The 72,089-nt window shown below is 42.4% G+C and overlaps 1 protein-coding gene across 3 annotated transcripts; it reads left to right on the top strand.

The window, feature by feature from the left end:
• The first annotated feature begins 17,970 nt into the window (after positions 1–17,970).
• PTP4A2 (protein tyrosine phosphatase 4A2) lies at positions 17,971–66,371 on the top strand. Of its 3 annotated transcripts, none has more exons than XM_070950073.1 (6): positions 17,971–18,243; positions 26,508–27,193; positions 41,159–41,251; positions 59,668–59,798; positions 61,254–61,328; positions 63,939–66,371. In XM_070950073.1, the coding sequence occupies exons 2-6, from the start codon at positions 27,098–27,100 to the stop codon at positions 64,045–64,047; spliced, it is 504 nt and encodes a 167-aa protein (XP_070806174.1). In that variant the 5' UTR covers positions 17,971–18,243; positions 26,508–27,097; the 3' UTR covers positions 64,048–66,371. The 3 variants fall into 3 exon arrangements, with proteins under 3 accessions (XP_070806174.1, XP_070806175.1, XP_070806176.1); XM_070950074.1 differs by having other exon boundaries at positions 17,971–18,247; XM_070950075.1 differs by lacking the exon at positions 17,971–18,243 and adding an exon at positions 19,741–19,836.
• Positions 66,372–72,089: the final 5,718 nt, after the last annotated feature.

The following is a 72,089-nucleotide window of genomic DNA, read 5'->3' as shown; positions in this document are numbered from 1 at the left end:
GAGATATTGGTCGATAATTCTCCGGTTTTTTAGGACCTACTTGCTCTTTTGGTATCAAAGAAATATAAGCTGTTGTCCATGATAGGGGTATTTTACCCCCTTGTTGAATATTGCAAAATAAATCTCTAAGTTGTTCCACCATTTCTGCTTGCAAAGTTTTATAATACACTGCAGTCAAACCGTCCGTTCCAGGAGCTTTGGCTGTTTTTAATTGTTTAATTGCTATTATTATCTCCTCCTCTGTTATAGGATAATTCATTCTTTCCTTTTGTTGATTAGTAATTTTTGTAACTCTTTTATTATCTAAGTATTTTTCTATAAGTCCATTCTGCATATCATCTTTAGCATATAGTTTAGTATAATAGTCCACAAAAGCTTCTTTAATTAATTTTTGTTGAAAGATTTCTTTCCCTCCAATATCAATACTATCAATAGTCCGTATACTCTGCTTCTTCCTTAATGTATAGGCCAACCATCTGCCCGGTTTATTGGCGTTACAAAATGTATTGTGCCTCGCATATTGTAGGTTTGTTGCAACTTGTTCAGCCATAAGCATTTGAAATTGATCTTTCAAAAGTTTTATAACACCACGTATTCTTTCATCTGTTTCATTCTATTATCTTTTTAATAAGTAGCTGTTCTTTATTCTTTATTTCTGCTTCCAATTCAGATCTTTTCTTTTGTCGATTCAGTCTATGTTTAGAATTCATATAAATGAGTACCCCTCTCATATAGGCTTTGCTCGCATCCCACACAATTTCAACTGGGGTACCCTTATTCAAGTTCATTTCAAAAAAATTCTTTCAACTGCTTCTTAAGTTCTATTATATTTTTTTCATATCTGAACAAGTTTTCATTTAATCTCCATGATCGTCTCTCAATTTTACCCATCTCAATTTCTATCCATACTGGGCTATGGTCGGTCAAAGTTCTTGGAAAAATCTTTGTTCTTTTTGTCTTAACAAGTAGATCATCTGACAACAAAATAAAATCAATCCTAGAGAAGGATCTATGTCTATCGGAAAAAAAAGTATAGTCCAATTCTTTTGGGTTATGTATTCTCCAAATATCTTTTAATTCCAAATCTTCTTTCATATCAAAAAAAGTCTGTGGTAGTCTAATCCTGGATTTCGCCAAACTCTTTTTATCTAATTTAGAATCAATTACTCCATTCCAATATCCCATAATTAAAATAGATCTATAGTCCCATTGCAGTATTTTGGTGTGTAGCATTTTATAGAAATGATCCTGTTGTTGGTTGGGAGCATAAATTCCAATCAAAAGAATTTGGCCACTTACTGTAAGCAATTCAATTGCTATAAACCTACCATCTTCATCTACTTCTATAATTTTAGCTGACAATCTTTTGTTTACATAAATAACCACACCATTCTTTTTTTGCAAAGTTGAAGCTATGAAATGTGTTCCTAATTTAGAATTTATCAGGTATTTTTGATCTTGAGTTCTAATATGAGTTTCTTGTAAACAAATTATATCATTATTAAATTGTCTCAAATATGCAAATAACTTCTTCCTTTTCTGTAATGAATTCAACCCATTCACATTCCAAGATAAGCACTTAATTGTCATCTTTATCTTTTTGAAGCGACGAGCAGAATAGCCAAAGACCTTCCGAAATCTTCGGTTTTGCTCCCCCCCATGGCTTCAGACTCTTGTGTAGTACTCTTAGCTCCCTTTTTGTATTGTTTTTCCTGTTGCTGCTTTTCTTTAAGTTGCTTGGATTTTGCACGAGTTATACGCTGGTCTTTGACTTCAACCATCCGAGCCGGGTCCAAGATTGGAGAAGATTCTATCAGGTGCTCCTCCAGAAAGCCTCCTACAGCACCCTGCATTTCCTCTGGCTCCACCTGCTTAGACTGTTCTTGCAACTCTTGCTGGAGTTGCTTCTTATCACTCTCCTTAATCTCCAGCACTGTAGACGTACGTGGAGATGGTGTTCTTTCTTTAAGAATAGTAGAATAAAAATGCTCCGCCTTCTCAACAGTGTTCAAGCGATGTTTTTCTCCATTGTATTTTAAAATTATACCAGTTGGGGCATCCCACTGGAATGATATCTCTTGTTTTTTCAATTCATTTACTAGAAAGCCAAAATCTTTTCTAGCTTTCAACATTTTGGGTGGCAATTCTTTATAAACTCCAATTTGAGCCCCCTCCACTTGCACAGAGGAGAGAAAAGATTTTTGCAGGATATCATTTCTTATTGCTCTGTCTGTAAAATATATCACCACATCTCTAGGCAATTGTCTTTGTCTGGCCACCCAGGAATTCACTCTGTAAATTTTATCTATTTTATAAAAAACCACTTCAGGGTTAATTTTTAATAACACAGCCAAAGCATCAGCACAAATCTGTCTCAAATCCTGTCTGTCATCCTCTCTGATTCCTCTGAGCCTTATAGCGAATTCCATGGCCCTGAATTGCATCATTACAATTTCATTTTCAACTCTCTGCATTTTATCATCAACATCAGAAATTTTATAATCATTGTCCTTAATCTTAACATTGACTTCTGATTTGAATTTTTCCACTTTGGAGTCCACTTTAATAATAAATTCTGCGAGGCCCGACGCCACATCCGATATTTTTTTAGTCACCTTGCTATAGTCCTGTTTCACCATATCTTTGATTTCATTAATTTCCTGCATAATTTCCTGTTGGGATTTTTGAAGTTTATCATCTATTTCCTGTTGAGATTTTTGAAATTTATCATCCAAAGCCTGAGAAATAAATTCTTTTAAATTTTCAAAATCAAAATCTTTTTTCTGAGTCTGTGGGTTGGGAGGAGGCTGCAATTCATGTTTGTGTGTGGGGGATCCCCCCCCCTGCTGCCTTTCCTTCCTGCTTCTTTGAAGCCATCCTGCCACGTAAGTTAGATTTTCTGAAAAGGGAAATCCTTTTTCCTTTTCCACCTCCACAAAGACTTCTAAAAAAGTCCCCCAGGTTTAATCAAATAGAAACTAGACTGAAGCAAACTCAGATTTTAAAGAAAGAGTTTTTTCCTCTCCTCCTGTTCCTCTTTATTACAGGCAGAGCAACTTTGTAACAGATCAAAGTAGCTTCACAAATCCACTCTCGCTAGCTCGTTAACTCTGCTGCTGGGCGCCATTTTTTTTCCAAATCACTTTCACTCGTTCGTACTTTCTCTTAAGTTAAAAAATCACCAAAGCATTAATACTTGTGATTTCCAAGTTTGAGGGTTCAAGTTGATATTTCCGCTGTTTATTAAGGTTGGTTTCTTTCAATTTAGACGTTTGCAGCAGCCGGCTTGTTCTGCAGGAAGCAGAATCGTCCCACGCCGTCCGGAGTCTGGCAAGTTGAAAGGGAGCCGCGCCTGTTTCCTCCCCAGTAGCGATTCTCTGGGGGCTCACAGGGGCTCAACCTGTGCCTTGCCTACTCTCCTCCTGCAATCCTGAGGATTTTGGAGTTTTCAAGCCGCTTCTCGATGTCGAAGCGGCTCTACAGACGGCGGGGCTGGCGGTCCTTAAGAAGAGACCGTCTTCGCTGGAGGCCAGCAAACTGGAAGTCGAATTGAATTTTTTATTGGCCAAATGAGATTGGACACACAAGGAATTTGTCTTGGTGCATATGCTCTCAGTGTACATAAAAGAAAAGATACATTCATCAAGAATCATAAGGTACAACACTTAATGATAGTCATAGGGTACAAATAGGCAATCAAATCATATTAGGAAACAGTCAATATAAATTGTAAGGATACAAGCAACAAAGTTATAGTCATACAGTCATAAGTGGAAGGAGATGGGTGATGGGATTATTGAACAACTACAGTGCTCTCGGTCAATCCAAAATGTTAATAAACCTCAAACTTGAATATTTAAGAAAGTAAAAGTGAGGTTATGGCTTTCTTAGGGGAATGTGTGCACAATTATTGGGCAACTATTAGTTGTGTGCAACTATTAGTGTGCAGAATTATTATGCAACTAAATGAAAAATGAAAATTTTCCCATCTCATTCAATTATTTTCATCTGTTAAAGTGAGAATAATAAATAACTCAAATAAACATTTCTGACAGTTGGAAAAAAAATCAGTGACCAATACAGCCACCTTTCTTTTCAATAACAGTTATAAGCCTTCCATTCATGGAGTTTGTCAGTTTCTTGATCTGTTGACAATCAACTTTTTGTGCAGCAGCAACCACAGCCTCCCAGACATTGTTCAGAGAGGTGTACTGTTTTCCTTCACCATAAATCTCCTGTTTAAGAAGGGCCCACAAGTTCTCAATAGCCAAGGCCCCCACGCCAACATTCACCAGCGAGCACAATTTTAGTTGGGCCATTCAAGCGGCCACTGTAAGGCCAGACGCCTGGCGCAAAACCTCACTGTTTTTCTCCTCCTCAGCGTCATTCTCCCTGCTCAAGCAGCAGCAGGGCAGGAATGATTCCCGCAGACCCCACCGCTGCTTGAGCAGGGAGGATGACATGCTGCTCCAACTAGCAGGGGCCTTGGCTGCAGCGCTGCTCCAACCAGCTAGTCCAAGCTCAAGCTGGGCTGGCTCCTCCGTCCCCACCAGCGGCTGGGCGATGCTGCGCGCGGGGCATTGAGCAGCTGTTGGCCATGTGGCTCTTTGCCAGTGGCCAGCCCGAAGAGGAAGTGCACGGCCTCAACTCTGCACTCCGGGAAGCGAGGGGGAATGGCTTGACAGCAGCTTCCTTGCTTAGCCCCGACAAGCGATGCATGGTGCCTGCACCAGCATCCTGAGAGAAGCAGATCGCCTCTTGGAAGCAGACAAGCAGAGGTAACAAGCGTATGCTGCGCCGTGGGAAAAATGAGAGGCCCTGTTGTCGCGCAGAGGTTGCCGCTGCTTGAGTGGAAGGGGGGCAGGGAGAACGGTGATATTCAGGAGTAGGTCAGGTGGAGCTGGCTGACTCAGGGCTGCTCAGAAGCTGCCCCACCGCTGCCAGAAGTTTGGGAGCCTCGGTTCAGATCGCTCCCTCCCTCCCTCCCTCCCTCACACACAAAAACAGAGGTTGGAGAACTCTCTTGCTCTCTCTCTCTCCAAGCGCCCATTTGAGGGAAGGGCACACATGGCTAGGCGCATTTGGCTGCAGGAGGAGGTGCGGCGCAATGTGGTTGTTTTGTTCTCTGCAGTGGTGCCTTGGGAGGGCAGGCGGATGTCTGCAGCTGACAACTATAATGAATATATCCACCTGTTCTCCCGAAGCACCGCCGCCACTGTTCGCTTTCGTTTCGCGGCAGGAGAAGGAAGAAAGCAAACAGCGGTGCCACAGCAGTGCTCCAGGAGGGCAGACAGACGTCTGCAGCCAGCCAGGCAGGGAGGGTGGTGAGAGCAGTGGCGGCCCTCCCAAGCGCAGTGCACATAGGCGGCGGGCAAGGCAGCCCTGGCGCACCTGTTGAGTGGGCGACCAGGTGGGTGGGGGCGCGTTCACCAGGGATGATTGCTACCGGTTTGGTGAACCGATGCCAATCATCACTACCGGTTCGCCTGAACCGGTCCGACCAGTAGAATTTCACCCCTGACCAAGTATCTACTTGAAATGTATGTTATTCTAAGTAGCGCAGTCTTTTGCAGTTCTGCTGGTGTTATTGCAGGAAGCTGCAATTTCTTTATGTACTTTGTAAAATTCTTGGACATGGTGCCAAGTGCCCTGATGACAATGGGTATCACTGTTACATGTTTCATCCATAGCCGTGTAGTTTTGATGGCCAGGTCGCGATATTTTGTGATTTTTTCTGGTGTCTCCTGGTACAGCGATATCAATAAACTGTATGCTTCGGCCCTCAACAACTGTGATATCTGGTGTGTTATGTTCCAAATGACGATCCGTCTTTATTCGAAAGTTCCACAAGATCTTTACTGTCTCATTTTCGATAACTTTTTCCACTTTGTGCTCCCATGACTTTTCGGATACAAGTACTGTATGTTGTATTATTATTATTATTCATACAATCAGCCAGATGTTCAGACTGGGTTTGGCATTTTTGTCTACCTATTGAGTCCTTACCAAGGACCTGGGAGAGGCAGATCTGGATGTTTGATGGTTTTTACAGATATCGTCGCAGGATGGAAGCTGTTCCAAGTAAAGCCGCCTTCTGCAATTGACTGATGGTGAATTTGTCAATGCCAATGGCGTTCAAGTAGTGCTTCAGTTGTTTTGGAATTGCACCCAAGGTGCCTATTACTATTGGTACTAGCCCTGTTTGCCTTTGCCACGGTTATTCTATTTCTATTTGTAGGTCTTTGTATTTTGTTATCTTCTCCAAATCTTTCTCTTCTCTTCTGCTGTCCCCAGGCACTGCCACATCCACTATCCAGACTTTTTTCTCTTTCTTATCGACAATTGTTAAGTCCGGGTGTTATGTGGCAGGTGCCTATCTGTCTGAATTCTAAAGTACCAGAGCAATTTCATTTCTTCATTTTCTATGACTTTCTCTATTTTATGGTCCCACCAGTTCTTGCTTACAGGCAAATGATATTTCTTGCGGATCTTTCAATGCACCATTGTTGCTACTTTGTCATGCCGCTGCTTGTAGTCAGTTTGTGCAATCTTCTTGCAGCAGCTTACTAGGTGGTCCACTGTTTCTTCAGCTTCTTTGCATAAGTGGCACTTACTGTCTGTTGCTGTTTTCTCAATTTTGGCTTTGTATGCATTTGTCCTTAAGGCTGGGTCTTGTTCAGCCAGAATTAGTCCCTCAGTCTCTTTCTTCAACTTTCCTTCTCCTAGCCATTATTGTTGTTGTTGTTATCATCATCATCATCATCATCATCATCATCATCATCATCACAGTTCTTGTTCATATCTGTTCTTGGTACAACCTAAAAAAGGGTAGATGCAAAAGGCTCCCTCTTGCCGAGATATGTTACAGTACATAAAAATAATCTCTTTTTCAGTCAAGCATCATAAATCAACCACTCTCTTTAAAAATATTTTAAAAAGCAGCTTACATGTGAGTCCCAGTTTTGTTGATTTAAAATACTAATGGCTTAAAGTGCTTTAAATGAACTTCTTGAGCATGTGATCCATCAAATGTAATGAGAAAAAAATACATGCAGGATTGCTTTAGACAGCTGGGTATTTAAGACTGTTCATAGCAGCTGTCTGCATGGCAGAGACAGCTCTTTCAACCTGGCACGTGGTTGGAATTAAAAACAAAACAAAAAAATAGATACCTCTGCAGGGTATCTATTTGAGTAAGTGCCTATAAAGCAGGGGTGAAATCCAGGGGTGAAATCCAGTAGGTTCTGACAGGTTCTGGAGAACCAGTAGCAGAATTTTTGAGCAGTTCAGAGAACTGGCAAATATCATCTCTGGCTGGCTCCAGAGTGGGGTGGGAATGGAGATTTTGCAGTATCCTTCCCCTGGAGTGGGGTGGGAATGGAAATTTTGCAATACCCTTCCCCCGGGAGTGGGGAGGGAATGGGGATTTTGCAGTATCCTTCCCCTGAAGTGGGGTGGGAATGGAGATTTTACAGCATCCTTCCCCTAGGACTGGGGAGGGAATGAGGATTTTGCAGTATCCTTCCCCTGGAGGGGGTGGGAATGGAGATTTTGCAATATCCTTCCCCTAGGAGTGGGGAGGGAATGGGGATTTTGCAGTATCCTTTCCCTGGAGTGGGGTGGGAATGGAGATTTTGCAATATCCTTCCCCCAGGAGTGGGGAGGGAATGGGGATTTTGCAGTATCCTTCGCCTGGAGTGGGGTGGGAATGGATATTTTGCAGTATCCTTCCCCTGGAGTGGGGTGGGAATGGAGATTTTGCAATATCTTCCCCCAGGATTGAGGAGGGAATGGGGATTTTGCAGTATCCTTCCCCTGGAGTGGGGTGGGAATGGAGATTTTGCAGTATCCTTCCCCTGGAGTGGGGAGGGAATGGAGATTTTGCAGTATCCTTCTCCTGCCATGCCCACCAAGCCACACGACGCCCACTAAGCCACGCCCACAGAACCAGTAGTAAAAAAAATTGGATTTCACCACTGCTATAAAGGTAGTTTTTGACTTAATGACCACAACTGAGTCCAAATTTTTCATTGCTAAGCAAGACTTAAGTGAGTTTTGCCCCATTTTACATTTCTTGCCACAGTTGTTAAGTGAATCACTGCAGTGGTTAAGTTAGTGACATGGTTGTTAAGTGAATCCGGCTTCCCCATTGATTTTGCTTGTCAGAAGATCACAAAAGGGGATCACGTAACCCGGGGACACTGCAACTGTCATAATTACATGCCAGTTACCAAACATCCAAATTCTGACCACATGACCTCAGGGATGCTGCAATGGTCGTTCGAAGAACAGCCATGTCATTTTTTTTCAGTGCTGTTGTAACTGAATAGTCACAAAATGAATGGTTGTAAATTGAGGACCACCTATATGGCTGAAATCCACAGAACCTCTCTCCCACTTTAAGAACTTCCCAGCCGATTCTAAGGCTGGTTGTTCTATCTATTGTCATTAGTTTAAATTCTTTTTTTTTCTTTTTTTTTATTGCAAAAGTTTTACAATTACATTTTCACCCCACTTTCCCCCCCCAACCCACCCCTCCCTCCCCACCCTAACCCCCCCCAAACCCCCCCTGACCCACCCCCTCTGACTTCCACAGAATATAATCCCATCAAAATCCCCTTTTTTTTAATAAAAAACTTGAACCCCTCGAACCCCCTATAATTTTTTCTCTCTTCACAATTCATACATTTCTATTTCTATATAACTTTCAATGAAAAACAATTTGATACTTCCTAACTTGGTATTTTTTTTGCACATAATCTATCCATTTTTTCCATTCCCATTCATAAGTCTCTTGTGAGCGATCTTTTAAATATGCTGAAATCTTCGCCATCTCCGCAAAACTGGCCATCTTGAAAGTCCATTCTTCAATAGTGGGTAAGACTTCATTTTTCCAATATTTACCTATCAGTAATCTCGCTGCTGTTATCATGTACAATATCAACTTAGTTTCATCCAATGTAAAACCCTTTACTATACCCAATAAAAACAATTGTGAAGGAAATTGAATTTTTTTCTTCAAAACATTCTGCATAACCCACCATATTTTTATCCAAAAAGCCTTGACTTTCTTGCAATTCCACCAAACATGATAATATGTAGCATCTAGACTATCACATCTCCAACATTTTGGCTGAACATTAGGATACATACAGGATAATTTCTTGGGATCTAAATGCCATCTGTAAAACATTTTATAAAAGTTTTCCCTCAAATTCTGCGATTGCGTAAATTTAACATTCTGAACCCATATTTTCTCCCATGTTTCCAGCATTACTGGTTCTGCAAAATTCTGTGCCCATTTAATCATACAATCTTTAACCAATTCAGTTTCTGAATCCCTTTCTAACAAAACATTGTATAGCCTTTTAATATCCATTGGACCTTTCTCTTTTATATGTCTAACCAATTCTTCCTCATGCAACATAATACCAGTTTTTTGGTCCTCTTTCCATCTCTGTTGAAGTTGATTATATTGTAACCAGGTTAAGTTAATCCCTTCATCCAACAGTGTCTCTAATGTCTTTAGTTGCCATCTGCCCGCATCTGTAAAAAGAACTTCTTTATATAAAAACCCCCCGAGTGACATTATATTTGTATTCCACATAATATGACCAAGATCCAACCATAATGGTATTTTGTAATCCCATTTAAATCGGTGCTTCTTCCAAACTCTCATCAACGAATCTCTAAGTATATGGCTTTTGAAGACTTTATCCACTTTGTTTTCATAAAATAAGTAAGCATGCCAACCAAAATCCAGGTCAAAGCTTTCTATGTTCAATATTCCAGTCTTTTTCCTTCCAAACCAATCGCTTGCTTGAGTCAAAGCTGCTGCTTCATAATATATCTGAAGGTTTGGAAGTTTAAGGCCTCCCCTCTCTGGAGCATCTTGCATAATTTTTAGTTTCACTCTCGGTTTTTTCTCATTCCAAACAAACTTATTCACTCCACTTTGCCATTCTTTCAGTTGTTTATCACTTTTAAGCACCGGAATCATTTGAAACAAAAAAAGAAATCTTGGCAAAATGTTCATCTTAACTGCTGCTATTCTTCCAAGTAACGAGAGCTGCAGCTTTTTCCAGGTCTCCATATCTTTTCGTACATCTCGCCATAACACCTCATAATTGTTTTGAAATAATTTCATATTTGATTCTGCCACCTGAATTCCTAAATATTTAACCTTTGGTACAATCTCAAAACCTGCCATCCTTTCAAGTTCATATTTTCGATCTTGTGTCATATTTTTAACTATCATCTTAGTTTTTTTCTGGTTCAGTCTAAATCCTGATACTGTACCATAATCTTTTATAATGTCTTTCATCTGGATTATTGATTCCATCGGCTGTGAAAGGGTAACAACCAGGTCATCTGCAAATGCCCTTAGTCTGTAATCCTCTTGCCTCATCACTATACCTTTCAAGCTGTTCGAATCCCGTATTGTATTCAACAAGACTTCTAGTGTTAAAATAAATAACAAAGGGGATAACGGACAACCTTGTCTTGTTCCTTTCTCAATATTAAAATCTGTTGTTAAATTTCCATTAATAATAATCTGTGCCTTTTGCTCTTGGTAGATTGCTGATACCGCTTGTATAAATTGATCCCCAAAGTCCATCTTTTTCAAAGTCTTTAATAGAAAATTCCAATCCACTCTGTCAAAGGCCTTCTCCGCATCCAAAAAAACCAGCACTGCAGGGATCTGTTTATTCTTCTCAAGATATTCCAATAAATCTATAACTTGCCTTACATTGTCCTTCATATATCTACCCTCTATAAATCCCGCTTTATATTAAATATATTATATTTTAATATAATATAATATATAATATTTTAATTTTATATTTAATTTTAATCTCTTTTTTTTCCACTTTGCTCCTTAATTTTTATTGCTAGAGTTGCCAAAAATTCGATCTCAGTTGATACTTGATACAATGAGACACCTAGCAAATCCATAGCATTCCCCCAGATAGTTAGTTCTTGATATTGTTCTTTGTAATATTAAAAATAAATTTATTCATTTCTGACTGTGGAAATAAAGATATACATACTTTCCCCTGAATAATAAGCAGCATTCTATCTTTTCCTGTTTTAGAACAATTTATTTATTTATTTATTTTATTAATTCAACTTATATACCGCCCTTCTCCCCAGGGGGACTCAGGGTGGTGGACAGCCAAACTTAAAACACATATAGTACAAAAGTTAAGAAAAAAGTTAAAATAAATTAAATCATCGGCATTTCCAATTTAAAATCCCAGTTCTGCAAAATCGAAAAGTTCCCAATTTAAAACCCAGAATCAATAAAATCGAAAATTTAAAACCCCCATTAAAACCATTTAAGCTAGGCTAGCTTGTTGGAATAAATAAGTCTTCAGGGCCTTTCGGAAAGCGCGGAGGTCCGGGATCAGTCATATTCCAGGAGGTAGCTCATTCCACAGGTTGGGTGCCCCACAGAGAAGGGTCTCCCCCTGGGGGCCGCCAGCCGACATTGCTTGGCTGACGGCACTGTGAGGAGGCCCTCTCTGTGCGAGCGTACTGGCTGGTGGGAGGTTATCGGTAGCAGCAGGCGGTCTCGCAGGTATCCCGGCCCTATGCCATGGAGCGCTTTAAAGGTGAGAACCAACACCTTGAAGCACACCCGGAAGACCACTGGGAGCCAGTGCAGCTCGCGCAGGAGAGGTGTTACGTGGGAGCACCCTGTGGCTCCCATAATCACCCGCGCGGCTGCATTCTGGACCAGTTGGAGCCTCCGGGTGCACCTCAAGGGGAGCCCCAAGTAGAGCACGTTACAGTAGTCCAGGCGAGACGTTAATTAATTAATACCTTTACTTGATTTGCAGGCCTTGAGCAGATAATATTATATTTCCATGCTCCTCATAATGTTGGAAAAATTGGAAGGAAGGAAGAAGGGAATGACCATAGAAGATGGAAGAATTACTGCAGCAGTAGGTGCATGATCGGGAAACCCGAAAAACAAGTTAGGGAGCGGGTCTTATCTATGTGGTTGCTAAGATTCACTACCAACTGGTTGGACATAATCAATCACACCTCTACACTGACTATCTATCTTGCATGTTCTACTCTGTGGGGGGGGGGTCTTACTTTTTTCTGTACTTTGACTGGTTATTATTATTGTTGTTGATGATGATGATGATGATGATGCTGTTGTAAAGTTCATTAGATTCTTGTGAATCGGACAGTTTATAAATCATTGTATAAACAAATACACTTGGAAAGGGGGATTTAGGGATGTTAAGGGGCAAAATGGATGCCCTAAACATCTGCAAGAGTTAAAATACTTCTGTACCCCTTGAAATATAAGAATGTGAGAGTTTTACTTTTTTTAAAAAAATAAATCACCATTTTAGTGAATGAGTATAAAGAAAAAGAGGCAAAGGTGGAAAGAATAAAATAATATTCAAATAAAATAGGGATTAGCATTTTCCAATAGATTATTAATTACTTAGGAATGATAAAATGTATCACTTAAAAAAATTATGAATCACTATTAAGCTTGAAGCTTAGGAATACATTTTAGAAATCCTAAACATTTCGATCAATACATTAAGTCAAACAATTGGTCCCACCAACTCTGGGGGGACAGAGGAGGACACTGGGGACCTGGGGATCTGCACTCCTGGGTTAGGCAGGATAGTGGTAGCATTTCCTAAGGTAGCACAAAAGAAAGACTTTGGTCTAGTGCAGGGGTCTGCAACCTTAAACACTCAAAGAGCCATTTGGACCCGTTTCCCACAGGAAAAAAAAAACACCGGGAGCAACAAAACCTGGGTGGGCGTGGCCAACTCCACGTCACTCACTCTAACCCAGTCACATGACCCTCCCTAGCCACGCCTACCCAGCCGGTCATTAGGGCAGAAAACTGGAAACCACAAAACCCCTTTCTTTCTTTCTGTCTCTCTCTCTCCCCCCATCTCTATATCTCTCTCTCTCCCCTCTCCCTCTCTCCCTCTCTCTCTATATCTATGTCTTTCTTTCTCCCCCTTTCCCTCTTCCCTCTCTCTCTGTATCTCTTGGATTTCCAAGGCCAGGAGAGGAGTGACTGGGAGGGGAGGGTGAGGGGCGGGGCTAGCCAGTGATGGGACAGGGAGCCGCAGCAGAGTGCCCTAAGAGCCACATGCGGCTCCAGAGTTGCGGGTTGCTGACACCCGGTCTAGTGGTTAAGGCATTAGGTTAGAAAGCAGGAGACTATGTTCTACTCCGTTTTAGGCACAAAACACCACTGGATGACATCATCAGGTCTCGCTGCTTTAGCAGACTAAGAAAGATACTCAGAGATGATTCACACCCTGGTCAGTGTCTCTTCGCACTTCTACCATCGGGCAGAAGACATCGAAGCATAGCCAGCCAAACAAATAGGTTTAAAATTAGTTTCTATCCTTGAGCTGTCAGACTCTTAAACACAACCACAATCACTCCATGCACACGCAGGAACATATGATTAGTTTTTCTTTTTCTTTCTTTTTCTCTCCCCCCTCCCCCCACTAATTATTTGCATAGGGATTATTCTTTATACTATTTATGTTGTTTGTATTTTTTGGCATGGATTGCACCAGTGAGGCTAAAACCAATTTTGTTATATATGATGTACAATGACAATAAAGGTTATACTACTAAAAGCCAGCTGGGTGACTATGGGCCAATCATCAGAAGTCTGTGAATTCTAGTCCCATCTTAGCCATGAAATCTAGTTGGATGACTTTGGGCCACTGACTTTGTCTCAGCCCAACTGTTGTCGTTATGGGATAAATAAGAAGAAAGTGCATTGGATATGTTCATTGTTTATTTGTAAAAATAATAAAGACGGAATACAAAATAAATAAATCAGAAGATGCTTTTTGGTCAACTGTGGGGTTTTTTTGGTTCCTTAGAGTCGATCTTGACTCCTGGCAGCTGTCTGGACAAGTCCCTGCAATTTTCTTGGCAATATTGTTTTTGGCAGTTGACTTGCCACTGCCAACTTCCTAGGGTTAAGAGAAAATGACTGGCTCAACATCACCTAGCTGGGTTTCTGCCTAAGGAGGGACTAGAATTCAGGGTCTCTCAGTTTCTAACCTGATACCTTTATCGCTACACCAAACTAATTCTCTTTGTGCTGGAGAACAATTCAGCTGCCAAGAATTTCATTTGGTTACTGAAATGGATGCTGGGCAGCCCAAAAAATTCTTACCCAGATTGCAAATGTTTCAATTTTTGCCTCCAGGTTTCAACATTCCGGATTTACGTACTTTCCACCAGGCCCTCAAGACTTTTTTATTTCAATAAGCCGGGCTGGCCTAACTTCTCCAATTTTAATTTTAATTTTTTTTTTTAAATATAAACAAACTTTATTCGTATTTTAAAAAAAGACATTTAAAACAATTATAAGAAAAACTGAACAAGTTTTTCTTAATCAAACACACAAATTACAAGTACATATACTATACATATATAGTGCTCAACTTCATCTATAAACTACTTTCTAATGTTATATATACATATATATATATATATACGCACAGTGACTTATTTCCTTCTATATCTCTCTGACAGTGCAGTTGTTTATTTACATTGATTTCTCCTAACTTTCATCTCTAAGCATTCCCTCTCTCTGACTTATCCACTGGTACCAGCTATTCCATATTTTAAAGTATTTTGAATCTTCCTTATCCTGTAGTTTTAGGGTTAATTTATCCATCTCTGCGCATACATAGATTTTCTGTATTACTTCCTGATCAGTTGGCAAACGGTCTATTTTCCAGAATTGTGCCAACGCTAATCTTGCCGCTGTTATAATGTGGAGTATTAGGTATTTTATGTCCTTCCTAATATTCTTATTGATCATGCCGAGTAAAAAGACTTCAGGTGTTAATTCAATTTCGTGATTTGTTATCTCTAATATCCATGTTTTTATTTTGTTCCAATATTTTTTGATTTTTGGGCAAAGCCACCAAGCATGGTAAAAAGTTCCCTGCGCTTTTTTACATTTCCAACAAGCCGGGTTCACATTTGGATACATTTTTGCTAACCTTGCGGGTGGCAGATACCATCGGTACCACATTTTATAGTGATTTTCTTTGTATGATACCGATTTTGTCATGCTATAATTATCTTCCCATGCTCTTTCCCAATCTTCTAATTGTATATTATGCCCTATGTTCCTCGCCCAGGCTATCATCTGCCCTTTGACCAACTCTTCTGCCAAATCGAATTCGAGTAAATATTTGTAAATTTTTGAAATTAATTTCCCTTCTTTTGATTCTAATAGTTTGTCCAATCGATTTTGTTTTAAATCTATTCCTTCTTCCTCTTGGTCTTTTCTGTATCTTACTTTTATTTGCAAGTAGGGCCACCAGTCTATTACTATTCCTTGTTCTTTGAGTTCTTCCCTAGTTTTCAATTTCCCCTGAACATCTACTATTTCCCTATATCTTAGAATCTTTTGTTTTGATAATATGTTGGGGTGAGTTATTGCTTCTATGGTCGATAGCCAGCCGGGAATTTTCACGTAGTGTTTTTGTTTAATTTGTAGCCATGTGTTAATTAAAGATCTCCTAATTATATGGTTATTAAAATGTTTATATATTTTATTTCCTGAACTCCATATAAAGGCATGCCATCCCTTCATTAAATCATGCCCTTCTAAATTTAGCAATCTTTGATTATCTAAGGTTATCCAATCTTTAATCCATAATAAACTGGCAGCCTTGTAATATTTATCCCATGCCAGGAGTCCGAATCCACCTCTACTTTTATCATCTTGTAGTATATTCAATTTTATTCTTGATTTCTTCCCTTCCACACGAATTTTTTAGTTATTTTATCCAAATTATCAAAGAATTTCTTATCTAATTTTATTGGAATTGTTTGGAATAAATAAAGGAGTCTTGGCAGTATGTTTGATTTTATTGCTATTTTCCCCAATAAAGACAATTTTAGTTTCCCCCATTTTTCTAAATCTTCCTTTATTTTCTGGACTAAAGTATCATAATTGTCTTCTTTTATTGTTGTCGTTTTGGCCGTCAAATTTATCCCTAGGTATTTAACTTTTTTAACTGTCTGCAGACTGGATTCTTTTCCTAATTTCTCTACTTGTTTTGTTGTCATGTTTTTTGTTATCATTTTTGTCTTTTCTTTATTAATTTTTAAACCTGCTACCTTTCCAAATTTTTCAATCTCTTTTATTAATTTTGGGATTGTTTCTAATGGGTTTTCTACAAAAAAGACAAAGGTCGTCTGCAAATGCTTGGACCTTGTAATCCTCTCTCTTGATCTTTAATCCTTGAATTTCTTTATTTGCTCTAATTCTGATTAATAAATTTTCCAATGTTAAAATAAATAGTAAAGGGGAAAGTGGACATCCCTGCCTTACTCCTTTATTTATTCCAAAGAATTTTGTTGGGTCACCATTAACCAAGACACATGCTTTCTGATTCTGATATATCGATGTTATCATTTTAGATTGTTCCGTACACCTGGGGAAGAAGGCTGTGTCTATGGGTACTTGGAAACTTTCCAGATTTTGTGCTTGAAACAACAACAACAAAAAAAAAATGAAATTTTGACTTTGGGATTTGCCGATTAGATACGTTTGTTATTATAGAAATGGCCACTATATACTAAGTATGCAAAAATAAAAAGTTGAGGCTGGAATGTTATTACTTTTATTCTACTGCCCTGAAGAGTTGGAAGTTAATGCCTTGTTCTGTTTCTCCCCTTACCGCCACACTGCTTTTTTCCCAATTTTCCCATTGTTTTTATTTTCATTTTCATTTTATATTTTGATAGGTTTAATACAAATATACAGGTAGTCCTCAACTTATGACCACAATTGAGCCCCAATATTTTTGTTGTTAAGTGAGACATTTGCTAAGTGAGTTTTGGCCCATTTTACGACATTTCTTGCCACAGTTGTTAAGTGAAGCCGGCTTCCCATTGATTCTGCTCATCAAAAGCTTGCAAAAAGTGAGCACATGACCTTGGGACACAGCCACGGTCATCAGTATGAACCAGCTGCCAAGCATCTGAATTTTAATCACATGATCATCCAGCGGCTACAAAAGTCGTAAAGTGTGCAAAATGGCCATAGCTCACTTTTTTCAATGCTGTTGTAAGTTTGAATTGTCACTAAATGAACTGTTGTAAATTGAGGACTACCTATATATAGGACCCCATGGCAAAGAGCGTTGACCCCAAGGGTGAAATCCAGCAGGTTCTGACAAGTTCTGGAGAACCGATAGTGGACATTTTGAGCAGTTCGGAGAACCGGCAAATACCACTGGCTGGCCCCAGAGTGGGGTGGGAATGGAGATTTTGTAGTATCCTTCCCCCAGGAGTGGGGTGGGAACAGTGGTGAGTTGGCCCCGGTTCAGACTGGTTCTATAGAACCTGTAGTAAAACCGGTGGGAGGCTCCGCCCACCAACCCCAACGTCATCAGAACGGTTCTGCGCATGCACAGAAGCTTCCGTGCATGCACAGAAGAGCACGTGGGTGAGTGAAGCGAACCGGTAGTAAGGGTAGGTAGAACCCACCCCTGGGTGGGAATGGAGATTTTGCAGTATCCTTCCCCTGGAGTGCAGTGGGAATGGAGATTTTGCAGTATCCTTCCCCTGCCACGCCCACCAAGCCATGCCACGCCCACCAAGCCACCCCTACAGAACCGGTAGTAAAAAAAATTGGATTTGGTTGACCCCCTCTCCCAAAAGGCTCCCTCCAAAATGGCTATGACTTTCCAGCCGGGATTTCCTCGTGGTGTGGTATCCAAGCCTGGGCCTGCTCCCAGAGCCCCCACCTAAGGGCGCCCACGTGCCTCCGCCTGAGGAGAAAGAGGCGGGGGTAGGTGGGTGGGCGGAGCCCGCGTGAAAAGTGACGCACAGGAGGGCGGAGGAGGCGGCGCCTAGGCCAAGGGCGCGGCGCAGGCGCACCTGCGCGGCACCAGCGGGCGGGGCTGCTTTCCCGGCGGGCCTTGTGGGTTGGTGGGAGGCCTCCTGCCTGTCTGGGCCGGCTGAGGGGAGTCGCAAAAGTGCCGACGCCGCTTCTGCTGCTGCTGCCGTCACTGCTTTCCCGCCGGCCAGCTCCGGTTTCGAGGCTGGGCGTCGCGGGCAGGAGGCCCAGCTCGGCTCTTCCTCTTCGGCCGCGGCTCTGGCCCGACTCCGCGCCCTGACGCAGGCAGAGGGGCCTCCCCGCCCAGGCCGTGTGGGAGGCGCCCGCCCCGCTCAGCGCCTGGCCCTTCAATGCTGCCGGTGGGTAAGCGAGGCGGCCGCGGGTGAGGGAAAAGGGAGGCCTCTGGCCCAGGAAGGGGGGGGGGAGTTGTGCTCCGACGCCGTTGGTGGCCGGTTCGGGGGGACGCGGGGCGCCTCCGGGGTGACATTGAAGGCGCGCGAGCTCCGGGGGCAGTTGGGAGCTGGAGGGCGGGAGACGAAGCCGGCGAGCGGGGCGAGGCCGGGACCTCAACTCGCGCGTGAGGGGACGAAGGCCGTCTGGGCTCCGGGGGCGGCGGTGCTGGAGTCCTCCCCGGCTTCCCTCCTGGAAGCGCTGGCGGGAAAGGGGCACCTTTGTGGAAACCAGCCGGGCCACAAACCCCGTTTTTAGGCCATGGGCAGATCCGGTGAAGGATTCTCAAGTGACCTTCTCTTCCCCCACCTCCTCCTCCTTCCCGAGAGCCAGGCTTTCTGGAGCGCGGCTGCCCTTGGAAGGCAAAGATGGCAGCCTTGGGTCAACGAGGAAAATCGGGTGCCTTTGGGGCTTAAGAGAAACGGGAGGCAAAGGGCACCTGGGGGTGGGTGAGGGCTGAGAAAGGTTTCACCTGGAGCGCCCCCGGGGACGGGAGAGAGAGCCGCCGAGATCATCTGGTTGGAGCCACCTGTGGCATGGGCATCCTAGTCTGGGAAGGGGAACAAAATGGAGGCTGGATAGGAGGCAGGTTTGGGAAGAGCTGTGCAGAGTTAACTGGCAGCACGGCTGCAATAGGGGGGGAGTTAGCTCTAGGCTAGGGCGATGTAGTAAGAAAGAGGCGGTGGTTATGTAACAATAGATGGAGTTTGGAGTTTAAGACGTTGAGGAAGTGTGAGAGCTGCCCATATACCAGAAGTCTTCAAACTTGGCCGCTTTAAGACTTGTGGACTTCAGCTCCCAGAATTCTCCAGCCACCTATGCTATGCTGGAGAATCCTGGGAGTTGAAGTCCACAAGTCTTAAAGCGGCCAAGTTTGAAGATCTCTGCCATATACAGTAGGCATGTGCTCCTTGGTAATTAAAAGGCCAAGGAGAGAGTGCAAACAGAACGTGGGGTGGGGAGAGGGTAGTTAGAAATGGGATCGCAAAGTTGGGTGAGAAAAGCCCAGCAGAGACAGATAATGGGGAGTCGAGGCAGTCCGTTAGGGCTAAAATATTCCCGGGGTAAGGGTCTTTTAGAAGCCTAGAAAAAAAAATGATGTACAAAAAAATATTTATATTAAGTGGCTGGCTCCCATCTCTCCGTCTCTCTCTTTCTCTCTCTCTCTTTTATTTGTTTGCTTCAAACTTTTTTTTTTTGTCTTGGGAGAGGTCTTTCTGAGGTTGATTTCAGTCTCCATGGACAGGTTGCTAGTTTCAGTTCGCTCTTGTGTAAATTGAAAACGAAGAGGAGACTTGCCCACTTCCTGTTGAATGAGCAGAAGTGGTTGTGACTCAGAACTGCAGTAGTAAGGAAAACCAGGCACCTCCTCTTGTGACTCAAAGTGCAGAAATGGGCTTTGGTCAGTCCTTCGTGAGAAAGGCTTGTTTCTATGAGATTGGAAGGGAAAGAAGATGATAGGATCTCTTTAGGACACCTTGGCCTGTTGATTCATTTTGCAGGTCTGCTGAAAGTTTTCTATTTATTTATAAAAATAATGAAGTCTGATTTTTTTTTTCACTCTTAACATTTACTCATTAAAAGCATTGTTTTCAATTGCTTACTTAAAGGTCTTTTTAAAAAAAATAGGATACTGATACTGGTGTTGAAGAGAAAAGTTCCTTTAAAAGTAATCTTCATTCTATAATCATAGAAAATATATTAATATGAGTTATGCATTTTTGTTCCAAAAATTAGAATATTTTAATTCATTAAAAAAAATTAAGTGTCATTAAGCTTCTTAAATATTTCACTCAAAATCAAAAATATACCTAAATAGAGTGTAATTTGTTAAGAGAGCTGCCAAAGAGCCTTGGTAACACAATGGACTAATGCAGTGTTATTAACATCTGCTGCTTGCAATTACTGCAAGTTCAAATCCCACCAGGCTCAAGGTTGACTCAGCCTTCCATCCTTTCAAAGGTAGGTAAAATGAGGACCCAGATTGTGGGGGCAATAAGCTGACTTTGTATAAATATACAAAAGTATGAAGGCAATAGCTTAACGCATTGTAAGCCGCTCTGAGTCTCTGGAGAAGGGTGGCATATAAATTAAAGCAAAAAAAAAAAAAAAAAAACCTCTAGGAATTGATTTAAACTATGAGAATTGAGTATGACTCAACAGGAACACTTGTCACAAAAAGTTGTTCCTATAAAGCTAAAGTGCATATAATCTATCTTCTGCCCGTCATTGTACTTTGCCCTACTGTGGAATGTTGTGCTGGTTAATTGACGAGAGTCCAGAAGGAAAAAGAATATTTATTTATTTATTTATTTATTTATTTATTTATTTATTTATTTATTTATTTATTTATTTATTAAATTTATATACCGCCCTATTCCTAAGGGACTCAGGGCGGTGAACAGCGAACGATAAAAATACATGTAATACAAACGTTAATAATAAAAAAACCAATGTGGCTGTAAAGTCATCTAATTTGAATAAAGACTTTGTGGTTCTGTCTGAAGTAAGCTATAATATTCTTTTACTAACAAGTAATTTATTTGATACTTTATTAGATACTGTACTAAAACTATTTTTTAAAAAATATCAATTTTCAAATTTGGGGGAGGGAATTGGAATTGAAATTTCAGCTTTATTTTCAATTCTGTCTTTTACAAGTGGAATGTTACTATGATCATTTCTTAAAATGAAGAAATTTTGTGCCATTTAGAAAATCCAGTTTTTCTTTCTAAAGAAAGAACTGGGGGAGAGGGGGAAGACACCTTTCATCATACAGCACAGAAGTTCTACATTTTGTTACTGGAAGGAGATGGGATGCAATTTCCTCTGTTTTTTTGGGGGGGGATAAGAAACTTTATTCAGATTGGTGGATAATGTGATTTTTGCGAAAGAAATGGGATAAAGCAGCACAAGTATAGATAGTTGATTTATAAAAAAAGCACCCAAAGTTGCATTTAAAGAATTGGTACATCTTGAAGTAAATACAACAGGAATGTTTACATTGGAATAACGATTTTGTAGAAGATTATGTTTACTTGGAGTACCAACAATGATAGTCCAATGCATGAAATCTGTTTCTATATCTAACCACCACACACAGGATACTACAGGGGAAATTTTGTTATTCTGTCATAGTGACTTCTGATAAAATGCTAAGCTAAATGGACTTTTAGTCTGTGGCGTGAATGATAAGTTGTCTAATATGGAAATGATCTTAAATAGCTTGCTTGTTCAGTAAAAATATATAACCTTTTACAATCATGCTGCATTTTGACCTTTATCTCACAAAATTCTCCAAACAGTAAACTTAATTTCTGAAAATGGATTTATACTAACTTGTTTGTGTGAACTGGAGGTATACCAATATAATTAGTCATTTGGGTAAATAGAATTGTTGACATTGGTCATAGAAGATGATGGGTCAACAGCTTCCTAGAGGCTGACGTGAAATATACCTGAGGGGTGACATGTTGAGAGAGTTGTTTTTGTAAATATATTTTATTTCCATTCTGCCACATACCTTTCCCCCCTGCAAATTGGAACTGCATATACTGGAAACACATTCTCTCAAAATTGTAATTAGAAATCTTACAATAATTTATGGATCTAAATTATTTGCTTTTGAAATTAATTTGCACTTCCTTCATCAGCAGAACTAATTTCATGCATTATTTCCATACTTCAGAAGTGAGTTCTGTATTTGCAGTTTTCTAGGTCTTTTCCACATCATGTAAGGTTTGTTGAATTCTGTTGATATAGATGATATATTGAAAATAAATGGCCATTATTCAGATTACTGCAGTATGGAAAATTCTCCAGTGTTTTTATTTTTCCATGGAAAATTTTCTGTTCTATATCACTGATGTGGCTAATTTGTATTGGGTAATTTGCATCATAAATTTTCCAGTGCAATCTGAAAATTGCCTTATGCAAATTATCTTGAACAATTTGCATGGTGTACTTTTCCAAAATATTTCTCTGTTCAGTGTTTTGTAGAAAATATGCATCATTGCAATGCAAACGTGTTGGGGACAATTCTTTATATTTCTTTTATAAGTACTGTAATATTTTATCTTTGGTGTAGAATCTTAACAGCTTACTACCTAACCCATCTGGGCTCCTAGAAATTTGGCACTGACACCTAGAAACCTGAGGTGTTGATAAGCCCCTAAATGCGCATATGCCTCCCTTCTGTTTTTTTCTGTAACATTTAGTAACAAAAACATATTTCAGTATCTTGCTTTTTCATAATTGCTTTCAGGCTGCTAATATTTCAGTATAGCAAGTAAGATACTTGATACCTGTATTCATGATTTATATAAATTAAGATTAATTTCTCAATGTTTACAGCCCAGTTAAAAATTATTCCTGGTGAAATTATCACTAATTACAAAATGCTATTAGTATATTGTTTAATGTAGAACAATATTCATAACATCCCCTCAAACCAAATTACCACTGAATAGTGGTTCCACTTGTAGCATCCTCTATCCTGTAGGCAGACATTAGGCTATTTTGAATGTTTAATTTTTATGTTATTTTGTTGAATGTAAGTCACTGGACCCTTTAATGAAAATGAATCTATCATTTTTTTAAATTCCAAGTTTATAACTTTATAAATTAAATCTACAGGCTGCCCAGTTCATTATGACTCTGAGCACTGTATAAGTTAAGAATACATTCAGTAGAATAAGATGAAAGATAAGGTGGACCAATACACCCAACACATTGCAACAGTACAGGTAGTCCTCAATTTACGACCACAATTGAGCCCAATTGCTAAGTGAGACAGTTGCTAAGTGAGTTTTCTCCATTTTATGACCTTTCTTGCCACAGTTAAGTGAACCACTGTAGTAGTTAAGTTAGTAAAAAGGTTACTAAAGAGAAAAGTGAAACAAAGTTTACCTACTTCTGAATGTGAAAAGGCTTAGTTATTGTTGTAGGAAGTTAAGCTGGAGGAGAGCCTGAATACCTGAATGCAATGAGAATTATATACCTTTATCTATGCTAACAGGTGGGAATCTGGCTTGTGCTTAAAATCCTGATGAAACATACCTGCATACTTGTTCTGAACTTGCTGAGAGGTGGTATTGTTTGATCATGATTAATATAGCTAGCAACAATCTAAAGGCTGCTGCTGTTATTTCTAAAATGTTAAAAGTTTTCCCCCCAAGAACAATACTCACAATATATCCTTGAAAATGTCTATTGATCTGACAAGAAGAAGAGCCCCACAATTTTTTAATGTTACTATTTGTGGAAGTTCATATTACCCACATGGAAAATAATGAAATGTGGAACACAGTAAGGAACAGAATGAGTTCAAATAAGCTAAAAAGTATTCAGTGTCTGGCTGATGGGTTAGCAGCTTGTAAACTTGCTTCCAGAAGTTGTGGGTGCTTCATCACTAGAGATTTTTTTAAAAGAGATTGGAAAACCATTTGTTTGAAATGGCATAAGTCTCCTGCTTGAGCAGGGGGTTGACCTCCAAAATCCCTTTCAACTCTATTATTCTGATAGGACACTGAATTAGAAGTTGGGCACAAAAAAAGTAAGTGCATCTGAATTAAATGGACAACATTATCAAGATACTTTTTAAATTTTCTGTCTTGTTAGCAATGAAACTTAGTATTTGTTCCAGGACTTGCTTATGTTTTTAATCAACCTGGGCTTCTGTTATCTAGTATATGTTAGGACTACAGTTCTCAAAAGTTAGCATTGCCATGGTCATGCTGTTTGGAAATTCTGAGTTGTAGTTTCAGTGCAGCTGGAGGCTATCCAGTTTGGGGGAAGACTGTAATGAGCTAAGCTTAGCTAATGTTTAACCATGTCCCTGTCCCTGTCATGTCATTCCCAAGCTCTGTGTTTCCTAATTATTGTAAACTGAGGACTACCTGTAACTGCTTTTGACAACAGTTTTTAATACACAAGCAAGAAAAGAGGAAGTATTATTTCCTGCTTTCATGCTGTTCTTTTGATCATGGCCATGCTGGAGTTTAATCAAAGTGCTAATGATTAAGTTTGGGAATGAGGGGGCAGAGACCATAGTTTCAAGAAATGAAACTATCAACCTTGACAATCCAGAGTTTGCTGGTATTACCAGGTAAATTGCTTTATGACTCTTCTTATAAGAAGAATAAAATGGAAATATTTTTTTTAAAAAAGGTAAAGAAGAATCAAAATTAAAAGAAATCAGGATATTTTAAAAGATCAAAAAAGGATCTTTTTGGACATGGTTTTATTCTATATTTATTTAATATATTTTCTTGTATATATTCTATTTTACTTTGATATTTATTAAGCAATCCTCATAAAATAAGTAATACAGAACCTTGGATTTCCAACAGTATTTTATAAATTTTGTGATTAATGTCTCAAAGATGGTCTTGAAAAATCATATATAATCATCTTAATTATTTTTCTACAGGGTACTAATCTTTTTGATGAGGTTATATTATACGCAGTTTATACATTCTTAGTGCAGTTTCAGGTTTGCAAATAGTAATACCATCTCAGTTTCTGAAGTGATGGTTTCCTTTGCTAATCTGTGATATTTTTCTGTGGTTACAATGCTGCATATAAACAAATATATTTCATTTTGTGTTTGCTCACCATTGGCCACCTCTGTTACTATGGTTTGAATCAATTTTTAAAATCATACAGTAGTTGCAGGCTGTCCTATTGTGACATAGGCAGTTGGAAAAATGAAAAGTAGAAGAGGTTAAAATTCTGTACTATTGTATAAACTACCCATTAGAAGTCTAATCCCGTAGGGATTGTTAAGGAGAACTATAGCAAGAGCATTCCTTTATGCAAGCAGTAGTTGTTTTATAAATCTCTTCTCACTTGTAACTATATTGTTAATTGATTCCCTAGTGTCAGTTGATAGTTTCTTTGCATTCAGTGTTGTTTCAAGCTGTTTGTCTAGAAAATGGCTTCCCCTCCCTTCCCTGGCTATTGGACCATTTTGAGATTCTATGGGGACCTGAATGCTTTACATGTATTGATAGGCAAGGAGAAAATTGAACAACAGCATTGCAAAGCAGTCTTTATGCCTCAAAATCCCCTTTCACACTGCCAACATTTTCTACATTTTATTAAGCTGTGTCCGTTTCAGTTTATCTTTGCCAGTCTGGTATATTTTCTATGTATTGAACTTCATCAGCTATAATCTGCAGTCAGCACAATTGAAGATCATGTTACTTGGGACCTGAGCTGTGGTCCCATACATCTAAGCTTTAAATCCTAGTAGTAGTAATGACACTGGAAAATGTGAGGGAATGTTTCTGTGGCGCATGGTTTTTGCACATTGGTCTTTCCTTCCTTCAAAGTAGTCTTTGAATCTGAAAGGCACTATGCCCACATATCTGTACCACCTTCTCCATAAAATGTGGTAGGGATAGAATTGTGAAATCCACTTGGTTGTATTTCTCCAATAGATGAGCATGATAGACTGTTGCAGACATTTGTACACCTGCAAAACTCTTTGTAATAGCTAAATTGTTTTCACACATAATCCATAAAATTTAGGTGTTTTCAGCATTTCCAGGACATGGCTAGCTTTTTGTCTTTGATTAAAAAGCCTTCTCCATATTCAGGTTGGGTTGAGGGTGCTTACCTGGGATTGTGTAAACAGGCTACTGAAGTGATTAAAGTGCTTACCTGGAAATGTATAAACAGGCTACTGAAGCATGCAGTCCCTTCCTTAGTATATTGTCTTGGGTAATGTACGTCACAACCTTGGTAAAGATCAACACCGAAGTGAGGCAGGTTAGAATTTCCTAGTATTTGTTTTATGTTGTGCGTCATGGAACACGCTGCCTTGTGAAAATGTGAGCTGAGCTGGCTTTCAGCTTCCTCCTGACATGACGGCTATACATACGCTTGATGCAAACAGAGCACTTAACAAAGCCCTCCATTCTCATATCTTGACACTAAATCTTCCATAAGCAGCCTGTGAAAGGTAACAATTTTTTAACCAGTGCATTAAGCCTCATTGAAAGGCAGAATTAGTTCTAAATCTGCATAAAGGGAGAATTAGCACCGTGTATCATCTGTAGAAGGCTATATGTGTCAGGTAATATGAAAGTTGCTTCTTTCGTACATGCATTCTTTAAAAATCTATCAATGCCTCTCCATAAGCCTAGATACTTTCTTCCTTGTCTTTTAGGTTTTCCATTTGAATCCAAGCCACACATTTATGGCGATTCTGAGTGTCAGGGCAGATTTCTGCCGGGCCCAGCACAGCACCCTGGCTGAGAAGTGAGCTGGAGGCTGGGGTCCCTCGTGGGGTAACTCAACCTGGCCTTGAAGACTCAAGACACTGGGAGAGAATCTTCAAATATATGGGGTTATCTTCTGTACATTGGAAACCTCTTCCTCTTAGTGACACTAGAGAAGCAAAGCCTGGCTGAACTCCGTTGGAGAGAAGACTTGTTCTTACAATTTTCTTTGTGCCTCACCAGTGCCTAAATGTCGTCAAGGCTGCCTATTTTTTGCATGTCGTAGAAACCTGCAAAATCTGAAGGAGTGCCACCTGCAGTGATTGAGGCTGAAGTTGAATTCCAGCAGATGCTCAAGAAAACCAGTATTTCTTAAAGTGAAAAAATATTTTGAAGAACAAGACCAAGGAAATAAGGAAAGCTCTCACCAATTCCCCACTTTAGTAGTCTTTGATGTTTTCTGCTGTGAAACATTGCACAATTTGATTTTTAATTTTTAATTTTTGTTAGCCCTCATACATTTTCCTCCCTTGCCATTATGAACCGTCCTGCTCCAGTGGAGATTACTTATGAGACTATGCGCTTCCTGATTACCCACAACCCAACCAATGCAACCCTCACCAAATTCACAGAGGTAAGAGGGGTATCCATCTATGATGTATAAAGTTTGAAGCATTAGAAAAAGTATTGAGAGATGGAGAAATGATTAATAATAATCATTTAATAATAAATTTAATAATTTAAATAATAATAATTTTAATTAGCAATTTTATGATGTTTGTGTGTCTATATTTTTCTTGACTTGACACCGCCTTGAGTCCTACGGGAGAAAGGCGGTATAGAAATATAATAAATAAATAAATAAATAAATAAATAAATAAATAAATAAATAAATAAATGGAAAGGAGGGAGAAAAGGGCATATCAAAAGAAGAAAAAAGTAATTTTATGTAGCCCATTCATAAAAATCCCCTTTCTGTTGATTCACAGATTATTGAAAAGAATTCATTCTTTTAAAAGTACAGCCCCCGTGGGTTCCTACCAAAAAAGGGGCCCTCTTTCATAGAAACTATATGGAGCAGATAATAGCTATGGTGAAACTACTGCGCATAGTGATAACAAGAGGTCCCGCCATTGCAGTGTCCCCACAGTCACATGAACAAAATTCAGGCCCACTCACTTTTACAACCACTACTACCATCCCCGTCACTGACTTTCATTGTCTTCACCTGCCTCCCTTATGCTGGGCTATGCATGTTGGCTATACACTCGTAGGTGAAAGCTATAGGAGGAGAGTGTGTGGGCTGCACTATATGTTCCACTACTGGCTGGCTCCTTTTTTCTGGCAAGATTCCCAGCTGGTAGTGCCAGCTGGGTGGTAGAAGCATTTGGTGGCAGCAATTAAGTAGGTGGCCAAAAGGGCAGAGATAGGTAGGTGGAGATGCATTGAAGTAGAGGCAGCCCCTTTCTTTCAATAATTTCTTGGATCTCATTGAGTCCTCACTTAACTATGTGAGATTCGCTCAGCAGCAACTGGGATTGCTGGTATCACCATTGCTAAACAGAGTAGTCAAATGAGGTTTTGCTTAATGTTTGTTTCACTTAGTGATGAACCTGCCAATCCCAATTTAGGTAGTTAAGTGAGGAGGAGTTGCACTTCACCATATCTAAGCTAGTCACTTTAACTATTCTATTTCAGTCTATTTCAACTTTTAAAATAAAGGAACCCTGTCATTCCTTTGACTTGCTTTGAAGAGACCACTATTGACCCTGTGTAATTGTCAGCGATTGACAGTTTACATAATAAAGGACTATGATGAAAATAAATTTTTTCCCTTTCTTTGGTATGTTTAACACCTAAATAGAGTCCCACTTTGCAAAACTGACTAATATGTTTTCCTGTTTTCTCCCAAAGTCTCTGTCAGATACTGCTCAGGATCTCACAAATTCTCTGAGCTGGTAGACAAATTTGCAGGTTAAAAATGTGTGATGGACATTTCATAAGATGGTTGCAAAATAATCATATGTTAGAATGCACGCAGTACTAAGCAGCATTGACCCACTGCCATTTTATTGTTGATAAAATGCCTTGAGCGTTTAAACTCCATAGTTAATAGTTCTGCCTTAGGCACAAAAGCCAGCTGGATGACTTTGAGCCTGCCATTTCCTCAGCCTTAAGAAGTCACTTCTGAAAATGCTGCCAAGAAATTGCAGATTTGTGTAATCACCAGGAATCAGGATTTAATTGATTGACACCCCCCCAAGAATCCCTTTTGCTAATGGGGTCCAGAGGTTTTGTTGGGAATGCAGAACAAGTTTGAGATGAATGTCTTGCTTTGCAGAATGCTAGTTTCCCTTAATTTTTTTTATCAAGTTTTTAATTTTATATTACATATACATATCAATGCCTGAACAGTGTGACACCTGGGTGCCATACATTTCAGTACAGATAAAATAATATTATTGATCATAAATTATCACATCCATCCAGCTTATATATTTCTAGTAGAATACACATTTATATCAAATTATAATATTTCATTATTTCATACTGTTTAAACATACATAATACTACCGCCGTTCAATTTCTAAACCTCCCTCTTATCATTGCACTTGTCTTATTTTATAAAAATGTGTATACTAATATTCCCCCTTTCTCTTATTTCTGTCTTCATTCTAACTTTTATTCATGTCACCATTATATTAAAAGACGTTCCCTTTGTATTACAATACTATCCTTCATTATTTCATTGTTCAATATTTAAATATACAATTCTAATACCAATCACAATATTATTTAAACATGCAAATTAATTCTATTCATATTCTTTACATTCTTCCAATCTATATGATTCCACTAATAATACACCAGTTTGTATTGAAATATGTTCTTTCATCATTTTATTACTCATTATTTCATTTTATTATTCCACTACAAATCATATTATTTAAACATACTCAATAATACAATTATTCAATCTCTAATTTTCTCATTTTTAATATTTAGTTCTTATTCATATTTCCCATATTTCATTTGAATCTAATTATATTAAAATACTATCCTTCATTGTTTCACTATTCAATGTTTCAATATACTTTCTAATACCAATCACGATATTATTTAAACATACAAAATAACTATATTTTTTGCTTTCATCCAATCTATAATTCTAGTATTAATACACGTTTATATTAAAATATGTTCTTTTCGTTATTTAATTGCTCAACGTTTACCAATCACAATGTTATTTAAACTTACTTAGTAATACCATCATTCAATCTCTAATTTTCCCATTTTATTATTACTTTTATTTCATCACGTAAAGGTATATATACAAGTAATCCCTCAATGTCTTACTGAACACATTCCTATCTCTGTTCTAATTTCTCCTCCTGCCACCATTATAAAAAAAAGAAAAAGATTTTTTCTTTCTTCTTTTTCCTATCTGGCTTCTTTTTCTTATCCGCCTTCTATCTATCATCTCTTGCCCGCATCAATACTTTAATTCTTATTCTTTTTTTTTTACTTGCCTCCAATATTCTTCTCTTAAATTTTTATCTCTGTCTGTATCTGTGTCTACATCCTGCCTAGTCAATCTAAGTGTTTCTCCTATCCCTACCCACTTCTACTGTCTAGCTTTGAAATTATCAGACCGGACCCCTATCTCCCTTCCCCAAGTATCTTCCTGCTCCTCCCGTTCTCTTTTCAGATCTCTTAGAATGTTTCCCCCCTGGTTTGATTGATCAAACATTATTAATTTTATTGATGACTCGTTATCTTCTTTTTGTTGATTCCTCAATTCTGTTTTTTCCTCTATTCCTTCTGGTAGCTCCTTCCGTTTCTGGACATCTTGGTCATTGCTCATGGTCCTTTGTATAATATTTTCCAATTTTTGATCTATGCCATCCATTAATTCCATAATCGCCTTATGTTCTTTCTGTATCATATCCTTTATGCTTTGAAACATCCAGCCCATCTCATTCAAATTTCCGCTCGTTTCCTCCTTATATTGCATCTTAACTTGTTTTAATAAATTCCACTTTTGGCCAGTAGCCCAAGAACCATTTGTTCAAACCTGAGGTTGCTCTTCAAAGTATACACTAATCACAGTTCTTTATGTTCCATAAGTAGTCAGTTAGTTCCATTTTCATAGTGCAGGGAGTTATCCAAGCCTCTTTAAGTCATTTTTATAGATTCAGTCATATAACTTAACATTCAGGGGTCACTTTAATTAAGTATCTTCCTTGTTCTCACATTTAAATCTCCAGTGATCATAGGGTAGATATAATAATCCAGTAAATATTTTCACAGTCCTTTAAATGGGTATTCCCAGGCTTGTATATTTTCCTTTCACCAGCAGGTGGCACTCTCAGGTTAATTTTCAATATTATTACTAATAATCTGGTTTTAATTATTTTAAACTAATTCAATTATAGAAGCAGTATTAATTTTTTAAGTCAGTAATTTCAGCATTTTAAATTGCCTTCCCAATGTCACGTCTTTCCAATTTAAGAGTCCAATTTCCTACGTTTTTGAAGAATTTGTTTTCCTTCTCTTTAATCCTTTCCTTCTGGTATGGTAGTTTTCTCAAAGTGTTTGATCGCCGCTTTAACAGGTCATTCTGAGTAAATCCTAGATTTCTCTTGTAGGGTTAACTTTCCGGTAAAAAAAAATCCTCTCACCCAGTTCCACACTGTTCACCAAAATCCGCTCCAACTCAAAGCTTAGATCAGTGGTTCTCAACCTGTGGGTCGCAACCCCTTTGGGGGTCGAACGACCCTTTCACAGGGATCGCCTAAGACCATCGGAAAACACATATTTTCAATGGTCTTAGGAATAATTTTATGGTTGGGGATCACCACAACATGAGGAACTATATTAAAGGGTCGCGGCATTAGGAAGATTGAGAACCACTGGCTTAGATGGTCATCGATTGTCCCAGCTTTGTGGCAGCCATCTTAGGCTGTCTCTTCTCCTTGTCGTGGCTGAGAGGGAAAGTAAGCCCCGGGTCAAGTAGGACAGCTGCGACTCTCCCGAGACCTTGCAGGGCGTTCCTCTTCGCTTCACCGCCCCTCCAAGGCGGCTTTGGCTCCTTTTGGAGCCCATCAAGGGGAGAACTCGGCACGGAGACATGGAGACCAGCTGTCCGTGTCCGATCTCACCGCAACATCAACCGGAAGCCTCACCCTTAATTTTTTTAATGATAAGATTTGCAACTAAATGAAATGATTTGCTTACTCTAACAATTATTGCCATAGATTACTATCAGAAAGTATTTCTGGCAGTATTTCAGACAAGTAAAGTTTGATGGCTGTCCAAACAAGGCAACCAAACATTTCCATGTAAATGAGATTAGTAGAGCTGGTGGTAGTAGTTAGTTTTGTTCTTCCTCATTGTGGGGCTCTTGTTTATGTTGGGGACACTTATCATTTGTGACCTTTCTTATCTCTAATTAAAAAAGTCATTCTTAAATATTCTTTCTTTTAGGTTGTTGATAAAGCTTGCTTGTCTGTTTCCTTCCTTCTCTATACATATAAACAATATTGTTAAAGCAAAGCAGTTGTTTTGATAAAGTCACTGTAACCTGTGGGCTTCTGTTAAAAGAGAATTTGATGTTTGGCTGTTACTTGTTTAAACACTTTTTGCTGTCAAGAGTTTACTCCAAGTGAAAAACTGATGCCCTTGCTTCTGTGTATATGTCCTTTAAAATATAATTATCTAAAAGCCAGATTCTTCACTATAATCCCCGATTTAGTGCAGATATCTGTAGGATTATTTTTACCATGACCAGAAAGCAGGAATTTATATTTCTTAAAGTGGTGTGTTAGTTATTAGGGTGGTCTTGTCAATGAATTGATCTAATTCCCCTTTAAAATACTCTCAGTTACTTTTCACTATAGTTACAAGAGCAGCCACATTTCAGCATGTATAACTAACTCCTCGCAGGGTAGAATCTGAGAAAAATATCCTGGAGCAATTTAGAGATCATCCCCACCCTTGAATATGTTTCTTTCTTCCCAAAACCTTTTGAAAAACGGGGGAAAAAAATCTAAAATACTTAAGACGCAAAATAAATTAGTCTTTGTAGTACATCTTACTTTTTTATTGATGGAGGATGAATTCCAGAATATATGAATTTTCGTCTATTTTCAGAGTTAACGTTACTTGACTATTTCTCCTAATAGGCAAAAATGAAGGGATACTACATTCCTGAGGTCCAACAGCCTGTTGCCCCATTTGTAGGAAAACTAGAAACATTTACAGCGGTGCTTAAAAGATGTGAATCCTTTTGAGTTCTCCATTGTGGGTGGAGACAGCAGCCAGTGTGGGTAATCCTCATCCAATCAGCCTGAAGGACTGGGTCTATCCAAAGTTTAAATCCCGCCCTTGTTGCCGGGTAGACCAGCTTTTGACTCAGTCCTTCAGTCAGGACTGGCGTGTGGTCTTTAGCTGTCTCTCTTTTAGCTGAATTTTAGCTGATTCTGATTGCTGTTGGATCTGTTTTGTTGGTGTGACTTCTCTGGACTATTCTGTGACTACGAATTTGGACATTCCTTTGGATTTTGGTGAATTTGGACTGTGCAGTGAGTGTTTCTTGTGGCTGGGGGTTTCCCCTTTGCCTCAAGGTATTTCCTCTGCAAAGGGGGTGGGAAGCCTCTCTGGACTATTGATTTGACCCTTTCCTGCTTAAAGGGGGATCGTTGGGGGCCCTTTGGAACTCTGCCTGGCTCAATTAGCACCAGCACCCTGTTCCTTCAATTGTGGCGGCCATTTTGTTTTCATCGGGGGTGCAGCGTGGCTTCATTTTCTGACTGCCTGGCTCCATTTTGTTAATTGCTGCCTAGATCGCCCACCTCCTTGCCTCTAAAGACCGGATCCTGCCACAGTGACCTGCCTGTGTTCCCCTATAGCCTGCACGATCGTGCGGCCCGCGCGGTGGGCCTCTCTATCACCGCCTGTCAGCTGGGAGCAATATTTTTCACTTTTAAGGACTTAACTCTTCCCTGCCTTAAATCACTGGGAGAAACCTCTGAGGCCTGCTTTTAAATCGCTGGGAGAAGCCTTTAATTTAACGCTGTATATTTGGGCAAGCTAATCCAATTGGACCCTGTCTAGCCTAATTCATTTACTGACGGCCGCCATTTTGTTTTTCATATACTGACACAGCGGCCATTTTGTGGAGTTTCCGCGCTCCCCTTTCAATTGCTAGACTGAACTGTTGGCTGCTTAGGGTCCCTGTGGAGTTTCTGCGCTCCCCCATTGGCATTTGATCACCCTCGTTCTCTATTCTGGTCTAATTCACCATGCCCAAAGCAGCCTCCAAATCAAAGCACGGCAGCAAGGCCGTAGCTTCCTTTGCTGGCCAATCAGATGACCCATCTGTTACCCCTCCTGTGCCTGCCCAGGCCCCTATTGTGGCTCCAGCTCCGCCCCAGAGGCATTATACAGGGCATAAAAAACATGGCGGTACTTCCTCTAAAGTGGAAAAGCGCCGAGATAAAGTGCTTACTAAACTTTATGATAAGGCATCTCCAGTGGTCCAGCCCCCTGTTTCAGTTCCTCCAGGGACTCTAGATCCTATGTTTGCAGAGCCGGCTAAACAGGTCACCACAATTCCTGCTCCGCCTTTAATTTTGGACATGGTCAAGCGGCAGTGGGCTTCTCCTGGCTCGGCTCCCCTGCCCTCGTCTATTGACAGAAAAAACTTTAACGTCGCTTCTGACCTGGACTCGCTATTGCAACTGCCTTCTGTAGATGCGCCCGTGGCTTCTCTCTTACCTAATGCTAATGTCCCTGGGGGCCCTGATGAAGGATTGCGGCCTGAGGAGCGTCGTTCTGACCTGGTCCTCCAGAGGGCCCATCAGGGGCGGCATGGGCTATCAAGGCATCTTCTACGGCTTCATTCTTCAATCGTACCACCTTGCTGTGGCTCCGCCAGCTGCAGGAGAAGCTTTCTCTGGATGACGCGCGGATTAAGCAAGACCTCAATAAGATTATTGCAGCTGTCCAGTTCTCTGCAGATTCGACTTTGAGCGCCACCCGTTTTGCAGCAAAGTTGTTGGCTTCTTCAGTGGCTGCTCGTCATTTGGTCTGGCTCCGCCACTGGCAGGCGGATGCCAGGCATAAGTGGCGGTTGGCTGCTGTTCCGTTTGGAGGGGCCCGATTGTTTGGGGATGCCTTGGACCCTTTCTTGACCGAGACTCGTGACAAGAAGAAAGTTTTGGCTCCGGTTTTTCGTAGGGGGGATTCCCGTTATGTACCTTATCCTGCACGGCCTCAATCTCGGGCTTCTGACGGTGGGGGTCCTTCTACTTCTTCCGCCTTTTTCCCTCCTCCGCGGCCATTCCACAATTTTGGGAGGTCCCGAGGTTCCCAGGATAGACTGTCCCAGGGAAAACCCTTCATGTCCAAACGGCCCTTTCGAGGGGGAGGAGGTCGTTCCTACCGGCGCCGTTGCTAGTCGCATCTCTGACCCTCCCATTGGCGGCAGATTGGCCCTCTTCGCTGCCATTTGGGAGAAGTCTATTTCGGATGAATGGGTCCTGGCCACCTTAAGATCAGGGTTGGCCATTGAATTCCTTTCCCCTTCCCCGAGCACCTTTGTCTGCTGCCCGATTTCTTGTGACACCGAAAGGAGGGCTCTTATGGCCTCTGATGTTCAGCATCTCCTTTCCATCAGGGCTATACAACTGGTCCCTGCTGACGAAATTGGGACGGGATTCTTTTCTCGGGTTTTTCTGGTGCCTAAGTCCTCGGGGGGGGGGGGGGTGGAGACCCATTCTGGACCTAAAACGGTTAAATCGGTACGTGGTGTATCGGAAATTTAAGATGCAGACTCTTAAATCTATTCTTGACGGTGTTAGGAGGGGCGATCTCCCTTCTTCTATCGATCTGACTGAGGCCTATTTACACATCCCCATTCTCCCTTCCCACAGATGTTATTTGTGGTTCTGTTACGGGGGGGTTCATTATCAGTATCGGGCTTTGCCCTTCGGACTTTCGTCCGCCCCCCACACCTTTACTAAGGTGTTGGCGGCTTTAGCCGCTTACCTCAGGCTCTCGTCGATCAGGCTCCTTTGTTATTTAGATGACATTTTAATTTTGTCGTCTTCCGCTCTCCAGGCTACCCGGGATATTCAGTTTACTCTTAGGACATTAGCTGCCCATGGTTTTTCCATTAACCTGGAAAAGAGCCATCTGATCCCTTCTACTTCCCTGGTTCATTTAGGGGCTCTAATTGACTCCTTACAGGGTAAAGTTTTTCTCTCCCCAGAGCGTCAGGTTAGCCTGCGGGAGGTGGTGGTTAAAGTCGAGGGATTTATTTTATTTATTTATTTTTTCATATTTGTATACCACCCTACTCCCGAAGGACTCAGGGCGGTGAACAGCCATAATAAATACAAAGACATATAGAAGTTAAAAACTATTAAAAACAGATTAAGTAATTTAGGCTCAAAGATTAAAACATCCAAATTTATCTAAAAGAGATTTAAAAGCCAATTTAAAAGCCAATTTAAAAGGGAGAGTTAGGCCAGACCAGCCTGTTGGAATAGAAACGTTTTCAGGGCACGGCGGAAGATGCGTAAGTCTTGGATCTTTCGTAACTCTGGGGGAAGCCCGTTCCAGATGGTAGGTGCCCCCACAGAGAAGGCTCTCCCCCTGGGGGCCGTCAGTCGACATTGTTTGGCCGACGGCACCCTGAGGAGTCCCTCTCTATGGGAGCGAATTGGTCGGTGAGAGGCTATTGGTGGCAGGAGGCGGTCTCGTAGGTACCCTGGTCCTGAGCCATGGAGCGCTCTAAAGATAGTAACCAAAACCTTGAAGCGCACCCGGAAGACCACCGGGAGCCAGTGCAACTCGCTCAGGAGGGGGGTCACATGGGAGCGCCACGTTGCTCCCATAACCACCCGCGCGGCCGCATTCTGGACCAGCTGGAGCCTCCGGGTGCTCCTCAAGGGGAGCCCCATGTAGAGAGCATTGCAGTAGTCCAAGTGGGAAGTAACAAGAGCATGAGTGACCGTATTTAACGAGTCCGGATCCAGAAAGGGACACAACTGGCGAATCAGGCGGACCTGATAAAAAGTCCTCCTGGCCACGGCCGTCATATGCTCTTCTAAAGACAGCTGCGAGTCTAGGAGGATGCCCAAGTTGCGAACCCCATCTGTGGGGGCCAACGACTCGCCCCCAATAGTCAGAGATAGCGCCAACTGACTATATCGGGACAACAGAAACCACAGCCACTCAGTCTTGGATGGGTTGAGTCTGAGTTTGTTCCTCCCCATCCAGATCCGTATGGCCTCCAGGCACCGGGACATCACCTCGAGGGCATCATTGGGGTGGTCTGGGGTGGAGATGTACAGCTGGGTGTCATCAGCGTACTGATGGTACTTCACCCCAAAACCACGGATGATCTCACCCAGCGGCTTCACATAAATGTTGAATAGAAGGGGCGAGAGGACCGATCCTTGTGGCACCCCACATATAAGGGGCCTCGGGGTCGACCTCTGCCCCCCTGTCAACACAGACTGCGACCGGTCAGAGAGAAAGGAGGAGAACCACTGTAGAACAGTGCCCCCCACCCCCAACCCTTCCAACCAGTGCAGCATGATATCATGATCGATGGTATCAAAAGCCGCTGAGAGATCTAACAGGACCAGGACAGAGGAGCAACCCCTGTCCCGAGCCCTCCAGAGATCATCAACCAATGCGACCAATGCTGTCTCTGTGCTGTACCCGGGCCTGAAGCCCGACTGGAACGGATCTAGATAATTCGATTCATCCAGGTACTGAGGCAGTTGTGCAACCACACTCTCAACAACCTTCGCAACAAAGCGAAGGTTGGAGACAGGACGATAATTTGCTAACACAGCTGGGTCCAGGGAGGGCTTCTTGAGGAAGGGCCTCACCACCGCCTCTTTCAAGACGGTGGGAAAGACACCCTCACTCAAAGAAGCATTTATTATAATCTGGAGCCAGCCTCGCTTCACCTCCCGGGAGGCCAGTACCAACCAGGAGGGACACGGTTCCAATAAACATGTGGTCGCATTTAGTCTGTTCAGTATCCTGTCCACGCTTTCGGGAGTCACAGGATCAAACTCTTCCCAAATAATATTCTCAGGACCTGCCCCTGTCATCTCCCCTGGATCAATCCAGTCAGAGTCTAGTTGTTCCCGAATCTGAGCAATTTTGTCATACAGATCTCGGATCTCGGAAGGTCTCCCCTTATATTCTTTCCCAACTTTTGGGGAAGATGATTTCTGCCATAGCCATTGTTCCTTGGGCGCAGCTCCACGCCCGGGAGCTCCAATGGTTTCTTTTACCTTTTCAGAAGGCGGGCAGAGGCACTTCTTCCAGTCAGATCCTGCTCCCTCCGGCAGTTCGCAGATCCCTTCGATGGTGGCGGTCCCCGGCCCTTTCGGCAGGTTCTCTCTTTCTCGAGCCCCAGAGAGTAGTGGTGACAACAGATGCCAGTCTCCGCGGCTGGGGGGCACATTGTCAGGGTCAGCTCACCTAGGGTGTGTGGAACGAGACGGATGCTCGCCGTCCAATCAACTGGCTAGAGTTGCAAGCCATCTTCCTGGCCCTCAGGGCGTTTCGTCAACTTCTAGCCGGAGCCCATGTACTTGTCTTGACGGACAATGTAACAGCCAAGGCTCATTTGAACAAATTGGGGGGTACCAGGTCGAAGTCCCTATTGTCAGTGGCTTTGAAAGTTGGTCTCTGGGCGGAACGTCATCTCAGATCCCTTTGGGCGGAGCACATCTTGGGCATCGACAATATTCAGGCGGATTGGCTGAGCCGACAACAGCTGGACAATGCAGAATGGCGCCTCCACCCCCAAATCTTCCAGGCTCTGGCCCGTCGATTCAGGACCCCAGTCGTGGACCTATTCGCTACTCCTGCAAACGCACAGTTGCCTCGCTTTTTCACCCGGTTCCCAACCCCTCAGGCGGAAGCTGTCGATGCCCTCCGAGTCCCCTGGCCCCAGGGTCTTCTATACGCCTTTCCTCCAACGTCTCTACTCCCCAGAGTGATCCGCAAGCTCTTGGACGAATGGGCGGAGGTAATTCTTCTGGCTCCACACTGGCCTCGCAGAGCATGGTTTGCGGAGTTGGTTTCCCTCTCTGTCGCTCCCTCCTGGCGCATCCCGATCACAACAGACACTCTGAGTCAAGGGGCAATGAACCACCCAGACCTCCCGTGGCTCAATCTGACCGCTTGGCGGTTGAGCGGTTCTCTCTGAGCACGGCTAATATTCCGAACGATGTTATACATATAATTCAGGCCTCCCGTCACCCTTCTACTAACAGAATCTATTCTGCCACCTGGCGGTCTTTCTGTTCTTGGTATGACAGGAATGGCGTACCTGTACTACAGCCTTCGATAGTGGACATTCTGGTGTTCCTACAACGAGGTTTTGCTGACGGCCTCTCTCCAAACACGCTAAGACGCCAAATTGCAGCCATCTCTTCGGTACTTACCTGCGGGTCCCTCTCGTCTTTGGCGCAGCATCCTCTAATTCGACGTTTTCTCCGCGGGGCCACTAACTTGTCCCCTCCTGTTTTACACCGCTATCCCACTTGGGATCTACCTTTGGTCTTGGAGTCTCTCATGGGGCCTCCCTACGAACCCCTACAAACAGCGTCTCTGCGCTTGTTGTCGTGTAAAGTTGCCTTCTTGGTGGCTATCACTTCGGCTCGTCACATATCGGAAGTGGCTGCTCTCTCCACCAGGGTGGACCTTTGCGTGTTCCACTCGGATCGTGTCATCCTCCGTCTGGATCCAACCTTCGTGCCGAAAATCAACTCTGTCTTCCATCGGTCCCAAGAGCTCATCCTCCCGAATTTCTGCCCTCGTCCTTCTCACCCTCGCGAACGTCGTTGGCATACTCTGGATGTTCGCCGTGCCCTTCGCATCTATATTAAACGCACTGCATGCTTTCGACGTTCAGAAGCCTTGTTCATCTCCTTCTTACCCGTTTCTTTGGGTCTCAAGGTATCTTCTTCAACTATCGGTCGCTGGATCCGGCAAACCATCGCCTCCGCCTACGACTTCCGCTCCCTGCCGCGACCACCTCATGTGACTGCCCACTCTACACGCAGTGCAGCTACGTCGGCGGCCTGGGCTACGCAGGCCCCATTGCTGGAGATTTGCCGTGCGGCCACATGGACCTCTCCGGCTCCCTTTATTAAACACTATAAAATTGACTCATTTGCCTCTGCTGAGGCAGCGTTTGGTCGGCAGGTGTTGCAGAGGGTTGTTGCTGGGGAGGCTATTTTGGACCAGCCTGGGCCCTCCCAGGTCTCGGGACAGTGAACTTGGGTATGTCCCACACTAGCTGCTGTCTCCACCCACAATGGAGAAGGGGCGTTGGTCCTACCTGATACGCTCCTTCTCGTTGGGTGGAGATAGCAGCCAGACCCTCCCAGTTTTTTTGTGCCAGGCTGGTCTCGTTTTTCTCTCTCTAAATTTCTCTTATCTTGACCACACGCCGAGTCTTTCCTTAGTTTTTCGCCAAAAGCTGGTTTACCCGGCAACAAGGGCGGGATTTAAACTTTGGATAGACCCAGTCCTTCAGGCTGATTGGATGAGGATTATCCACACTGGCTGCTGTCTCCACCCAACGAGAAGGAGCGTATCAGGTAGGACCAACGCCCCTTTTCAATATTTCATTATATATATGACCTTAACTATTACCTGTTCTCCAGGCAATTTAAATAAATTAAAAGCATACCAGATTAGATTCAGGTGTTACAATCAAAGGAATTATACTTTCTCCTTTAAATGAATTTGCATTCCTAGGGGTTCCAATACTTTTGCCACATGCAAATACATAGTTTTGGATTATTTTCCTCAATAATAAATAAATGGACAATGCTTTTTTCTCATTTAATATCTAGTTTTAGGACTTGTTGGGGAACCGATCACAAGATGATGTAGGTCCTCAACTGTGACTGGTTGAAATTGCAACGGATTTACCTGGAGGGGGTTGGTGGTACTTACGACCGGATTGCAAGTTGCCATGGTCACCTTTCCCTCCCCCCATCATGTGATTCCATTTTGAGTGCTTGACAACTGTACTACATTTACAGTTGTTTGCAGTGTCCTGTGGTCACACGACTGCATTTTACAACGGTCTTGCCCAAATCCAGTATTTACGGTATTTTTAATTTTTTGCAAAACCATGCCCATAAGCAAATGACAGTTTGCGGCTGCTTTATGACCATGGTGTTTACTTAATAACTGCTACAAAAAGGTTATGAAACCAAGATAGTCAAGTGACTTGACCTGCTTTATGATATCATGAGTTATGACCATGATTGGCAGGCTCCATTACAATTGTAACTTGAGAACTACTTGTATTTATGTAGAAATATTGAAAATTCCAAAGGGTTCACGGTTTTTAAATAGTCTTTTTTATACATTATTGAGACAGAGGCACCAGGGCAGCCATCTTAGGTTGTAGCAAAAATACTTTCTTTTGATAGGTTGCTGTAAGTTAATAATTATTAATAAAGCTGCATGTCTCCATAAGTGATACTTTTTGCCCTTTACTCTGAGAAATGAATTGGACGTGTTTCCTGTTTGTTCACAAAAGGAGCTGAAGAAATACGGCGTGACCACCTTGGTGCGAGTTTGCGATGCTACCTATGATAAAGCACCTGTTGAAAAAGAAGGAATACAAGTTCTGGTGAGTATTTTTCAATCTTTGGGAAGTACAATCACGAAGAGAATGGGACTGACAATATGGCAATTTTTCAATGTCATTGCTAAATGTCTTTTAAATGCTGTGGAATGTTCCTGCATCTGTGTAAAATTGGTTTGGAATCTGGGCTGTAAAGCAGCTTGCATTTTTCTCCCTGTGGGTCTATGACCAGTCAAGGTTTTGACTGTTACTCATTGAGAAGAAGAAGGTATAAGTAGTATCCTGTTCATATCAGAACAGACAAAAGATTTCATTCAAATTGGTCAGTTCAGCAGATAATACTGAACTAAGTTCTTAGGTAGAGAAGTCACAGAGGAAAGAGTCACAGGTAGTTAACTGCCTGTTTTCTCAGCGACCAATGATTATGATCTGAGTAGTGAATACTAGCATGTCGCTAGTATTTTGATGTATGTTGCAAACCAGCCGAAAGGTATGAATGAGAAAATGGCTCAAGTTATATATGTTGCTTGGCATCCTCTGTGTATATAGGTAGTCTTCAGATAATGTCTGTATAGAAGACTGGAATTTCCATTGCTAAAGTGATGGGGTTGGGAAGTGTAAGTTCATGTGACCACATTGCTTAGCAGCAGCAATCCTGGCAATCTCTGTTGCTACTATTAGCTAAATCCAACACAGTCATTAGGAGAGAAACAGGTAATTCTTGCTTAACAACCAGCCACTTAATAACCGTTTGAATTAATTATGACCTGTGAAGCACTTCTGATTTGTTGCAAAATGCCCTCCCCAGTAATGTGATCACTGTCTTGCTTAACCACTGCTTCATTTAGTGATTGAGATTCTGGTCCCAATTGTTATACATCCAGGTACTAATACTAAAGTCATTCCCAGCTTGTTCTCTCCCAGCTCCAAGACTCAGTAAGGTAAGGGACTGCTTCCTTTTCAAGTCCCCCCAGTGCTTATCTCTCCCACCCACCCCATCTCTGCCCTCTTGGCTGCCTGCCTATATTTTGCTACCAGCTGCTTCTGCACCCATCACTGCATACTACTACTGTACTGGCCAGGGCCTTTCCCATTGCCTTCTTTTGCACTAGTGCAGCCAGGGCTTGCTTTCATGTGCTGAGGTTATTTTCCATAAGAAGGCCCTGGATGGGACATGAATGGAGGAGGTCCTGGACAGGTCACAAGAGAAGTCCTGATTGCACCAGCGTAAAAGAAGGTGGTGCAAAGAAGGTCCCGACTATACAGTAGTGATGCATGATGTGGGCAGGGCCAGGTGGCAGGAATACCGGGTAGTAGCAGGTAGGTGGATGGTCAAAAGGCAGCTGTAAATGTGGGTGACCCTGAATTTTGTTTCTGTGACCACAGAGGCATTGCATTGGTCAGAACGTCAAGGACTGGACTTTCAGTCCCTTCATTCAGCCCTGATTGAATGGACATTAAACAAGGATTATCTGTAATTAAATTGAGCCAAGGAAGCTATGTGTATTTTTAAAAAACTTTTATCTCCATGCCAAGATCCCTAGACTCTTGTTGTTTTAGAAACAAGAATCTTAAAAATAAACTGATTCCTGAGAGTTGCTTTAAAAAAGAAAAGAGAGAACAGCATATCACAGAAAAACCATGGGGAAATCAGTTGAAAAAATACTTAAGAAATTCTGGTGAGGAAATTCACTGCTTTGGTTAACTTCTTCCACTGGCAGGAGAGACTAAGTGGGAATGATTGAAGCTGTAGGACCTCTATTTCATTACTTATTTGCATTTATCCCTTAACAATTTCAGTCTTTTGAAGTCTGTATGTTACTGGACCAAGTGTAAATGTGGGTTGAGTACAGATAATATTACACAGGTTATAGGTGTGATTCATTCAGGTTTAATGGAAAATGTACTCTAGTAGTATCTTTGGCAATGTTTTAAAGAACTGAAAGTTTCCTAAAATTTTGCAGCTATGCTGTCTGATCCCAGGAGAATATGCTTTGTTTAAAGATTTACTGATGTGTGTGTGTGTGTGTATATATATATATATATATATATATATATATATATATATATATATATATATATATATATATATATATATATATATATATATATATATATATATAGGCACACAGTATATAGAGAGTAAGATGCAGAGGATATATTTATGCTTACATTTCTTACAATGTTGATTAGACATTGAATGTTAAGCTTTCAGAATGCATGTTAAAAGTAAAAACAAGTCCTATATTTCAATAAATGCAACTTTCTAAGGTGAAGTATGTATAGCTGTAATATAGTCTTAAATGCAATAAAAATTCAGGGAGTCAACTTCTCAGATTGTATTTTTGTTTTATTTAGAATAAAGTGGCATAAAATAGGGATGTGGCTAAAACATAAATTATTATGATATTCTGATTTCAGTTCCTATTCATTGATTAATCGTCATGAACCTAAAAGTTAGTAAAAGATTTTGCATAACTTTGCAAGTTTAAATATTCTGAGATCAAAATTAAGATTTCTTGGACAAGTACAGATAATAAAATATTGGGACTTGGATCTTGCTTTGATGTCAATATTTTCAAATAAGAAAATCTTACTTTCATAGATATTACTACAATTAACATCAACATTTGGAATAAATTATATATAATTAAAGGAAAAAACTTTTCTTGACTAGAAATTATGAAAATAATGAGAAAGAATAACAAATTACTATGAAAAGATCTTGGAATTCCTGTGCCTGTTCGGAAAATGATATTTATTTAAGAAATGCTTTAAGCTGGAAGATTAAATGGGATACCTTTCCCCCCCCCCCCTCAAATTAAGTACTGATTTTTCTGAATGAAAACTCGGGGCCCTCTGGTCTTAATAGCCATCCTAATTTATTCCAGGCCAAAGCGTAGTCTTTGTAAAGATTGAAGTAAAGATATTTTCAAGAAGCTCAACTCGGTAGGCTTCTTGTCAGCATTACCAAAGTGGGCTGCTGTTGCTTTCTCCCAATATTATTTTTGGATCTTTTATACTTCTAGGAATTTCCAGCCTTGGAATTCCTAGAAGTTGCCCGTCGCAAATTCTTTTTGGAGCTGACTCTGCTTTGATTTCAGCCTTAGCTAAAGTTGATTAGGAACCTGCCATCTTTGAGCTTAGCTTCAGTACACGTGTCCTATGTGTTTAATGTCAGCGTTAAATCTTAGGATCTCAGAAGGGTTTTTAATATTCAAAAAACATGTCTCATTTAATCTTCTAGCTCATGTAAGTACCATTAAACAATTACAGCCTGTTTTTCATACAGCTCTGTTCACTTCTTTTACTAGAAAAAGTGAACCAAATAAAAACTAACACAAGTTAGTTAAACAACCCCCCCCCCCAACCAAAAAGCATAGTGTTTGGGAATTATTTTATTATTGTGAGACAAATTGCTGTTTATAATTTAATTTACTTTTCCAGTCTTGAAGATGCTTTGATTGCTGCTCACATAATGGAATTTTTTAGAAAAGTGGATACACTTTTACTGTGTTCAAAAGAAAAGGTATTACAATTCTTTCCCAAAAAAAAGTAAGGAGTTTCTGGATTAATGATTTTTTTTTTTAATTTACTCAGTCATAAAGTACACAGAATTTATTTTCAGAGTATTTATAATTTTTTGTATGGTAGGCTAAAAGTATAAAAGATGAAACATTTATATTAGATGACAACAAACTTTTCTAGTTTGTTTCCACAGTTACATATCCAAATGGATATGAGGAGAATCCATATGGAGAATTATGCTTGGATTGATGCTAAATGCCATATTCCATTTTCTGGGATTTTGTTTTCTATTCTGGAACCAAGCCAGAGTATAGTTCAAGTGTAGTTGAAATTTGTGTTGATTAAATAAAGAAAACCAAAAGATTGTCAGCATGGAGACTAAATATGAACCTGAGGGATCACGGATACCAGATAGAAATGCTCTGTTTAAATAATCATAAGGAAAATTAGCTTTTGGTTGTGTCTAAAAAAGTATAATTTTTATTAAGTAGTAATGCAACTTTACAAATAAGTTAAAACAATATGTTTAAAATGTACATTTAGCAAGTGCATTGTAAAGCTCTTGTTTGTAGTTATGGTGGGGATGAAAAAGTAACTTTCTGACCAATCCTTGCATTTACAACCTTCACAGATCTGTAAAGCAAAGGAAAAGTGGAGTAAGATCATAAGCAGAGTCATAGTTTCACTTAGCAACAGCTTTGATCAACAACTAAGTAGTTGGTTCAACTTGTGGTAGTTAAATGAAGACTATGCCCATGATGGCGAACCTATGGCACGTGTGCCACATCGGTGGGCACATGAGCTCAGCTCCGATGCACATGCATACGCTGGCCAGCTGAAGGACCCTCTGGAGGCAAAAAACGCCCCACTTCACCGGAAGTCCCACCTGGGCAGAGGGTAGTCTAAAAGACCTCCAAGGTCCCTCCAGCACTATGGTTCTATGACTGCTAAACAAGTTTTGATTTAAGAATCATCTCATTCTCTTTTCCCCTCTCCTCCTAGTTGGAAGCTTCCTAAAAGAGGCTTCCCATATTTTGCCACTTTTCAGAAATAGAGGTGAATAGTTACCAGATTAAGGTGGGAAAAATGTATTAGTGAATTCTACAGAGTACTTGTAGGCCAGGGAAATTCAAGTAGAAATCCTTCCAAACCAACAGATGACCTTGGCCTTGCTGCTACCTCCCACTTTCTTAATTACGGGGTAATTTAAAGCAATTTAAAAATTACAATTCAAAGATACCCTTGTAATCTTGGCGATTTGTTTGAGAACTAAGATGGGTCCAAGGTGCCTATAGAATAGTTCACTGATCTTGCCTTGGCAGATTACATTTAATTCCAATGCCCTCTTTTATCATGTTGGTAAACAAGCCCTCATAAGGACAGCATTCCATAAAGGAAAAGAGAAGGGGGTGGTCATGGGATTTTATTGAGATTAATCCATGGCAGTTGTTGAAACATCACAAGTTCATGTGTTGGCTTCCAAGAATAGCTTGTGCTTGAAAAGCAGGCATGATTAAAGATAACAAAATTCTTTTCTAAGAATGGTTTCATTAGAAGGTGTCACAGAGAAGTCACTGTGTCTGGAACAAAACATAACTTGACTCTGGTGGTTGTGGATGAGTTAAATATGTTTGTAAATTATATTTAGTAGGCTCCGAGAGCAAGTTTTGAGCTGTATGTGAGCCTAATTATTTGCTTGAAAGATAGGTACCAATTTGCAGGTTTGTATTCATATATACCGTACATTGTTGCCAGTAGTGAAATGTAAAATTTGTTACTACCGGTTCTGTGGGCGTGGCTTGGTGGTGGTGGGGTTTAATGTGACTGAGTGGGTGTGGCCAACTTTTTTTTTTACTTTTTTAAAGCATTTTTTACAACCTATTTGCCTGAATAGGTTGTAAAAAAATGCTTTAAAAAGGAAAAAAAAAGGCTCTGATGATTACATCTGTGGCGCGCGATCGTCAGAGCCTTTTTTACCTTTTAAAAGCAGGAAGTAACGACACCCAGGCAGGTGGGCAGAGCCTTGCGCCGCCATCGGTTTTCCGAACCACCTGCCACAATCGCTACCGGATTGCTCGATCTGGTCCGAATTGGGAGCATTTCACCCCTGATTGTGGCCCTGGAGAGCTAAAGTGCAACAGGGGTAAACGTGTTGGTCTAGCTTTGCCTCTTTCCTGGAAGCTCCTTTGTCTTTGGAACAGACTTACTCTCTCTGCCCAACCTATTTCTCTGGGGTTGTGGGGAAAATGGGAAGAAGGAACACCATATATGGTTCTTTGAGTTCCTGAAGGAAAGACAGGATATAAATCTAATAAACAAATATGTTTAAAAACTGTTCTTCCTGGCTTAGAATCTGTTCCCTAACATGTAAAACAGGGAATAATAACAGCCAGTTCATGGCTGTTTTGGAAGAAAAACAAACATGAAACAAATTTAGCAAGCTATAAATATATTCCTAGTAGCAATGAATGCAGCTCTTGTCCTTTTGGTCTCCTTCAGAATTGAAGGGGGCACTTTATGAGTCTTGCAACTTAGTCAGCTTCCATTGCTGGTTAAAAGACATCTCAGTTCCTGTCTCGTGATAGAAACTTATCAGTGGCAGCTTCAATTTCAATAGCTTCAATTTCTGCCCTGAACCACAGCTCTTGTGCCTCTTTGTGTGGGTGGGAAGTCCCTCTGGTGCAGGGCATCCATTCTGATAAGGCACTGCAGGAAAGGTCTTAACATAGCTGTCAACCTGTGACATAAAAGGGCTTTTGAGTTCTAAACGAATGTTGATTCATTGAAGAGCTTGAATTAATTTCCAGCAGCAGTGGGTGGTAGCTTCTTGCCAATAACATGTTATTCTCATGAGTGCTTACAACATGATGTACTTATGAAATAAACCCTATAGGACATATTACAGCAAGGATGCCTGCATAGAGGCTGCTAGTTTTTCCTTTGTCATCTCCAGGGACTTTTATTCATGGTGCAGGCTGTGTGGGTCTCTGCCCAATTTGCTGTCACAACATTACTATCTTAGCTTGTTGAGTTTGTTTGCCTTTGGCCCACTCCTGCACCTCTTTTGCTGTTTCTGGACAAAAATTAAGAAATGTGACACTACATGTTTTAATTGGAAATTAAAAATTTAAAAATTAGCAGCTGCTTTGTTTTGCCAGGTATTGCCTGGCACAATGTACTAAGGGCCATTTTCCAGCACGCTGCTCCTCCAATCCATTGATTGGGAAGCTCTCATCACGTTGCTGGGGAACTGAGTGCAGAATTCTCCTTGGCTGACCACGCCCCCTCTGTGTCACTCCCGTCAGTCTTTCTCACTCAGTGACTGAGGGAACTCGTGTTTGGCATAGCTCTTTCAAAGATCTTTCAAACTCCTTGATTGCTTCCTTATCGAATTAATTTTTATTTTAGTTTGTTATTTTTTCACCCTTTCTGTGCGCTTGGAGCTGCTTCGTGGGATTGGTGAGGCTGCTGGAGGAGCGATAACGCGCCTGGGGCTCCAGGCCGTTTCGCTCCTTCTCTCTATCTACCAGCAAGGCAGCTATCCGGATTCCGACCCGGCTGGGCGGATCCGTGAACACCGTTAGCCGCCGGCGCTTCGTTGGATTCCTGGCGAGCTGGGATTCCACGAGCGCCTCAGCTCCCAGGTTTTTGGGCGGCTCCGGAGCGTCTGTCCAGGCTTCCGACAGGCTCCGATGTCCAGGCACTCTCCGAGCCGTTACCGGCATCTCGTCAGCGTTCGGAGCGGCCGGCCGCCATTTTGAATCGCCGCCGTCCATCGCGCCGGGCGTTTTACCGCCGCTTTCTTCAATTTAAAATTGGCGCCCTGTGAAGCAAGCCCACGGCAGCCTTGTCAATCGGCGCCCAGCTCGTAAGAAGACCAGGAAGGCTGTAAATTGATGTCCTTCGCTGCGGTCGCCATTTTAGAGGACGGTGTTTTCGCGGCCGCCATTTTGAATGTGAGTCAGTAACGGCGCATTGGGGAGAGACTGTTCTGGCACTGACACAAGGCCAGATTAGTAAGACCTGGAGTTTTGGCTAGCTGCAGGGCTTGAACATTTTTCCACCCGAGGGGGAATATTTAATTACTGGCCCTGGGGTCCCTTATACGACTGTCTATCGCTAGCTAAATTACTATCGCTGCTTGAAGACACTCCTGCACATAGTATTCTAATGGCGGATTTGGAGCTGTCATCCGATGGGGATCAGGATGCTGCTCTGCCTACTGAGGCAAACCAGCGCAAAGGAGGGAAGAAACGCTCCAAAACCAAGCATATTACTTCCTCCAAATCCTCTCAGACCGCTCAACTTGCAAGCCGGCATAAATCAGAGTTACAGCGTCACAAGGCGCTTGAAAAACAGTTTGCCAAAGCAAAAAAGGCAAGGGACCAGAATACCTGTCCCATGATCTCTGGAGAGTCTGAGGTTTACCAAGCCCATTCCAGTGCTTCTTCAGTTTGCTCGGAGGCCTTTGCGGCTACTGACCATCGCCCATCTACTTCTTCCAATCTAGAGGCGGTGCGTGGAGTTTCTATGTCTTTACCTAATGTATCCTTAGTTCATCAAGCGGCCCAACCGGAACATTCGAGATCAGATCCATCGGCCACATTCACGCCTATGGCTGCTGGGCTCAGAGCAGAGGGACACACTGGCCAAGTGGATTTACAGTCAGTGTTGTCCAACGCATTGGCCAAGATCTTGGCGGCCGGATTGCAACAGAGCGTGGGCACTCTACAACCTACGCCCAGCTCATCTAGACCTCTGCCTCAAATTCCTCCTCAACATAAAACAAAAGATTTATCTCAGGTCGGATGTGTCTCCTCGGGGTCCTCTGACCAGGAGGCGGATTGTGAGGAGGATTCAGAATTCTCCGAGGACGAAGGCCTGCCTCCGGAGAAGCCATCATTTACCGGACTATTTCGTCCTTCAGTTTTTAAATCGCTCCTGCACAAAGCCAAGGTGACTACTCAATTTGGTTTATTGACAGCCCCTCCATCTGACTCAGCTGTTCCATCCTCATCCACGCATGAAGCTTTGTTTCAGGTGGCTAAACAAGAGAAGGACGCTATTCCTTGTCCACCGCTTTTTGCGGATGTTGTCCAGAGTGCCTTCGGCCAACCAGGCTCCTTAACAGCTCCTAGTACCTTGGACAAACGGCTTTACTGCGCGGCGGCGGAGTTGGACGATATCCTGGCCTTACCAACAGTAGACAAGCCAGTGGCCAGCCTTTCTTCGTCCTCAATAGTATCTACAGATGCTATGGACAGTTTGAAAGCCGATGACAGAAAGACCGAAATGGGATTTCGCAAGGCCCATCAGGCGGCTACTTGGGCAATAAAAGCTGCAACGGCAACATCTTTTTTTAATCGAGCAACGTTAATTTGGCTCAAACAATTGCAAGCGCGTCTCCCCACCGCAGACAAACGCGTGCATCAAGATATTAACAAGATAGTGGCCGCTACAGAATATTCGGCAGACGCCTCATTAAACGCCGCAAAATTTGCAGCCCGCGCTATGGCTTCTACTGTTACTAACAGACGTATGTTTTGGCTTCGCAATTGGAAAGCCGATTCGAAGGCGAAGTGGAAGCTAGCTTCATCCACCTTCAAGGCTCCGGCCTTGTTTGGGGCTGCCTTAGACCCACTCTTGGTGGAAGATAAAGAGAAACGTAAGGTTCTTCCCTCTTCCTTTCGCAGGCCGGAACGCAGGTACACACCGTACAGTAATCGACAAACATTTCGGACCTATTCGGGTTCCAGTGGACTCTATACCCAACGACCATTTAGCCACGGCGGAGACCGTTTTCAGGATCGGCAGTCCTTTCGGGACCGACAACGCTCACAACCTTCTTCCAAGCGCCCTTTCAGAGGTGGCGGATCCCGTTCCAACAAACGAGGCAAATGACTCACGCCATCCAGATGCCATTGGTGGTCGCCTCCAGCTGTTTCATCATCAGTGGCAAATGTCAACGACCGAGAACTGGATCCGTCACACCATTCAATACGGCCTTTGCCTAGAGTTCGTTGGAGTTCCTCCCAACCGATTTTGTCGCTGCCCAATATCGCCAATTTTACACCAAAGAGAGTTAATGGAGGCGGAGATTACTCATCTCTTAAACATCAAAGCCATAGAACAAGTGCCCGAGACTCAGAGGGAGAAAGGATTCTATTCCATCTTGTTCCTGGTCCCCAAGTCCTCGGGGGGGCACAGAGGTGTTTTGAACCTAAAGCACTTGAACAAATACATCTTGTATCGCAGGTTCAAGATGCAGTCCCTCTCGTCGATTCTGGCATGCATCCGGCCAAACGATCTTCTGCAGTCGGTGGATTTGAGGGAGGCCTATTTACACGTCCCAATCCACCGGACGCATCGCAAGTACTTGCGATTCGAATACAACTCTCACCACTATCAATACTGCGCGATGCCCTTTGGTCTCTCCTCCGCCCCCAGAACCTTCACGAAACTTGTCTCCGTGGTGGCCGCATCCCTGAGAGCTCTACCAATTCGTCTTCTGTGTTACCTGGACGACATCCTTGTCCTATCATCGTCTCCGCATCAGGCGTCGAGCGACATAGAGACAGTACTGAGAGTCTTTCAAAGCCATGGATTCACGATAAATCACAAGAAAAGTCATCTGGTTCCGACGACAAGGATTCTTCATCTGGGGGCAGTGATAGATACTACCAAGGGCCAGGTCTTCCTGTCGCCGGATCGCGTCAAAGACATCAAGTCATCAATTGTTCAAATTTCGACCAACCGAACTGTTCCAATTCGGCGCCTGTCTCAAGTCTTGGGGAAAATGGTGTCCTGTATCAATGTCGTTCCCTGGGCACGCAGACATACGAGACCATTGCAATGGTTTCTACTTCCATTCCAGAAGACCAATCGCAGCACTTCTCCGACATTAGTTCGGCTCCCTCCTCAACTTCGATCGTCTCTGCTGTGGTGGATGTCCCCCGCCCTTCTCCGGGGCTGTGTCTTCCTGGAAGTCGACAGACTGGTGTTAACATCAGATGCCAGTCTGGTGGGCTGGGGGGCTCATCTTCTGAATCAAGTAGTCCAAGGGCGTTGGTCTCAGTCGGAGAAGGCGAACAGCATCAATTGGCTGGAGTTGAGAGCTGTTCGCCTTGCTCTCCGGCATTTTCGGCCAATATTGGAGGGCCGTCATGTGTTGATCCGGACGGACAACATGTCAACCAAGGCTCACGTGAATCGAGAGGGGGGCACTCGGTCCCGGAGCCTCATGATCGAATCGGAATTACTCTTGACATGGGCGGAACGTCACACGGCGTCGCTAAGAGCAGATCATATTTCCGGTATTTCCAATGTGCAAGCGGACTGGCTCAGCCGGGAGCGCATCGACCCGGCCGAGTGGCAACTCCATCCAGACATCTTCCAAGACATAGTGCGGCGTTTTGGAAAGCCACTCGTAGATTTATTCGCCACTCCCAGCAACGCACAACTACCAAGATATTTCACCCGCTATCAGTGCCAAGGAGCGGAGGGTTGCAACGCCCTGAGATGCCAGTGGCCGGACGGCCTTCTGTACGCGTTTCCTCCGCTTCCTTTGATATCTCAAGTAATCCGGAAAGTGTTACTAGAACAGGCAGAAATCTTATTAGTAGCTCCGTGTTGGCCGCGCAGACCATGGTACGCGGACCTACGGAGCCTCTCCATTTCTCCTCCATGGACAATACCTCAGCATGTCGTCTCTCTTCGCCAGGGGGTCATCGTCCATCCAGAGCCCCAGTGGCTCCGATTGACCGTCTGGCACTTGAGAGGCGGCTGCTGAAGAAGGACCGACTATCGGACTCGGCCATTCAGGTTATCCAATCAGCCAGGCGTCCGTCGACGACTCGTATATACCAAGCTTCTTGGAAGGCTTTTGCAGTTTGGTGTTCAGGACACCATGTGGATCCAACTTCGGCCGATGTCCCAGATGTATTGGACTTCCTCGTGAATGGTTTGGCTAAAGGTCTGAAACCTGCCACATTGAGACGCCAAGTGGCGGCACTGGCGACTGTCCTTGTGTGTGAACCCCACCGTTCGTTGACACAAAACCCTCGCATCCGGAGTTTTTTGCACGGTGCTTCTAATATGTCTCCACCGGTAGTCCACCGTTTCCCTACTTGGGATTTGACTCTAGTACTCCAAGCTCTGACCTCGCCTCCCTTTGAACCGCTGGCTTCTGCTCCACTGAAGTTCTTGACTTTCAAAGTTACGTTTCTAATAGCGATAACATCGGCGAGACGAATTTCTGAACTGACCGCCTTGTCGGTTCGCAGTGATCTTTGCCAGTTTTATCCAGATAGAGTAGTATTGAGGTTGGACCCTTCTTTCGCACCAAAGGTGAACTCCTGGTTTCACCGGGCCCAGGAGCTCATTCTGCCGAATTTTTGCCCGGATCCCCAGAACCCGAGGGAGGAAAACTGGCATACTCTAGACGTGCGTCGAGCACTCCGCAGATATGTCAAGAGAACGGCTTCGTTTCGTCGTACTGAAGCCTTGCTCGTTTCATTTCACCCGTCCACTATGGGGAAGAAGGTAACGCCTACTACTGTAGGTCGTTGGATCAAAGCCTGTATCTCGACAGCATATTGTAGCAAGGGCAAGACTGTTCCGAAAGGTGTTTGTGCCCATTCCACCCGCAGTGCGGCGACATCTACAGCCTGGGCGACCCAAGCATCTGTTCTTGATATATGTCGTGCTGCATCCTGGACGTCGGTTTCGACATTTGTTAGGCATTACAAGATTGACTCATTTGCTGCGGCGGAGGCCGCCTTTGGCCGTAGGGTATTGCAACGAGTTGTCGAATCCCGAGACTCGGGGAGCACTCAGCCTCCCGCCCAGGATCTGTAACTTGGGTATATCCCAATCAATGGATTGGAGGAGCAGCGTGCTGGAAAATGGACGTTGACTTACCTCTGAACGTCCCTTTTCAGTACGCTGCGACTCCAATCCATACCCACCCGTGGTTTGGGCTTCGTGTTCCAGAGTTATCTTCCGTTTTTCTGTTTTATTTCATTAAGAATTTGGTTAAACTTGAACCTCCTGTATCTTCGTGAGGAAAGACTGACGGGAGTGACACAGAGGGGGCGTGGTCAGCCAAGGAGAATTCTGCACTCAGTTCCCCAGCAACGTGATGAGAGCTTCCCAATCAATGGATTGGAGTCGCAGCGTACTGAAAAGGGACGTTCAGAGGTAAGTCAACGTCCATTATCTCTGGTATGGTGATAATTACTCTTTTGAGTTAACTTTTGGGATCTTCTATGGGATTAAAATATCGTACTTTTTTCAGAATGTAAAAAAGGGACAAAAAATACTAAAAGATCTGACTCTGGTTTGACAAAAAATGCTTGAAACTGTTTTCCTGAAAATTAAAGCAGATCTGCTTTCTGGCCATCTCCACTGGCTGCAGTCTTTACTAAGTGGATCAGGATCTTTGGAATCAGATGCTTTGTGAGGAGGAAGAGCAACAGGAACATCTGCCTTGGGTTTGATGAGTGTCATCTGGACGGGGTGAGATATTTGTTCAATATGTCCAGATGTTCAGAGTGTCCAGATGCTTGTAGATTCTGGGAAGACCTCCAGATGCCACCAGCCTAGATTGAAAATCAATGGTTTCTGATTTCCCTGCATGTGTTTTAGCAAGGTGGGATTTGTGGCTTATTTTTTAGGGGCTGCTTGTACTATTGATAGCACAAGCTGCAGAGCTATCTTGTCTGGAGATTTGATAAAACTTTGAATTTGAGAACTACCATGTTTGCTCTCTTTCCATGTCAGTCCCTTTTCCTTCTGTGCTATATGCTAGAGCCAGGAGTCTGCAACTTTAAACACTCAGAGCCATTTGGACCCGTTTCCCACAGAAAAGAAAACATTGGGAGCCACAAAACCTGGGTGGGTGTGGCCAACTCAACGTCACTCCCACCTAGTTACATGACCTGCCCCAGCCACGCCTACCCAGGTTTTGTGGCTCCGGGTGTTTTCTGTGGGAAATTCCCCCCCCGCCTCTCTCTCTCTCTCTTTCCCTCCTTCTCTTCTGTTTTTCTTTTTTTCCTCTCCCTCTCCCTTTTTCTTTCTTTTCCTTTTCTTTCTCTCCCCTTCCCTCATTTGTTTCCCTCTTTTCCCTCTCTCATTCTCTCCCTCGAGCTCTCTCATTTCTCTCTCTCCCTTCTCTCCCTCATGTTTCTCTTTTTTCCTCTCTCTCATACTCTCCATCATTTTCTCATTTCTTTTTCTTCCCTTTTCTCTCTCTCATTTTTCTGTCTCTTCCTTTCATTTCTGTTTTTCTTTTTCTCTCCCTCTCCTTCCTTCCTTTCCTTCCTTCCTTCCTTCCTTCTTTCCTTCCTTCTTTCCTTTCTCCCCTTCTCTCTGTTTCCCTCTTTTCCCTCTCCCCCTTCTCTCTGTTTCCCTCTCATTCTCTCCCTCCAGCTCATTTCTCTCTCCTTCTCTTTTTCTCCCTTCTCTCTCTTTCATTTGTTTTTTTCCTCTCTCATTCTCTCCCTCTCTCATTTTCTCATTTCTCCCCTTTTCTCCCTTTCATTTCTGTTTTTCTCTTTTTCCTCTCCTTTTTATTTCTGATTTTCCTCTCCCTCTCTCTTTCTTTCTCTCCCCCCTCTCTTTTCCCTCTCTCCTTCTCTCCCTCAAGCTCTCTCTCATTTCTCTCTCCCTTCTCTCTCTCATTTGTTTCTCTCTTTTCCCTCTCTCCCTCCATCATTTTCTCATTTCTCTTTTTCTCCCCTATTCTCTCTCTTATCTCCCCCCCCCCCCCCCGTGTGTGTGTGTGTGCTCCCTCTTGAACCATTTGCAAAAACAGGCGAGGGTTGGGCTTTTTTTTTTTTTGGCTGATGTTCTTTCTTCTTTGGGTGCTTTTTATCATAAGATTTAAATCAAGAGTCATTTCAGGTTCCCAGATAAAGAAAGCTCTTTCGTCCCCCTAACTCCCTGTTGGCTGGCTGGCCTTGCCCTCCCCTCCCAGTCACTCTTCGCATTGCCTGAGAAGGTAAGGGTGATGGCGGGGATGGACACTCACTCTGAACGAGAGGGAAGTGCCCCTGTACTTGCCTCTCATCTTGTGGAGGCTTCTTCTGGCGCTTCTTAGTGTTGCTCGCACCTTGGTCGCTTGGGGAGACGCACGACTTACTCTCTGCCCCAAGACACTGGCCCGGGCTGACTGCGGCCAATGCTCCACGTTGTAAAAGGCATCTGCTCCTCCTGAAGCCCATTACGATGCAGAGCATTGGCCGTAGCTGACCTGGGCCAACATCTCGGAGTGGAGAGCAAGTTGCGTGTCTCCCCAAACAACCAAGGTGCACGCAGCAGGAAGAAGCGCCCGCGAGATGAGAGACAAGTACAGGGGCATTTCCCTCTCGTTCAGAGCAAGTCTCCATCCCCGCCATCGCCCTTAACTTCCCAGGCTACGTGAGGAGTGACTGGGAGGGGAGGGGCGAAGCCAGCCAGCCAGCCGGCAGGGGGACGATAGAGCCGCATGCGGCTCTGGGGCCGCAGGTTGCCAACACCCGTACTAGAGTAAGCCTGAATGCTGCCATTAATTTATGGATGTTGACAATTCTGACCCATCCTCCCCTTCCTGACCTTCTTCTTATGCTCTTAGAATAGTGTGTCACATCTGCACGAGAAATTTGTAGTTTGTGTTTTGTATGTGGATCAGAAAATAACAAATTTAACAGTGTGAGGGATGGAGGCAGTACCTGGCCAAATTTTGTGGCATTGTCTTTAAAATGCATGACTCTTTGCAGTTAAGCAGTTAACCTAAGCCAGGGGTCAGCAACCTGCGGCTCCGGAGCCGCATGCGGCTCTTTGGGCCCACTGCTGTGGCTCCCTGTCAGGTGATCCCACCACTGGCTGGCCCCACACCTCACCATCCCCCCCCCAGTCACTCCTTGCCTGGCCTGAGAAGGTAAGGGCAACGGCGGGGGATGGGAGAAACGGCCAGGGCAGAGACAGAGAGATACAGAGAGAGGGGGAGGGGGGGAGGGAGGGGAGAGAGAGATGTCAAAAGGATTTTGTGGTTCCTGGTATTTTTTAACAACTGGTTCTCTGCCCTAATGACCGGCTGGGTAGGCATGGCTAGGGGGTCATGTGACTGGTGGAAGTGAGTGACATCGAGTTGGCCACGCCCACCCAGGTTTTGTGGCTCCCGGTGTTTTCTGTGGGAAATGGGTCCAAATGGCTCTTTGAGTATTTAAGGTTGCAGACCCCCCTGACTTAAGCAGTTCAAGACATCCGTGGGCTATTCCTGTGCAACATCTCAAGTGAAGCTAAGAGAAAGTGACTGATCAAGGATGCCTAATGGCCGAATAGAATTCTTATCTTCCTGCTTTTAATCTGTTACTACTTCATTACGCTAGCTCCTTTCTCGATTGAAGTTACAAGCAGACCCTGGGTTTCTTTGACAGCATGGTGATCCCCTGGTTTGGATGAGAGCACTCTTCGGTTATATTTTGGATTGGTTACATTTGAACCTTAATTTTAATCATACTGTTTTTCTTTTTTCTTTGGCTGCATAGGCTTCTGAGCTAGAGTGTTCCATTCCTTGTCGGAAATGAAATAAATTTGAACTAATTTAAATTAATTGACTTGATTAAACATAAGGCTATTTTAAAGATACTGTATTCCATTGTTCTTGTTGGTCAAGCAGTAATTAATTCAGATATGCAGTTCCTACTAAATTAGGCTGGAGGCTTCAACACATTATCTTCTCCATTGACTAAATTGGTTTCAAAGACTTCTGCTGTCTAGGAGGATTAGTCTCTCTCTCCTATTTGTACTGTTTCTTCATTTGCAGAACTGGAACAAAAATAGTCTCTCTTTTCCAGTGACAAAAACTCTGGTGAATGTACCCTTTATCTCTAGCCAAGCCTTTCCTTTAGCTTTCTGGTTCTGCACATTCTTTTCCATTTCCAATATTCCACTACCCAAAGTCATTTAATTTTAATTGTCTTTCCTTTAAATCTCTTAAATTGGCTTTATGTTCATTCCAGATTATATTACACGACCTTGCCCTTCTCTTCAAAGATCTTCATTATCCTTCCTTTTTCCCTATCTTGATACTTTCCTGTCTGCAACTTTCATTTCTTCAACTCCGTCAGTTGAAAGTAATCTCTCTTGGGGACTTCATCCTTTCTCCATTGCTTCATTGTATCTTGGAACTCTTGAGGATATCTTGTTCCCACCCAAAACTAATGGTTTCTTGGAATCCTACTCTTGGTGTAATTCAGCCTAAGCACATCCCAATTTACTTTTGCATCCATTTCCTCTCTTGTGTCATATCTTAGGTTGTAAGACTGGGACAAATCTGACTGCCGAGCGAAAAAGATAGGACCCAACCGGAATATAAATCCTAGCATGATTTTTCAGGATACTCATAAGCCCTACCCCAAAAAGAAACCCATTAAGATCATCAGGCAAATGAGTGCATTTAATACCATATCTCTTCCCCCCCCCAAATAAGACCTAACCGGAAAATAAGCCCTAATGTATCATTTGGAGTAAAAATTAATATGAGATCCGGTCTTATTTTTGGGGAAACACGGTAGACAGGCAGACATGTACATACATATACACTTTAATAAACTATAAATGTGGGCCAGCATTCAGGTTTTGAATTGTTTTTCCAGTGGACATTTTGGGATGTCAACTTTCATGCCGAATCTACTGCCTCTTTCCGGGGGGTGGGGGGGGGAGGGATCAGGCATTTGAATATTTCAGTTTTGAAAGTGAGTTGTTTTGCTCCTAGTCTCAATTTACATTTGACTATTACATAGATTCTCAGAAACATGTCCTAAGACTCCTACTTCAAAGTGGAGTTGTTCTGAATATGAAGGATGTGGGAATAACTGCCTTAATCTTTCTCCAATTTTTCTTTCATTTACATTTAATAAATATTAAATTTAGCTAAACATATAAACTCTGTGTGTGCATGTGTGATTAAACTCCACTCATTTAATACTTTTTTGTTTCTGGGATATAAAAACAAATTTAGTAGCAGTATTTGCTTTCACTGGGACCGCATCCAAATTTCCTGGGGCCTCATGTTATACAGTTATGAATTAGGAGCCTGATTGTTTCTTCTTCACAGTGTGTGTGCCTTGTGCCTCCTGTTTTAAGTTGTTCCCATCAATTTCCAAGTGGAATTTGATGGAAGCCTTGAAGATTTGGGGGTGTTGACTCAGTTCTGCCTGCTTGGAAGAAAGTTGGTGGCATCCCCCTTCTCTTCAGCCTAGATGGACCTCACATTTGTTTATTTATATCCAGCCATTATTATTTTTATAAATAACTCAAGACAGTGAAAACATACAATACTCCTTCCTCCTCTTATTTTTCCCACAACAACAACACTCTAAAGTGAATTGTGCTGAGAGAGAAGGACTGGCTCAAAGTCACCCAGCAGGATTTCATGTCTTAAGCCGGACTGTCTTCTGGTGTTTCAAAGGTGCTTTTTCAAAAAAAACAAAAACAAAAAACAAAAAACCTTTGTTTTTTCCATTTCTCATCCAAGAAACTTCTTCAGTTCTGAGTGGGTAGTGGTGATGGGGGAATGGAAATATATATATTTCTTTTCAGTCATCTGGTCATTTGCATTCTCTCTCAGAGCAGTTGAGGCCACTTGGAGGGCTAGCTCTGCTGAACTGCTGAAAGTCCAGTTGGCTTCTGAAAAAGCACCTTTGAGACAACCATGATCTGGATGATTGAGAATCTCTATAGACACGTCTTGTGATGATTGGTCCATTCAGATGGCTTTCATAACTAATCTGGGACTAGAACTCATTGTTTTCTGGTGATTGGGCCAAAGTCACCCAGACAGCTTTCAGGTCTAACCTTCAGAAGGACTAGACCTTCTGAGCTCCCAGTTTCTAGACAGGTATCTTAACCATTCAGATCAAACTGGATATTCCTCCTCTTCTCTTCCCAAGGACTGGCCGTTTGATGATGGAGCCCCACCCCCTGGTGAAATTGTGGACGACTGGCTCAACCTGTTGAAAACCAAATTCCGTGAGGAGCCAGGCTGCTGTGTCGCTGTGCACTGCGTGGCAGGATTGGGAAGGTAAACATTGTCTTGCGTTAAGAGCAGGAAAATTAACTGTAATGCTGTTTGGGGGGTGGTGGGGAGGGCGGGGCAGAAGGTGGGTGGGATAGAGCAAAGTGGCAAATTGGGTGAAGCTGTGCTTAGCTTAGCAAAGTTGAGATTTATTTGTGTGGTTTTCTATGAAAGGGGGTCTTACTTTGTAACAGCTGTTTCAGGCTTATTGTGCTTTTGACAGGAAATATTTTTGCCCACTTATGTCAGATATACTGTCAAAACTTGCTTATTCCTTGTGTCAGATACTAGTGGATGAGTGTGGCCCAGTCTCGAGTGAAGGCAGCTGCCTGTCAATGGGCATTTATTTGTCTGCAGAAAGGTGACTAGTCAGCTCCATAAATTTTTGTCCTACCTCTGAGCAGTTGCTCATAAAACGAATGATAAAGTAGGCTATTTGTACAGCAATGTGCCTCTTGCAAAGAGATTTTCCCTTAGAAGTGTTCTGGGTCCTGGTGAGGCATACATACATTGTTTTTCCTTCATTAAGATAATCTTTAACCATGTAAAGTCTTTCAGTTTCCAATTTATTCTTTAAAAACATTCATCTTTAGGACATTATAAAGCATGAGAATCAATCTGCCAGTGCTAAAGTGCAGGCCCCTGATACTCCTCGGAGGAACATAGATATTTCTCAGGGTTTAGCTTGAAAATAATTTAGCTTAGTTTAGCTACACCTCTAGATAACCTGTCTGCTCTCAGTAGGTGTTCTAGAGGTGTAACAGTGTTTCAAACATGCAACAAGGCTGATCTGTGGTTCCTGTGGACATCCAGATCTTGAAACACTCTAGAATTTTCACTAGAGTCAGACCAACCTGTTTCAAACTTGAAATATCTATTTTGAGCTTGGGATGTTTCAAATGTGAAACATTTTGCAGTGTTAATATATGCATTAGTCTGCATTGGTGTGTTGAGCATTGGGCTGTTGGTGGAGGATTGCCTGATTTGGTGTTAGACTTCCTTTTTATGTTGATGGCCTGTGATATCGCAATCTTAAGATACCAATATCTTAACCAATAATACCTTTCTGAGTGCTTAGTAATACAAAGGATGGATAAACTAAGCCCAGAGTGTCTACAACTGTTAGCATGAGTTCCTTTTGAGGATTGCCATATGGATTGCGGTGTTAAATTGGCTCTTTAAAAATTATTCCTAATTACAAAGCAAAGGTATCTTTATATTCTTCCCCATGTCTCATTTATTTGTAATCAGCTGTTCCAGCAAAATGTACAAACCATAGTTATATTGCTTCTGTTTGGCACCCGGAAAACCATTGACTTGGACTTGAATCGAGATCAGAACAGGTGTTCTGTTGCTGCAAGGCACAAACTGTCTTGGGCCAATGGCTATGCTAATTGGAATTATTTCTGAATGTTTATTGGACCATTTTAAAATCTTTCTTAATATTTCATGCCCTTCCAGAGCTCCAGTTCTCGTTGCCCTTGCACTCATTGAATGTGGAATGAAGTATGAGGACGCTGTGCAGTTTATAAGACAGTGAGTGGGGTTGATCTTCTGGGGTATTCCGTCTCCTCCTGCTTGCTTTCTATTTCAGTTTTTATCTTGAGGAAGTTTCTGTCACAGTGGTTGAAATAATTCTGATTTTGTGCAGAGGCAGCTGTGAAAAAATCTTAGTTCAGACTTCCTCACAGCTGATGATTAGAAAAAAAGGATCTGTGTTTGGGATTTCTGCTGGTACTAGAGAATGAGAAATTTTGGTGGTCCGCAGAGAAATGTTTGCATTTCTCTCGAGGAGCCCTGCCAAAAAAGTTCCTGCACCACTCGTGCTTCAGCGCTTTGACTTCCAGGGACAGGATGGGGTCCTTTAGGCAGTTAGCTTGGCCACCTGTTAGCGGAGAGAAGCACCCGGGGTCAGCCCTAGCTTTGCTGTCCATTGCAGCTAGAAATCTCAAATGTGAGATTTCAAATCAGCTGGTGCAAATATACCGCGCCGAAGGCAAAATGCTGATGTTGCAGAAATGCAAGTAGTGCTTTGCTCTCGCACCTTCCAGCCATCGCCACCACTGCTTCGCCCCGCTTGGGCCGCCCCCCCCCCCCTTCCTGCCACAACAGCACCATTACCTTGTTCTGGCTGGCAAGGGCTGCACTCCCTTTTGCACGTTGCACCACCTGCAAAGTTGCACATTGCACGGTCCACCCCCTATGGTGGTGATTTCCAGCCCCACCACGGGCTGGTCCCATATTCCAGAGCTGCTGTAGTCACAGGACTGCCCCTTTGGTCATCCTGGAGCAGCTCCTCCACCCGGGTGCACTGGAGCTGCTCCCGGCAACTCTGGTAATCCTGTGACTACTACAGCTCTGGAATATGGAACTGACTTTCCCACCAACATCAGCAAGCCACCGTCAGTCTGCCCGTCTTCGTTTTCCTTCACTCAGCTTGACCAAGCTTCTTGAGAGAAGGAACACAAAAGAGGTTTCCAGGCTGTGTGCCTGGACCAGGCACTTTTTCTCGGGCCTCCCACCCGGAGGCCTTGCAGACGCAGACAGGTAGGTCCTAAAGGTGGCTGAGCCCCCCCTCCCCCCCCACCTCCCAGTGGTCCATAGGATTTAAAATTATGAATTTGGTGGTCCCTGAGGTCCAAAAGGTTGGAGACTCCTGCCCTAAAGGACATACAAGCTATGGAAAAGAGCACCTTAATGCTGATGTTGCCTTGCTTCCTTGGGATTTTGACCAACTCATTTGGAATACTTGTCTAATACAACTAGTCTGGATGGGAGTTTCCCTGTTTAAGATTTTTGGTCCAGGTGATAATGGCACCCTTTCCAGAGAAACTTAAGTTTTCTGTGCAGCAAGTGCCCTTTACAAGATAATCCCTACAGCATTTAACTGAAGAAAGAGGCTGCTGCTAGCAAAGGTAGCCTGCATTTCTCTTAATATGCCAAATGTTTTTAACTTACGGATTTATCTCACCAATCCTGCTTGCTTGTAAAATATTTTTTTAATCGCATCTTTCCTGTAAGAAGTTTGGCAAATGAGGTTCCCCCAAAACATCCCATTTTATCCTAACACTTCTGATTTAGATTTGGCTTATGGACACTTCTCTCTCTCCTTGCAAAGAGAAGAAATTTATTTATTAAATTTATATGCCACCTGCTTCAAGTGACTGGGTTGCTTGCAATAATATAAATATATTTATATTTATATAAATATATATAAATTACAAATACGTTTAACAACAGTTAAATAGATAAATGGTTAAAACTAAGAGTGTGGAGAGTACAGGGATAGACATTTACTCTCTAACTCCCATCAACCATCCCCAGCAGGGCCCCAAGCCAACTGGCACAGCCAAGCTTTAAGACTCCTCTGGAAGGCCAGAAGGGTGGAATTGGATCTCACCTTTGGGGACAAGATGTGGTTCTCCTTGGCCCTGGAGATCAACTGACAGGATCTCCAGAAGGCCTCTTGGAGCTGGAGTGAGTGGAGTGCAGACCAAAGCCATTAAGGTCTGAGCCGAGGTGGCGCAGTGGTTAGGGTGCAGTACTGCAGCTACTTCAGCTGACTGCTAGTTCAGCAGATCAGCGGATCAAATCTTACTGGCTCAAGGTTGACTCAGCCTTCCATCCTTCCGAAGTGGGTAAAATGAGGACCCAGATTGTTGGGGACAATATGCTATTTAGTATACTGTCTTTGGTGTAAACCGCCCAGAGTCCTCAGAGAGTGGGCGGCATAGAATAGATAGATAGATAGATAGATAGATAGATAGATAGATAGATAGATAGATAGATAGATAGATGGGGTTCCCCAGATAATCTTCTCTAATGCCATGAAGGGCTTTAAAGGTGACACTTTGAGCCTGGAAGCAAACTGGCAAGCAATGCAGGCCCATTGCTGGGTCTTCCCTGTTGTTGAATTAATAAAGGTAGCAATCAACTAAATTGCAGGCTTAATGCAATCTGTGGATCCACTTGCCCTTGTGTGCGCATATGCCAATAACTTTCTTTGTCTCGTGTCTTGCTGTCATTGGGGTAAAGTGGAAGGGCTGGATAGAAAGCAGTTTTCAATTGTCCACCCTTGGGGCTGTTCTGTTTTAGTCATGGACTCAGCAGTTATATAATAATGCCCGAAATGCTCTTGTATTTCAGGAAGAGGAGAGGAGCCTTCAATTCTAAACAGCTGCTCTATCTTGAGAAATACCGACCGAAGATGAGGTTACGCTTTAGAGATGCCAATGGGCACTGCATCGTGCAGTAAGCCAAGTCCCTTTGTGATGTCTTTGACGCTATCATGGCTGTCTTTCTGGACTTGTGGAATCTGGAATTGTAATTCTTGCATTGAGCGACATCCTGGCCGTCGTGGAGTCAGGGCTCCTCCGCCTTTCTCCTAATGATAATGATTGTGATAAAAAATAAAATTAAAACAAAACATTTCAGTGCAGGATTGTCTTCTCATGTTACAGTCTGATCATCTGCCAAGTGATGGGAGTTTCCTTACTTTTCTGTATTTTTAACCTTCTTTGGTGGAAGAAAAATCAAATTGATTTTACGTTTTGAGGAACACCGGAGTATGTGCAGAAATTTGTAATGGTGGAGTAGGATGGGGAGCCCTAATGAGGTCCTAGCCTGAATTTATTATTTTTTAGTTTTAGAAGTGGATTCTCTTTCATTTTGTTGAAACTTGGAAGATAGAATTGGAGTTTTGTATGGTCCATGTGAGTGAGCAGCAGCCTTAAACCCTGTGGGGTGCTTTTAGAAATAGTGTGATATATGTATGTATGTACGTTTGCTGGCAACTGGTTGTTTGTACCAGGGAGGGAGAGGCAGCGTCAGTAAATCTGATATTCTGGGTTAAAGCCCTTAACTAGGTGGTATCTACAAGCATCTTTCAGTTTACATCTGAAGAGGCACCAGGAAGAAGGCTGGGGCGTAGGCTCATTTCATAATGCTGGTGGTTGTGATACATTTAACAGTGACGTTTCATGCTCTTATTATGCAGATGTCCAAATTACACGATGGTGGGTATTTCCGATGTTGTCTTCAGTGCTGAGATATATTGCTCGACATTTGTCTACAGTTACATGTTATCTAAATGTTTTGAGTTAGAAGTTAACTTCCTGCAGTTTAAACAGAAAAAAATATATCTTCCAGCAAAGAGAGAGACTGTGAATGTTTTTGGTGAAAACATTTAAAACGCCAAGTGTGGTATCATCCAGGATGGATGAAAAGGTGGTACGTTTCCTCCCTGGAGAGATCTTAACAGTTGAGTCAAGTCTCGTCTTCTCATGCTGCTTTTCCATCCATTGGCATCTTGAGCTCCCAATGCCTGAGGGCATTTTTCCAGCTTAGCCTCTCATAGAGTTCACTTTAACCACTGATTGCCTTTTTAACTTTTCACCAGGTTCTTAAGGGAGACTTGCTGATCACATACTGTCAATGCCTCATATGTTTATGTTGTCTGTGTAAAATATCGGGAAACTGGGCTCAGTTTTGATTACTGATTTTGATTAGGAAAGGCAGGAAGTTTTGCTTGTACGTTTGTTCATTTTAAGTTACTTCTCTGCCAAATTGCTTCAATTAAACTGAGTTGTTTGTCTTCCAACTCAGTTTTGCTTTTAAAAATGTGTTTGCTGAAGATTTTTAATTTATATTCTTCAGTCTTTGTGCAGCATCAGGCTCCAGTGGGTTCCTCCAGCTGCTCTATCAGTGAACACAGACAAGGCCTTCCAGCTCTCCAACAGGGTATCTCATGGTATATTGTGCCGAATCACTTGATATACAGTAGTCCTTTTAAATATTTTGAGTCTAAAAATCATTAAAGCTTCCTGACAAACTTGTGTGAAAGCTGATTGTGATGATAATGCCACTCAAATCTCGATGTGGGTGACCTGGAGTGCAATCCTATGCATATTGATTGAGAACTTCTTTAAATGTAGGGAAACTGACACCCCTGAATGTAAGATTGCAGTCTTGACTGATTTTAGTTTGTAAATCTATTAAGCCCCAAATGCCAGATTCCTTGATATTTTGTTTTTTCACGTTGTTGTAAAACATAAAAGTGTTCAGAGTGGCATGTCTTACATTTAAGAAAGATCATGTTTATCTGGAAGCATAATTCAAAGAAGAAGAAGAAGAAGGAATAGAGCTGTCTTTCCTTATTTCCTGCTCTGGCTGTCACACATCTGCATAAAAGCGCACATCCTTGTAATCGGATCTCATTTCCTCAAAAAATGTTATTTTGACCGAAAAATGCTGCAACATAATGTGTTGAAGTCAGATTTTTTAAAATTCCTAAAGTTCTACCCTAAACCTATGAAACAATTGGATTTCTTTTCTTTTCCCTATGTATAGTTTTGTTCTCCCCTTTCAGTTTCACTGTATTGTATTACAGTATATTAGCTTGTATTTCAAACCTAACTGAACTGATTGGGGGAGGGTGGGGGGAGCAGTTCGGTATACAGGGCTACACATTCTGTCATAGAATAGAAATGCTGGAGCTTCAATGTGAGCCGAGCTTAATAGGCACAATTTCTGGTTTAGCACTCGAAACATAGTGCAATAAAGTTCTTACTGTAAAGTCTCCTCCTTGCTTCTTAGTGAATTTGTTACAAGGATCAGCTGTCGGGTTAGGGCAGAAGTCCAGAGACTGAAAGAACTTAAAAGGTTTGCTGCCGCCTCCTGGAAAATATATGACTGCTATTTTTTATTTTTTTCTGTGTTAGACCCAATGGTGAACATGTATTTCAGAGAAAATGATCCGCTCCAATCAATTTACTTAATTCCCAAGCTTCTGACTCTGCAAAGCTTTTTTGTTAGGAAATCATGTAATACATTTTTGGATAGCTATTACCTGTCCTTCAGAGGACTGTGGGGAGGAAGGAAGTTTGTGTGCCCGTACCTGCTGCCTGAATCTCTTTACTTGAGGAGTAATATGCATATATTGGATGCTGTCAGAATCTCTCTTTATCAAGATTCGGTATGTCATTCCATAATGACAACAGTCACATAAATGCTGTGCTACCCAGAGGAATTTATCAGCTTGAGTGTTAACCCCAACACATCCTGCTTTAAATGGCTGAACTTTCACTTCAAAATCTGGGCATTCCTTAGTTATTGGACTGATTTGATGCACAAATATATGAAGTGAGCTATGAATTAATCACATGCATTGTGAGATTTAGGCATACATTAAACAAGCCACAATTTAGGCCTCCCAAAATTTCAGAGATTTTTAAAGAATTTTATGTGGCTTTTATGTGTACTTGCAAAATAAATGTTTGTGTAGTTTTAAAATGACTATGTAATTAAAACACATTTTCATTTTTTTGTGGTGACCAAAATTGTTTTGGTACACACATTTGTGAGACCTTCTAGTGCAATTTTTTAACAAGAGGCCTTCAAGCTTTTTATAGCTTAGGATCTCATCAAGTCTAAATCTGGCATTGACCCCATGGGCCAAGTTGCATGAGAAACTAAGCTAAAATGTGGTTACCTGTTTTGTGGTATGATCTGTCATGTAAACACAGCTATTGTATCCAGCTGTCTGAGCTGCATTGAGTCTTGGAAACATCTGCTTTCTTGAAACTTAACATTTCTTCACAAGAGCCAATCGCAGAACAGGAATTTAGGGTACAGGTCAGAATCTTAATTAGCTAAAGTCAGGGAACTGTAACTATCTTGGGGAACCAAGCTTGTAGTTGGAAGTAGATACTTCCATTCTCTGGCAGCATGTCACTCTTCTTGTTCCTTCAATGGAAGACAACAGGAACTCAACCAAAAATTGGTAGCTCAGTTATCACTTTGTAGTTTCATTCTCTGAGGGTACATGCACCTAAATATCCTTCACCCTGTTTTTTCAGGAGAGAAGACATCAAGTAGTGTTAATCCTCTTCAGAAGCTGTCCATTTAAAAGAAAGGTTCTCGCCATGCCTCATGAACTGGGCCACTGCAAATACTCCTACTAAGTCAAGTTTTTTTCAAACCAAACCAAACCAAACCCTTTGTTGATCAGTTGTAACTAATATAATCTGGGTTAAAGACACCTAGATGGGTTCATGCCTCACTATGCCAAAACCAAACAACTCTCTGAATTAGTGTCAATTGGCTGCACACACACCCTATGTAACTGATGGCAGGTGTTTAAGGTTGTAAACAACCCTACCTTTGTTAGATCAGTGTTTAATCTGCCTGTTTATTTCAGAGTTTTCAGACTTGTTTGTTTGAGGTATGTGGCATGAAGTACTTTATTATCTGATTATTCACGTTGGTGCTCAGCAGGCTGTGACGACAAAGGCAGGTGAACAATTCAGGCCAGCTCTTAGTAGGGGACAAACGGTCCATCCGCATTGGATGGAAAGGCTCTGAGCAGGGTATCCAGACCATTTAAGCAGAGCCAACCTGTTTCCATTATCTTCCAGTGCTTTGAGGCTCCTTTCCAGCTTGCCTCTAGGTCTCTCTCTGTTTCAGCCATACCTTAAAAGCGGCAGGCCATCTTCACCTCGTCATTCAGATGCTGCCCAGATATTCCCTGGAAGGTCACCTTACTAGAAAACTGGATCTTCCAAATCTGGGCTGCAAAGGGGGGGGGGAGGGAGGCTTCATCTCTTGGCTGTCATCTAATGATTGTCCGACTTCTATTTTTATTTGATCTTTTAATTTAGAGGTCATTATTTTCTTACAAACTGAGCTACCCCCCCCCCCCCCCCCCAATTACCGGTATGCAAAATTCAAGGGTTCCCTAAACCCTAATAACGGGTACAATAGAAGGAGAAAACACTAGGGCGGCTCTACTATCTTCTGTGCCTTGCCCGGATCCTGTCCGCGTCCCATGGCGCGAAGCCCTGTCCAAGCCTTCCCGATGTCCTTCGGTTGTGTTGAACTACAACGCCAGTCATTCCCTGCCCAGACGGCTGCAACTCAGCTGAGGAGAACCAGCTTCCCACTGATGGACGCCGCGCCCAAGCAGAAGAGCAGGGCAGGCAGGCGAGAAGCGCTCAAGTCCCGCCTCCTCTGTCTCATTGGCTTATCGGGCAGGCCCCGCCCGCTAGCGTGCCAGCAAAAGCCCCGCCCCTTTGCCCGCCTACCAAGGTGTGCGAGCCCCCCCGCGTGGGCGGGGCCTAGGGAAGTAGGCGGGGCGTTCCCAGGTAGGATCAAAAGCCCTTTTGCAAGGAGGCGCGTGGATTGTTAACTGCTGGACGGGCGACCGTTGGGAAGGAGCCTTTAAGCCGCCCGGTTGCGCCCCATCCTCTTCCCTGCTCGGCTGGGTGGTCTTGGATTCGAAAGGAACGCAGCGTGGAGACCCACCCGAAGGCTCCCCCGGGGGCTCGGCGGGGCCAGCCTCAGCCCGCGCGGGGGTCGTGGAGACCCCGGGGACCAAGGGAAAAGGGGGTATCCGCCTAAGCCTGTGGGAAAAGACACGCCCGCCACGACTCCCGACCTGGCCCGGTGCTTAGAACTGACCGTGACATGTTTTAAAACCTTTTTCCTTTTAAGCGTTAAGTTGGAGACAATTTGCACCCAAAATCACCCCAGTCCTCTTGCTCAGTGCTTGGGCTGGCGCTCGCTTCTCCTTCCAGTAGATCAGTTCCGCTCAGCGGATCGTGCCTGAAAGGTTGGTGATACAAGCAAGTAAAGAGCATTTCCTAAAATTCGCCCTTAACCCCAGGTCTCTCGGTTAGGTTAGACTCCACTTTTCCACACTGAGTAAAGGCACCACCGGTTGGGCCTGGGCTGGCCTGTAACAAAAGACAAGGAATTTCACCTCCATCACACCCTCCCTCCCTCCCTGTCTCTCAATTAAAAAAAAAATGTTCCCTTTTCTTAGGATTTGATCGTCATGATGTGCTGAAATTAGGAAACAATTTCAATGGAGGAATAAATAAAAAATAGTACATTTTTAATCAATTGTAAATGAATTAGATGAGCTTTTCTATCCTTGCTTTCTCAATGTTAGATACAAATCTCATCACTCACTGGTCCCCAGTGGGAAATGTAATCCAATCTGTGAAAGGAAGACGTCTCTTCTTTTTTTTTTTAGAAAAAAAAATATTTTTATTTTTAAACGAACAATTCATCATTAATCAGTGTAACATCTGGGTACAAATTTTTTTTGGTGTCATCATATTCAAACATTTATCATAATTTTCTTAGTGCACATTTATCTTTCCTCTTACATTTAAATTTAATGTATTACAACATATTTTCCCCATATTTTTATTTTTACATTGTCTGTTGTCTATATTAAGTCTCTATTCATTGATAAAATTGCCCCGTATGTTGTAATACTCCGATTCTTCCTTCCCTCTAATTGCTAATGTTAATCTCATCTCTGCACATTCTAATATTTTCTTAATTAGCTCTCCCTTTGTAGGAATTTTTCTGCTTTCCAATTTTGAGCCGTTATTACATGGATAATCAAATATATATTTTCTTTACTAAATTTCTCCGGTAAGATACCCAACAGGAACAGCTCCGGTTCAAGATCAACATGTTGCTGTGTCATTTTCTCTAGAAGACATCTCAATGGGGAAGATTGGCATAAAGCAGGGCTGTCAAACTCCCTGCCCACGGGCCGGATGCGTCATGCGCTGGCCACGCCCATCCCCATTTTAGCAAAGGGGAAAAAGTCCCAATACGTCACATCACACCGCCGTGACGATGTGAGTTTGACATCCTTGGCATAAAGGAATATGTTTAAATTATATATATTGAGGGTGTGATAATCTCACCAAGCATAGAAAGCCTTGATAATCAAAATTTATGATTAGGAAAACAATACAGTATTTTAAACAGCAAAATGATATTCTAGGACAGTGTTTTTCAACCTCCTAACTTTAAGATGGGTGTGCTTCATCTTCCAGAATTTCCCAACCAGCATGCATCTTGTTGCAAACAATCCTGGCTGGGAAATTCTGGGAGTTGAAGTCTACCTGTCTTAAAGTTTTTTTTTTTAATTGAAAAAGTTTTACAATTACATTTTCTCCCCAATTTCCCCCCCAACCCTCCCAGACCTCCCTAACCCTCCCTAACCCCCCCTAACCCTCCCCTCCCCCCCAGACTTCCTCAAATAGGTGGCATCTAGGCAATCACATCTCCAGCATTTTGGTTGAACATTAGGGTACATGCACGACAATTTCTTAGGATCTAAGTGCCATCTATAAAACATTTTGTAAAAATTTTCCCTCAAGTTCTACGACTGTCTGAACCCAAATTTTTTCCCATGTTTCCAACATCACTGGTTCTGCAAAATTTTGTGCCCATTTTATCATGCAATCTTTAACCAATTCAGTTTCTGAATCCCTTTCTAACAAAACATTATAAACCCTTTTAATATGCATTGGACCTTTCTCTTTTATATGTCTAACCAATTCTTCCTCATGCATCATTATACCAGTTTTTTGGTCCTCTTTCCATCTCAATTGAAGTTGATTATACTGTAACCAAGTTAAATTAATCCCTTCTTCCAACAGCGTTTCTAAAGTCTTCAGTTGCCATCTGCCCGCATCTGCAAAAAGAACTTCTTTATATAAACCCCCCCCGAGTGACATTATATTTGTATTCCACATGATATGACCAAGATCCAGCCATAACAGTATTTTGTAATCCCATTTGAGTCGGTGCTTCTTCCAAACTCTCATCAAAGAGTCTCTAAGTATGTGGCTTTTGAATACTTTATCCCCTTTGTTCTCATAAAATAAGTAAGCATGCCAACCAAATTCAAGATTAAAACTTTCTATATTCAATATTCCAGTCTTTTTCCTTCCAAAAAGGAAGGAACATCTAAAGTTTTAGATGTTGATTAACACTTCTAGAAACTCTGAAAGTTGAGATCCACAGGAAACGTAGGGAGACAAATAAGCTCTAAAGAATCATAGTAGACAAGTGATAATATTACAGTACCTGGGATTGGAATTTTGATACTGATTTTAGTAGGGAAAAAGTTACACTGCAAAATGATGTTATACAATCAAATCTTTCGGTTGCTTTTTATCAAAACTGGGAAGGAATATTTTAGTCATAGTCATTTCCACACAATAAAATAGTTGATTAGTATTAGATTCTTTCCTGATAATTCCCATATCTTGAATTTCTAGATCTTTCTGAATCCTCATGATTAGCAGGTTATAACTGAATATATTTTCATTTATCAGAACAGTGCTATTCATAGACAAAATTTATTCCACGAAACACACTTAAAGCTATATAATGCCAGACTGTCACTGCTAAGAACAGCCGTTTTTTAATTTACTACCTTTCAAGATATTTTGGACCAACTCTTAAGAATTTCCAGATCCTCACAGC

Source organism: Pituophis catenifer, unplaced genomic scaffold, assembly GCF_029215685.1.
Source record: "Pituophis catenifer annectens isolate HBS135680 unplaced genomic scaffold, rPitCat1.0.hap2 SCAF_9, whole genome shotgun sequence".
NCBI classification, from domain to species: domain Eukaryota; kingdom Metazoa; phylum Chordata; class Lepidosauria; order Squamata; family Colubridae; genus Pituophis; species Pituophis catenifer.
The sequence above is the reverse complement of the archived record's forward strand: the minus strand, read 5'-3'. Positions and strand labels throughout refer to the sequence as shown.

What these genes read in the sequence shown, in the direction of transcription:
- PTP4A2 (XM_070950073.1), top strand. Translation starts at nt 27,098, where the DNA reads ATGAACCGTCCTGCTCCAGTGGAGATTACTTATGAGACTATGCGCTTC. An exon ending in CCCTCACCAAATTCACAGAG is followed by an intron (nt 27,194 to 41,158) that starts GTAAGAGGGGTA and finishes TGTTCACAAAAG; the next exon opens with GAGCTGAAGAAATACGGCGT. An exon ending in AAGAAGGAATACAAGTTCTG is followed by an intron (nt 41,252 to 59,667) that starts GTGAGTATTTTT and finishes TCTCTTCCCAAG; the next exon opens with GACTGGCCGTTTGATGATGG.